The sequence below is a fragment of the Lycium barbarum genome, chromosome 9 (genome assembly GCF_019175385.1).
Source record: "Lycium barbarum isolate Lr01 chromosome 9, ASM1917538v2, whole genome shotgun sequence".
Taxonomy (NCBI): domain Eukaryota; kingdom Viridiplantae; phylum Streptophyta; class Magnoliopsida; order Solanales; family Solanaceae; genus Lycium; species Lycium barbarum.
The window spans coordinates 121853848-121923501 of NC_083345.1; the positions used below are offsets into that span (position 1 = coordinate 121853848).

The 69654-nt window shown below is 34.5% G+C and overlaps 6 protein-coding genes and 1 non-coding gene across 9 annotated transcripts; 1 reads left to right on the top strand and 6 right to left on the bottom strand.

The window, feature by feature from the left end:
• Positions 1-2852: 2852 nt before the first annotated feature.
• On the bottom strand, positions 2853-6220 carry LOC132609756 (expansin-like B1). Its single transcript, XM_060323893.1, has 5 exons — positions 5929-6220; positions 5704-5810; positions 4676-4857; positions 3989-4121; positions 2853-3276 (listed from the first exon to the last, which is right to left on the bottom strand). The coding sequence occupies exons 1-5, from the start codon at positions 6059-6061 to the stop codon at positions 3076-3078; spliced, it is 756 nt and encodes a 251-aa protein (XP_060179876.1). The 5' UTR covers positions 6062-6220; the 3' UTR covers positions 2853-3075.
• A 6517-nt stretch (positions 6221-12737) lies between these two features.
• LOC132609757 (regulator of nonsense transcripts 1 homolog) lies at positions 12738-26811 on the bottom strand. Of its 2 annotated transcripts, XM_060323895.1 has the most exons (29): positions 26254-26809; positions 22390-22641; positions 22136-22306; positions 21944-21994; positions 21388-21480; positions 21143-21238; positions 20845-20895; positions 20613-20731; positions 20103-20211; positions 19491-19613; positions 19324-19395; positions 18771-18842; positions 18623-18689; positions 18313-18455; positions 18103-18174; positions 17875-18003; positions 17109-17264; positions 16769-16882; positions 16595-16693; positions 16443-16520; positions 15932-16066; positions 15591-15665; positions 15381-15492; positions 14749-15119; positions 14599-14661; positions 14449-14520; positions 14161-14292; positions 13804-13923; positions 12738-13567 (listed from the first exon to the last, which is right to left on the bottom strand). In XM_060323895.1, exons 1-29 carry the CDS (start codon positions 26656-26658, stop codon positions 13427-13429), a joined length of 3693 nt encoding a protein of 1230 aa, XP_060179878.1. In that variant the 5' UTR covers positions 26659-26809; the 3' UTR covers positions 12738-13426. The 2 variants fall into 2 exon arrangements, 1 of the variants encoding a protein (XP_060179878.1); XR_009570933.1 differs by lacking the exon at positions 12738-13567 and having other exon boundaries at positions 13844-13923; positions 14161-14315; positions 26254-26811.
• Positions 26812-28260: 1449 nt separating this feature from the next.
• LOC132608705 (haloacid dehalogenase-like hydrolase domain-containing protein Sgpp) lies at positions 28261-32033 on the bottom strand. 2 transcript variants are annotated; one of them, XM_060322449.1, is made up of 5 exons: positions 31823-32033; positions 30929-31043; positions 30603-30754; positions 29627-29888; positions 28261-28695 (listed from the first exon to the last, which is right to left on the bottom strand). In XM_060322449.1, the coding sequence occupies exons 1-5, from the start codon at positions 31855-31857 to the stop codon at positions 28504-28506; spliced, it is 756 nt and encodes a 251-aa protein (XP_060178432.1). In that variant the 5' UTR covers positions 31858-32033; the 3' UTR covers positions 28261-28503. The 2 variants fall into 2 exon arrangements, with proteins under 2 accessions (XP_060178432.1, XP_060178431.1); XM_060322448.1 differs by having other exon boundaries at positions 30929-31046.
• Positions 32034-33662: 1629 nt separating this feature from the next.
• Positions 33663-34298, bottom strand: LOC132608706 (uncharacterized). Its single transcript, XM_060322450.1, has 2 exons — positions 34145-34298; positions 33663-34067 (listed from the first exon to the last, which is right to left on the bottom strand). The coding sequence occupies exons 1-2, from the start codon at positions 34205-34207 to the stop codon at positions 33759-33761; spliced, it is 372 nt and encodes a 123-aa protein (XP_060178433.1). The 5' UTR covers positions 34208-34298; the 3' UTR covers positions 33663-33758.
• Positions 34299-35945: 1647 nt separating this feature from the next.
• LOC132608707 (deoxyuridine 5'-triphosphate nucleotidohydrolase-like) lies at positions 35946-36449 on the bottom strand. Its single transcript, XM_060322451.1, has one exon. It carries the CDS (start codon positions 36432-36434, stop codon positions 36063-36065), a length of 372 nt encoding a protein of 123 aa, XP_060178434.1. The 5' UTR covers positions 36435-36449; the 3' UTR covers positions 35946-36062.
• Positions 36450-40016: 3567 nt separating this feature from the next.
• Positions 40017-40358, bottom strand: LOC132612280 (uncharacterized). The gene has a single exon (XM_060326580.1). It carries the CDS (start codon positions 40356-40358, stop codon positions 40017-40019), a length of 342 nt encoding a protein of 113 aa, XP_060182563.1.
• Positions 40359-46784: 6426 nt separating this feature from the next.
• On the top strand, positions 46785-46856 carry TRNAM-CAU (transfer RNA methionine (anticodon CAU)). The gene has a single exon. It is a non-coding gene; the product is annotated as a tRNA-Met (tRNA).
• Positions 46857-69654: the final 22798 nt, after the last annotated feature.

Sequence of the window (69654 nt, forward strand, 5' to 3'; positions counted from 1 at the left end):
AATTCTAATTATGTCACCATATATGATTAGTATGGCAAATGATCGATCCTACCCCGATCACCTGAATTCAATTATTAACTCCTAAATCATTTGTGGCCCCATCACTTGGGTCCTAAATCAACGTTAGTATACATTAATAATAACTTGGTTCACAATTGAATATATATATTTTTCAATTTTTTCTCATTTGATTGGTTAAAATATTTTCACTAGAAAAATAAGTTTCTTAAAATCAAGAAAATAACTTCCTTGGTTAAAGTAGGAACACAAGTCCTAATTATAAATAACATTTTATGCTAAGAGTCTCCCCCACCTCCATTACTCCAGCCACTACCAATCTCTCCCCCCACCCCTACCCCTCGCACTACTAAAAAATCACTATTTTTCCACTGAAATTTACCATTGAAAAATGTTCAGTGACTACTCCCACACATATTTTGATTGAATCAAGGAGAAAAGAAAAATAGTAGTGTTTTCACACAAAAAAAAAAAGAAATTTCGTAGCGTTTCAATGGGAACATGTTTCCCACCATGTGTTTTCCCAATGAGCTAGTTCGGTGAGAACGCGGTTGAAAAATCATGTTTTATAACACAAATTTCCCGCTGAATGACAATGGAAAGAATCTTTATTTCTAGTAGTGTCGGACCCCTCCGAATTAAACCCCCACCCATCCCAGCATCCCCAACTCACCTTTACCCCCAAACCCTCATTCCTCTCCCCTCCACTTTCATTGTGTTTTGTCTAAATTATATATAAATGCTTTTGAGATGATATTTTCTATTTACTTATCAACCACAGAAAAATAAGTAAGAAAAGTACTTACTTTTCAAGTAAATATTTTCTGCGGAAAACATTTTCCTTCATACAGAACACAATCTTAGTAAACTTCTTAATACATATACAAGGTTTGGATAAAAACTAACGACTTCACGTGAATCCATACGTTACATACTGGATTCGTTTCTTCTACCCTACGACTACATGTAATATTTACCACATTGTACAATAGCCCTAAATGAGAATAAGTGAAGGGAACTTTTCTAAAATATGTACAAAAAAAAAGCAGCAATAAAGTTCTAGTATAATAAACCAAAGCCTCTCATGTTTATTATACCATTTGTTTGCCTTTTTGCTCAATAGAAGAAAATGAAGAGATGTTGTATAAAGGTGAACGTATTGTATGACCTATTTTGGTTTAGCTCATTTCCCTATCCTCCTGTGACCAATTCAGCTCATGATGAACAACGCAGAACTCAGTAATATGGATATTGGGATCTTTCTTTTACATACAAAATATTGAAAGAGCTGCCAAATAGATATAATTATAAACCATACTCTTATCACTATCTGTTATTTCTTTGGCCTCGGATATCTTATTATCTTGTATTGTTTTTGCTTATTGCTACTGCCTATTTTTCATCTTTCTATGAGTCGAGGGTCTCCTGGAGACAACCTCTCTACCTTCCCAGGGAGGTAAGTTCGACGAATACACTACCCTGCCCAGACCACTTGTGATATTGCACTGGGTATGTTGTTGTTGTTGTAGGCGGAGCTAGGATTTTGATTCTATGAGTTCTAAATTCTGAAAAAGAAAGTTATTGTGTTTTTGATAAATTATTTATACATATTTTTAAATATAATTACCGGATCTACGCCAAAACTACTGATTCTGTCAAACCCGTAAGTGAGATGCTAGCTCCGCCCCCGAGGCTCTATACCGAAAAAATAATTTTCTATGATCAGTCATAATTCGAAAATGAGAAAATATCATGATTTTCTATGTTTTATTTACTGATCGCATAGATTCTATTATTTTTGTTTCTGTTATATGTTAAAAGAAGTGGAGTTCAGTTATAATTTCAGTATGAGAAATAACATTATAACTTATGATTTCACGTGTTTTATTTACTGATTTAATTTTATAGTATTATTTTTACTATTATTTCATGAAAACAAAATCATATAACTAAGAGAATATTTATTACTGTTCATATAGCTGATTATTTAAAGAGAGACTTCCGGTCCCAAAGCGAATCTCGAACACAGAGTCAAAATAAAAAATAAAAAAAATGAAACAAACCTCGGAACAAGCCAAGGGTGTAATGACAATTGTGCTAGCTGTGGATCTTTGTATTTATTATGTCAAAGCAAAGTGGGGTTCAAATTAACTCCCGTCACTCAGCTCTTCTCTCTATTTTCTTATCCTTTTTAATTTATATACATTATTAATTTAAAAAAAATTGTATGTAATCAGTATAATATAATCTATTATGACACATTAGTTGTCGTTTTTATCAGGTCGATCGATGACTAGTTTTGCAGTAATCACAAAAACACATCTATAATTATTTTTTTATTTCGTTAGTACAACCAAAAAAGGTACAAAGGAAATAAGATCCTCACTCTGTAGACGCAGAAATAGAAAGAAAAAAAAAACTTGGCAGACGTGTCACAGTCTTGTCATGTCTTTTTCCCAAATATAAAAGAACTTCCAATGTTGAAACTTAATCATACCTGAATGTTTGAGAGACAAAATATACTCCAACACGCTCTGTCCTTTGGAACGAAAATAAATTGAAAATTTGGCTATCAATACTGAAAAAAGGGGTACTTTTGATGGGCGTCCGATTGAAAATTCATCTCGCTGGTAATATAATATTTTCGACGAATTTCCGACCGACTCATACAATGTATATGTGTAGTAAAAAACACACTACATAAGTACAAGCAATACGCTTTAAATCCAGAAAATCAAATGAATTACAGGTACGAAAAATCCTGAATCCGACTCAAAGTAGACAAATGTTTCTTTATTTCATACAATGCACCGGTGACAACTGAGAAATTGATATATATAAGAAAATTAAACTTTATTAATAGTTGGCAATACAATAATTGAATTGGGTAAGTTTCTTGATAAAAAACTTACCCGTATTCGACTTTGGCATCAAATCATACTAAATGTAATCAACAATCAAATATTAAATAATTACCAAGTTCTCTATTAGACTTTTTATGTGACAAATGCAATCAGCAACCAATATTAAATAATTTTTTTAATTTGTTTAGATATATTAATTCACTTGTATTCCAGAGTCATATGTTTCACCACCTTTCCAATTCTCAGGTATGTTGTTGACAGGAACAACCCAAGTCTCATCTCCATCATCAGAACTCAATAGCATTCTTATTTGCAATGGTCCCCTTGGAGGTGAAGAACTTGTCCAAACTGCTCCACGTGTCCTATCCAGTAACTTGCACACAAAATTTTGTGTCTGCATATTGGAATTAAAAGAATTGTAAGAGTTTAAATATTGGGTGACTAGATTTAGTTGGAAAAAATGTGTTATGTAGGCGTCATGTAGAAAAATTCAGGGGCTATTGGATTTAACTAATGAGAGTAAATATGATTTTAAAGTTCGATGACAAGGGTAAATATGTCAAAAAAGTATAACAAAGGGCAATATAGCTTATTTGTGAGAGTACAAGGGCAAATCTTACCCTTTTCCGTTAGTATATACACAGAGGATTTTAAGCAGGGCGGAGGTAGGCTTGATTATACGAGTTTGGTATAATTCAATAGTTTTGGCTCGAATTTTATACTATATGTAGTAAGAAAATTTACTAAATATGGACAAAAACTAAATTTAAAACCCAATTTTTAGCACTTGAGGTCATTATCTTAGATTCAAAACCCATAAAATTCAAATACTAGATCATTCCTGATTCTAAGTTAATATATATATATATATATATATATATATATATATATATATATATATATATATATATATATATTTAAGGCATGTTGAGCTCGACGGAACTCAATAACTTTGGCCTAAATCTTGTATATGTGTCAAGAAATTCACTGCATATGTTATAAAATTAAATTAGAACTGTTACTGGCTCTTGATAACCTTTAGTTGTTTTTCTTCAGTAATCTAAAAAATAAAGCAAGGTGTCTGTATATATAAGTTAAATACGTACCTCACACAATTGCACAGCAGTAATATCTGTTTTGCCTTGTTGGTACCATATAACAAAAGCCAAATAATAAGGATTATCGCTGCTCTCATCAATCTTGAATGTAATATTCTTGTTTGGGTAGCTGCAGGAAACCCTGTTCAATTCACAGAGAAATTGTTACAAATTTATTCATAGTATATACTTTTTCCCCCAAGGATATCAAATTAAATACTGTAAATTAATTTCTTAGAAATAGCTGCTCCTTTTCTTAAATAAAGAAATATTTGACTAGATACAAATTAAAGTTTAAGAAAGAAAAAAAAAATTTGATGTATAAGTTGAATATATGTGTGTCTCTATAGCAAAAACACCACTATAACCTCTCTGTTTCAGTTTATGGGTCTATCTTGTATATTAAACTAAATGTGAATAATGTAAGCAAAATGTCTTTTGAATCTAGTGATCTAAAATATGTCATGTGGGATTTTGACATACTAAATACAGAAAATAACATCCTTTTTTTAATATACTAAAAAGAAAAGTAAGACACACAAAATAATACAGAAGGACATTAACTATGACCAGGCATTTTTGTGGCCAAAAAAATATGTCATAGAGATAAAATAAGGTTTTCCTTTCTAATAGACCCGAAAAAGTAGTCATATAAAATGAAATAGAAAAAGTAACAACTAAATCAATGAATATTACCTTCTATACTCAATACCCACATGACCAAGTGATAATAGAGAAGCAGCAGCATCATTTGTTTGAGCCATGCGAGAAAAAGCTCGTTGGCTTAGAATAAAGTCAGTGCTATCACTTGCTCCATGGTCAGTAATTACCACAGTAACTCCATTATCTGAGCAGTAATTACTGTTTGTACACCTCACCTAGCAATACACACGGTAAATATAAAGATTTAACTTATATTATACACTTTCAATATAAATGAAATTTTATAATGTCAGTGCATTTTAGTAATTTGCTATAGTTATAGTTGAAAAAGGGCTTTATTTTTCAGGTTATTGAATTTATTTATTTTTTAAAAGAGATGGTAAAACCAACCTATATATTTTTATATATGTCCTAAATTTACATATTAGATTATGATATATTTGTTGACTTGACCCAGTAAGTTGATCCTGCAATGACCCATTAAGCTATTGGGCCCAAAGGGACCCAATAATATAAATAAATGGGCCGAAACATAACCCGAATATCTAGACATACATAACCATATTCAATTTGGAGGTAGAGAATTATGTAAATTTAGAAGAAAGTCATCTAATAATTTAAGAATATATCAGTTTTGACTTTTCCTTTCACTCAAAAAGTCAATAGAAAAGGAGGGAGCTTGGTCACGTTGGATACGCTAGGTTATGACCCGTTATTTTGACAACCCATCTTTACTCTAGCAAACATATCAGGTCATGATACAAGCAAACACATTAGGTCATGACCGGTTTATTAATTTGACTCATTTGATTAGCTCAAATTCCGTCTAACCTATCCATTTAAGACCATTGTAATTATTTTCTATATGACCTAATAGTGTGTGTATATATATATTCTTTTTATTTATATCACTATCCAAAAATCGTGAATTTCCAATATATATATTTTTTCATCACAACGCTATGTGGAAATATAAGATTTCTAATGAAAAGTCTGTTGAAAATATTTTCGATGAATTAATTTTGAACGGAAATTTGCATTTTGCAGTAGTGTAATATTACCTGGTAGCATGCACCACATCCTAGACCATCTCGATAAAGATCAGATGCAGCCGATACATCTCCACCGTTGATTGTTGCTCCAAAAGTACCAAATCCACATGCCCCAGCTACATATATACAACATTCAAACAGTTAATTATTGCATCAAATTAAAACACCAAAAATTTTGTTCAGTATTAACATAAACATGATATAAATTATGTTCTTGTGATGAGAATATCTCACTTTCTGTTCCTTTTTCTTCTGAATTTGGATAATAAGCAGCTCGAGATTGGATGAAACTTTGAGCATTTCCCAAATAAACTTGCATGAAGATTAAAAACGTGAAAAATATTTCAAGAACTTGAAGAGGAGCCATTTGAAAAAAGACCAAATTAAAAGAGAGTTGCTTAATTGATTATTGTAAGCAATAAGAATAAGTTGGTGGTGAGTGGAATTGTTGAGGACCTGGATGAGTATTTATAGTAAAGGTTTAGTTGAAAATTGGCTATGTATAGGTCAAAAAGTAATCGAGACAGAGACAATTTCGAGTTCAATTTGGATGCATGGAGTTCTCAACTTTGAATGAATGTATTATAATATATAATTCCTCTCTCAGTTGAAAGCCTATTTATTTTTTCCAGCCAAACTTTATTGGTCAAAATAGATACTCTCACTGTCTTAATGTATATGACAGTGTTTGACTGAACCCAGAGCTTAAAAAGAGTAATACTTAGTAAGATTTTTTAAATTTATAATCTAAAATAAGTCATAGACATTTCAGTGGCTCACTAAGGATAAAATGAAAAATGAGAAAGAAAGGCATATTTTGGGACAGATCAAGAGGAAAATATATGTCACATAAGAACTTATCCGCACCTGGTATATATATACAAAATCAATGAAGGCATGACATGTGTTTGCACATAGATTCTTAGCAGTAAACCATGGTCAACTAACATGTATTTTTACCTAATCAAATCACTTAGCTATAATAAATTCAAATAGTTAGGTATAAACATTCGGTACGGATAAATATTTATCTAGCATTTGTCGTCATGTGGATTCTAATGCAAAGTAGTACAGTATATCTTGAATTAACAATTTCAATGTCATGATTTCTCTATGACAAATCTAAATAGGAATAACCCCAAAGACGACGTTACATGTCAATTGCCCCACGAAGTTGAATAAAGACTTACAAATTTGAATTCGACTTAACTTTTATATATACAAAACGAGTGAAAAAAAAAAAAATATATATATATATATATATATAGCGCCTTACTGTTTGGTATGAAACCATACAGATTCCTCCAGTATTTTGCAAGACAAATTTAAGTATGAATTTTCTTGTTTTGTAGAAGTAAATTGGGGGATGAGTTAGGTGCTTTTGCATTATAAAAGTGTAGAAAGATACATGCACATCCGCTTATTTTACCAACTTTGTAGCCTTAAGAATGTAAGCAGGTGTCCAAAGCAAACATACGTCTTCTTATTTCACCAACTCTACGAACCAATGGCAGCCACCAGAGGTGCAGTGGATAGTGGATGGGGTTGCTCCTCCCTTAATCATAGGTCTCGAGTTCAAGGCCTGGATATGGAAAAATCTTTGATAGGAAGCGCTTCCCTCGAATGGGCCCTACGCGGCACGAATCCAAATTTAGTCGGGCTCCAATACGGATACCAGACAACGGTGGAAAATAATAAACGCTCTACAACTAGTGGCAGATCGAGTTGCGGTACGGCTCAGATGAATTCAATTCAATAATTGTTGCGTAGACCTTAAATATTTATATTTAATTAGAAAACTCTTTAAATTATAAATAATATTGAATTACAAATTCAGCAACTAAAATAAGCTTGAATTTGATGACACATTCAGAACTCATAAATCTCAAATCCTCGTTACGTCGCTATTTGCAACCTAAACAAAAAGATTAACTTCCAAACTTCTACCTGCCTAAGGATTGAAGCCAGCGTGGAGCAGGTAGTAAGCTGTCGTATCCCTATGTTTTGAACTTTTTGAAATATACCTTCAAACTAGGGGTGGGCGTTCGGTTTTTCGGTTCGGTTTTATCAAACTTCGGTTTGGCTATTTCGGGTTCGGTTTTTTGAAGGTGGGCACCGAACACCGAACCAAACTAGTTCGGTTCGGTTCTTTCGGTTTTGGTTTTTTAAAGTTCAGTTCGGTTCGGTTTCAATTTTTTCAATTCGGTTTTTTTGATATGATATTAGAAGAGATTCCCTTGACACTAATTCATATTCTCAAAAGCAATAAAACATAAAACTGATAAATTGAAATCAAAATCAAACAAACAGGATATACAAGAATAGAAAACTATAACCATGATATAGGATTACTAGGTGTTATATACATATCGTAAGAATAATTAAGAAAACACATAAAGGACATACATTAATCCTAAAGACACATCCTAGTTGTCTTCCTTAACATATTTGATATTCTCAACTGAAGTAGAAAATTAGGGATACAAATGCAAAAGAGGGCTTGTTACAATTGGGTTTTTTTGGCTTTAAACTTAATGGGTCTGGACTATTTTAATTTTTTTGGGTAATGTGTTAAATTTCGGTGTGTATTCGATTTTTCGGTTCGGTTTTATCAAATTTCGGTTCGGCTATTTCGGTTTCGATTTTTTGAAGGTGGACATCAAACACCGAACCAAACTAGTTCGGTTCGGTTCGGTTTGTTGAAGTTTCAATTCGGTTCGGTTCAGTTTTTCGATTTTCGATATTTATGTCCAGCCCTACTTCAAACTTGAAAGTATGTACTTTAAAAAAAAAAAAACACGTTTTTATTTAATTAAAAAGAAAAAGTTGCACCACTTTTTAATTGCGCCAAGTCAAATTTCAAATCATATCCCAGAGATTGCACTCCCATTAAATTTTGTTTTGTCAAATAATTGTCTCGACCTTGTTTCATATCCTGCAACACTACAAGAAAATATAGAAATCGTAACAAAAAAATTTATATTTGGCAATAACTTCGTTTTATTGTTGGCAAATGATTTTCTTGTTGCCAAAGAATTTAATTTTGTTGCCATATTATTGATTATTGTTGCAAAAAGTACTTTTGGCAACAAAAAAAAAGGTGTTGCACGTTGTTGCAATAACAGCCGTTGAGAAAAGTTCATGTAACAAAATATTTTTTTTATTGCCAAAAGTACTTTTTGCAACAATAATTAATCCATGGCAACAAAAAAAAATTGTTGCCAAATATATTTTTTCTTGTAGTGCAACTATGAGATATATATTTTTTTATATAATAAATAGTACTAGTGCTCCTCTGATTTATAGACTTCAATAGTGTAATCTTGCCGCGTATTAACATCAGCCATGACATGGAAACCACTCAAGGTTTTGGATCCTACCATGTCGGCTTTGATTTCATTTTGGGTGCTCGTATGGAACATTTACAAGTATTTAGAGTTTTATATAGGTGGCAATATCCCATTTTGATGAGTTCAATCTTGGAATTATTATAATTGAATCAAAAACGTTTCATTTTTTGTCATTTTCTCATGCTCAGGATATCTTTTTGGTTTTGATCTCCTCACTCGAAGGAAAGATATATTGGATTCAAATTTTTGAATAAGTGTATTTAGTATTACCACTCACAACCCAAAATTGTAGGATTCGCGATCGACACGATACTACTTCGTCGACTACATCCAAAATTATTACTCTTTTCGTCCCAATTTATGAGATATAATTTGTCTAAGCATGGAATTTAAGAAAGAAAGAAAGACTTTTGAAACTTATGATCTAAAACAAGTCATAGATATTTATGTGGTTGTAAATCATTTCATTAAGGTACAAGGGGAAGTTTTAAAGTTAAATTATTTCTAAATGTAGAAATGTATCATTCTTTTTGGGACAGACTAAAAAGAAAAATGTATCACATAAATTGGAACAGAGGAAGTAACATTTTAAACTTATTAACCTAGTTGCAAGGCAAATTTGGAGCTTTTTGCCTTAACATTTTAAGAAGATAAACAGCAGTTTAAATACCAAGATAATCCATAATATCTATGCTATGGACTTTCTAACTATTACCCTTTATCGTGCATGCAGGTCTTAGGAACATTATCACAATGTTTACATAACATAGGTGGAATTAATTAGAATGAGAGGATTTGATGACTAGTTTTGCAAAGTAAAGTGTTGTCAATTAAAATTTGGCAGAATTCATCGACATCCTTGAATTTGTCAGTAAATTTTATTGGACATTCGAATTATAGTATGTTTCAATTAAGCTCCTGAACTTATGATAAAGTGTTCTTATTAGATACTTGTGTGTCTTAAAATTTAAAAATCTTGTGTGTTTTTAAGCGGCCACGTAGTCACATAAAAAATGTCACTTATGCACATAAACATTAATTGAAAAAAGCGTGAAGTTTTACAAAATACGTAATGAACACTTGAAAACACACGCAAAAACTTTTACAAAATTTCAGTTGAAAGTGTTTGATCAAAAAATTTTGAGTTAACACTTTCTCATGTATCCAGTTGCTCAATAAAAAAAAATCATAATTTGATGTCTACCAAAATAACAGCTAACAAACACACCATCATATATAAGTGAGACTTTTCTAACTAAACTATCACTAGATAATTAGCAAAGCACTCCTAAACGCTATTTAGACTAAATGTTTGACTTCAAACACCAACTATATATAACAACTATATATAACATTTTGCATATGTAACAACTATATATAAGCTGACTCTTTATTTTTTTTTTATTTTTAAAACCCTAAGCTCTCCCCCTTCTTCTTAATCATTTCTCAACCATTTTTCTTTGTTTCTTCTTCTCTTGTGCAGATTTTCTCATTATTTCTTCTTCATTATCAACCTTGTTCTTCATTTTCTTCTCCTGTAAGAGCTAATCAGATTTTCTCCTTCATTTTGTTTCCCTTCATCTTCTTCATTGATCATATTTTCTTAGCAAAATGAGGAAGAATGTCTTTTGCAAATGTGAGTAGATTATCCAAATGGAATTAACTTTTACCCTAACAATTAGTTCTGCCACGGTGGAATTATTAATCCACATGGAGTGGCATGTGGCACGATTAAACAAAAAAAAAAAGAGTGTAGTACACACACCATCATATATAAGTCGAGGTGTGTTTTGCTAACTATTTGGTGATAGTTTAGGTAGGAAAGTCCACTACGGATAAATCAGTTATGAAACACAAAAAAAAAAAAAAAAAAAAAGTGATAATTGAGGTGTGTTTTTGACCCTTGTCTCTTTTTTTTTTTTTTTTTTTTAATTCAAAGTAGTGTGTGTGTATATATAGGTCTTGCTAACATACTACATGAAGTAGTATGTTAGCAAGATACCCATTTTTGCTTTACCCAAAATGTCCCCAATATCACACTAGCAACAAATAAGCTAAAGGGTTTTTTTTTGTCTTTTCCGTAATTCAATGTTCTTCCTCCCTTTTAAACCCAGATTTCTCTTAGGAAAAGGAGTCAAAATTAATTTCCTTTGCTGCATGCTTTACAAATTTCAACCCATTTCCTTAGTTTCTTGATGGATTGTAAATTATATTTGTAGACTGAGATTCTTCCAGCAACTAAACTAATACTCTTTCAACTTAAGAGCATAAATTTCCTGGCAAATGTAACTTTGAAATTCTCTGTAACTCCTCCAAGCTCCATTGAAATCATCTATATATATATATATATATATATATATATATATATATATATATATATATATTTGGCTAGCAAACATAATTGTTTTGGCCCCAAACGTGCAACTTTTTACTGACAAATTTAAGGTTGTCGGCGTATACTTAGCGTACAGACTGCTTATTACACAAATTATAAATTCATTTACACTACATAATGGCCAAAATTTGTAAAAGAATAAAAAATAGGATAATATTTTGTCGTGTGCTTTGTTATGTTGCAGTGTAGTGTAAAAGTCCTATTTTTTATACGGAAAAGGGCCAAAATTACCTCTGAACTTTGAAAAATAGTTCATCCACACCCTTCGTTATACTTTAGGGCCAATTATACCCTTACAGTTATACTATGGGATCAATTATACCCTTATGTCTAACTGCTGCCACGTGGCATCATCCTAACCCTTCAAAATTATTGTACCCTCAAATAATTTTTTACCCACTAAAATAACTCAATCCGACCCGAATTTTTTTTTCCAGCAAAAATAATACGGAATTATTTTTATTTTATTTTGCTGGAAAAATTATCCGTATTATTTTTGCTGGAAAAAAAAAAATTCGGATCGAGTTGAGTTATTTTAATGGGTAAAAAATTATTTGAGGGTAAAATAATTTTGAAGGGCTAGGATGATGGCACGTGGCAGCAGTTAGACATAAGGGTATAATTGACCCCATAGTATAACTGTAAGGGTATAATTGGCCCTAAAGTATAACGAAGGGTATGGATGAACTATTTTTCAAAGTTCAGGGGTAATTTTGGCCCTTTTCCGTTTTTTATATCCGGACCTCAGATTCAGATTAGTCGGATTGTTAGCTGCAACACTCTCTACCTTTCAGGCCACGACTCCACCTTTTACACATTTTCAAATACTTCTCTTTACCTTCAGCCAAAAAATTACTTCCACAGTGATCAGCAACATTTTAGCTTAAAGTTTATTTTAGCAAAACAGAAATGCAAGTATGCAAAAGACCAAACCATCAATATAACCAAGCTTTCCTCATTAGGTTCCAGTACATCTCAGTTACTTTTAGCATTTACAAACATTCAACCAGGGCAAGATTACAAATGGAGTTGGCATTGTAAATATAATATAAAATCTCAGGTACTATCTTATATGGCTTCAACCAAGCGACAAACCTTTCCCTATCTTAATAGTCCCGCACTCTATATGCAACCAGAAAACAGAACAGCGCTAACGCAGCAAGAAAACGGATGCCCGAAAAAAAGGAATGAGATATTTTCACTTACACAAAAGTTTTTTATCGCTACTCGAAAGGTTATTCCCCTGCTATCACTGGAAGGTAGAAACAGATGGGAGATGAGCAAAACGAACAATGCGGTGCTTAAATACTCGTAAATTTTTCATTGACTACTCCAAGCAAAACGCTTCCAAAGGCATCCACAAAAAATGATGTTGGGTTACAACCAAACCAATTTAATCAAAACACCAATACCTGCATGTTTCTATACCCAATAACTTAAAACTGCTGCAATGACAAACACATCTATCGTCATCATCCACGTAATACTAATACTAAAGAGTATAATTACAAGTCGGTAAGAGCTGAAAGGGTTAGCTGACTTTCGCCTGGACACTGTACAAAAGATATGGTCGCAGATTCAAACAATACTGTACTCCATGCAATGCGCAAGTAACAAGATCCGTGTCCTGAATAACCCACCCTTCCGGCCAACACCACGCCATGTAACCTTTCTCTCATGGAGAAATAGTATACCTTCTCTTCAAACAGTACGTAAAACTTCACGAAGATAACATGGGTTATTTCTTCTTTTTCTCAGCACCGGTTGTCCTGCGCTTGGTTTCCTTGAGCAGAGAGGCCTTCCACCACGTCAACCCTCTGACTCGACATTCAAGATTATTGGCAAGAAATATGTCACCAACTGACCTGAATTATTAGCAAACTCTTTTACCTCATCTTAGGTCAGATAATATGGTCACATGTTGACAGCACAAACCAAATTGCTGGATGCAAAACTATAACCCATCATATAAATAACCCTGTGGTCATCAACTATTGTAATGGAGTTTCTGATTTTGGAAGCCCTGGCCTTGTGGCCCTTGCTGCTGTTGAGGTTGGGAACTTTGCATGTTCAATGGTTGCGTGTTGTAGTGCGCAAATGGCTGGGAGTAAAGTGGATTAAGCAAACTCTGAAAAGAAAGGAAACAAATTCAAGTGCCATTCGAAGTAAAAACTCAAATCATCCAAGTCACAATTAGACTAGTTGAAATGAACAAATAGCAAGAAGAAAATATTTTGCAACAAGCGTACGTCCCCCGTATTTTGTACCGGTGAGAATCACCTCTGCAATCAGATGCATATTTCCTATTTTGAGCATGTTCAATAATTTAGCCAAATCTCAAGCAGAATTGTTTAACAAATTAACCTGAGACTGAAGCGAATTCACACTGGACATGCCAAAATGATTCTGTGAACCATCATCTTGTGATGGATCATTATATCCAGCTTGAGTAAATAGACCTTGGGATCCATGAGCCATGTAGTCCTGCACATAAATCAAAAGCCCGATAAGCAAAAAGACGCGGTAGATCAGAGAAAAGAAATCATAAGAGACCGTGTCACATAGTTCGTCTATAAAGCGACCCAGTCAGAACATCCAACAGATCAGCCCATCATGTATGATTTTAACTGTGCGACAACTTCCAGACTCATTTTTATATACAAGATTTCCGGGCCTTAAAGAGTGAGCAATTGAGGCCAACAGAGTGAAATTTAGACTAACCTGTGACATGAATTCATTCCCTGAACCAAAACGGGAGTATCCAGATTGTGAATTCTGGTTTAAAAAGTTCCCTGGAAAGCCAGCCTGTGCTCCTTGAGTTCCATAATCAACAGCATACCCACCTTGAGAAGCCTAATTGCCAGCACAACAAAGGCCTGTTAATATAAGAAAGAAAACCTATCCTACATAAAATAATTGGTGCAGGGAAAAACAAATAACTACGCATAATTAAGGCAGTGATGTGCAGGCGCAATGAACAAATTACTAGAAAATGTGTAGTACAGGCACCTGTGTAGAGAACTCAGCAACATTATATGGAACATGAGACCCTTGGCTCTTGAAATCATCTCCCACAAAATCCTGATTAGAAAATTTAAGGTAAATATGATAGAATAAACAAATTAAAACAACAATTTTTTGATGTTTAGAATCAATCACCTGTGACATGCTACCCATAGAAAGTCCATCCCGAAATGACTGGCCTGGTCCTTGGATAGCCATCTATAATTCAGGAAAGAAAAAATGCTGACACTAAATCATTTACTATGTGATCGAATTACGAATAAAAAAAACTGAAAGGTTACTAACATTAGAAGCATATCCAGGTTGAGATAAAGGTCCCCCGACAGAAGGCTGACTGTTTGGATTCTCCAATGCAGGAAAGTTGAAGTTAGATCCAAGACTTCCAACTGGTTGCTGGGAGCCTTGATGGTGAGGGAGATGACTACCAATTGGGGCATTGGCATTGCCACGTCCAGCTCCAAAACCCCGGCTACCTGGCTGTGGAACATGAGGAACAGCTCCAACAGGCCCATGGACAGCACCACGAGTAGGAATTGCATATGGTTGTGGAGGGCCTCCATGATAAGGGGGAAAAGGAACCCGAGGCATCGGATAACCAGCAGGATGAACACCGGGTTTCTGAGTACCATTGGGTACACCAGGTGCCATATAGGAACCTACCAAAATTATAAATAAGCAAAAGCAGACAAATACATATATAAATACACTTGAGATTCTAATAATAATAGACATGCTTCTTTCTAGTTTCTCCAAAACCATTTTGAGAAAAGCTCTACAGTAAGAAGAAAAGCAAAAGCAGGGTTTCTGACACATTATGAAATGAAACAGAAACATGCTTCAACATAGCAATCCTCAATGGCATACAACATCAAAACAAACAATTCACGGCCAGTGAAGGAAGTTCAAGTTCACCATACCCCTAGGACGACTATTTCGCCTGTCAGCACTGGCGCCTGAAGCAGATCCAAAGCTGTCACCTGGAACTACTCCAGGTCCACCACCAAAGAAAAGTCTGCGCTCATTGTAGATCTGCAAATGGATGATACAAAAAGACAACTCAACACTGATGCATAATCATGCACAAGCACAGATATGTAACATTGGAAAAGTATTTAACCAATCAGTACCTTTTTGGGCTTCTGAAATTGAACCATGCTCTGCTTTAAGTTATTCAGAGGACCTTCTACCAAGCACTCATGCTCCTGTAAGAAAAAATCATTAAAGCATGAGGCCATGAGCATCATAAAAGCATCAGACACCTACTGATACATATACTATATACATTCCTAAATCTGGAAATAATAATAACAATATTGCCTAACAAACTCAACAAGATATATTAGCCCAAAAGACTAACCAGCTAATGTTATGTTAAGTTTACCAGTTTATAACTACTTCGAAGTGCAGAGAAATCAGATAATAATGCCTAAAGAAGCATTACCAGAGGAGAACAATTTGAAGAAATTACCTTGTAGTGAGTTAACAAACCATTCCACAAAGGCTGTTTGCTCAAGACTTTAGGATTTCCCAATATAACAATACCATAACGAGCACGGGTAAGAGCAACATTAAGCCTGCGTGGATCATTAAGGAATCCAATGCCCTAAAAGAAATGAGAAAGTAAAAGAAGTCAACAATTTAAGTTTAACCGTGAAAAAAGGGGACATGGTGTAATAGAGTAAAGCATATGCAAAAGACAGTCAGATTCACACTGACTAAATATATGAAATATGCAAGTAATTGCTACATATATCAACACTAACGAAACGTCCACCCTACCTCCTGCACCCCAAAATAAATAAAGAAATGAAACTTTTGCAAGCGAAGACCCCGGAGGGGGGGGGGGGGGGGGGGGGAGAGAGGGGCGGAAAAAAAGAAGCAGATGTTATGGTTCAGAGGATACATAAATTGACAACAGATCGAAAGAAATCAAAAAATGCTAAAACATTGAGCATCAAAAAGAAGATATATAAACCAACCTGATGTTCATTACTCCTGACACAAGACAAAATAATATAATCCTTTTCCCGCCCTTGAAATGAATCTACACTTGCAACCTGATAATAGAAATACTCACAGTATGTATTAATAAATCCAAGAAAACCACAATGCCAACGTATTAACTGCTTACCTCAATTTCCTTGTAGAGCTGTTGTCTTAAAGAACCATTTCTTGCCATGTAATTCACAATATATGCACGTTGACCCTCATATGGTGTTATGACACCAATCTGTGAATATACAAAAATCACATCCTTGCCACAAAATGAAGGTGTCCAACCTTAAAGATGCAAATAAGAATGTACCTGACTAGGAACTACCCCACTCTTCAGAAATGTAGTCACAATCTTCTCCACATTTGCAGCTTCAGTTCTATTCAGATAGGAGGTTCCACTAGCACTGATCTCCTCTTGTCCCATCTACGGATGAATTACCAAGTATCCAAGTCAGTCATACCAGGAAACAAATCCTCAAACAATATCGAAGAAACACCAAAATATCTTTTGAGAAATAATCATTAATATCACCATAATCATCATAGTACAATATCACCCAGGGTGACTGTGACCCAAAAGAGAAATGACAGAATTTTCCATGACTCAAACAAGAACTGAAGATGAATCAGCTAAAACAATCTGAAAATACCTGAACATAGAAGAACATGGGACGGTTGGGTACAGGCCAAGGAAAATCAATCCCTGTTGATTGCCTTTCATTGATGGTTACACCATTTTGAAGTGTACCTTCATAAAAGCTATTTGATGGGTACTCAGACAATGCAGGATGCATACGGTATTGTACCTGGAATTACAAACGAATAGACAACAGAATCAACATTAGTAATGGAAAAATAAGAATTCTGACACTTGCATAGATTTAAAAAATAGCTAAAAAGGGGTACAGTGATCTGAAAGAGGATGTGAGCAGGCAACAACATGAAGTTCAAGGAAACCAACCAAAAAAAAAAAACAAACAGAAAGACGAACAAGAGGGGATCAACAAACATAGCTTGGAAGCAATCAAAAGCAGCTAGAATTAGAGATATGGAAACTCAAAAGTCAAAACAGCTCAGACACATAAGCGTTACTAGATAATGACAAGCTTGATATCCAAGTAACATGAAGCATAGATAAATCATAGAACTTTAAAACTACCATGACTTTTTTGCTGGTCCGACAGAATAGAAGGGTGGGTGGAAGTGGCAGATTGGCGAATATGAGTTAAAATGCCATGAACATCTTCATCAAACCCACCCACCCAGCCCCAAAAAAAAGGAAAGCAGTCTCCACAAATCTCCATAGATGACGAGGAACACTTCCAGGCAACTACATGAGAAACAAGAGAATAACGGGGAAAAAGAGAATCTTGAATTTCACTTCAGCCACATCCAACAGACACTCAGATAAATCACCTGTAACCTAATCGGCTTCACCCCTAGAAACACAAGGCGTTCAAATAGAGATTGAGCAAGTCCAGCGCGAGCTGCTTTCTTGCACATAATAACAGGTCCAAGCTGGCAGTGATCACCAACAAAAACAGCCTAGCACAAAACTCATTGTAAGAACCCAACATCGTACTACATTTCAGTATGACATTTTTTATAAGTGAATTTCAACATGATATTAATTGCAATAATGACCTGCTTTGCGCCAAGAACCAAAGGAATGAGACATTCAGGCTCAGTAGCCTGAGTGGATTCATCAATGAGCACCTACCAAGAGGTTTAACAATATAAATGTTAAAACCAGCAAGAAAGCATCCAGAATGGGTACATACGAACAAATATAAGAAATTGAAAAGCTAAAATAGTTAACAAAGCCTCAATTTTTCAGTAATAAGGTAAACCAACCTGGCGGAATCTGAAATTAGCCAATCTAGGATCTCCGGCACCAACGCATGTGCAACAAATGACATCAGCACTCTGAGCTATTTCCCTCTCTGTTGCTCGCTTCAAAGCTTTATATTTCTTCTCATCACCGCTGGAGAGCTCTCCTGGAAGTCCATTAAATCAAATGACTCTGAATAATGTGCACCCATTCAAAATGGTCTAATAGAGGATATAAAATAAGAAAGAGAAAAACACAGAGGACTACTCTAAAAATATCCCTAGGTAAATGCTAAATCCCAGTACAAGTGTGGCCAAAGAAAGCAACACCAACCTTGTTCATCCTTCAGTTGCTGTAACTTGTGAAGTTCACTCTTCTCAGATGTGTCAAGATGGCGAACCTGTAAAACAAAAGTTCAAAAAGTCAACACTAAAAAGAGAACGATATATAAATATTTGAGAATACAAAATTTAAAAGTTACCTGGTAGTGAAGGGTTAAATGCTCGACAGGAGAACTGACAGCTTCCCTTGACTTGGCACAGAGCCTGACCACCTGGGGAAAAAAATTCAAATAATGACGGACCTAAAACCTCACAAATTAAAGAAAAAGATGATGTTGAATTTTTTTGTTAATTTTTATTATATTTCCAATACTTTTAGACTCCAATGTTCCTTCACCTTCTGTTTGTGTTCATGGGTGGGACAGGGTCAATTGGCATGGATATAGAAGATTCATTTTATCCTTCAGTTTCCTGACAAACTCGATCCTTCTGAGGATATAAAGAGAACTCTTTTTTTAACTCGTTACCAAAAAGGGGCTGGATTGGGGATGGAGAAGTATATATACTGTCACGAAATGGGAGGACAACAATCCAACATTCTGCCAGATGCTTCCACATAGAAATTAGTGTTTGCATAAATGTGGATTAACTACCAAAATAGTGACTTAGTCAGTTTAAGATGTCTTCATCGAGCTTTTTTTCTCTCCTTGGATTGGGGGTGGGAAGGAGATAAAGAAATAGCTGGTGCCTTACCTTCAGACCAGTAGCACTTATCTTCTCTGCTAATTGGTCCACGGCCACGTTACTGGGGGCACAGACCAAAACCTGATGAAAGATAGTTAACAAACGACTAAAAATAACCATTAAATCAAGCGACTAACATCGAGAACAAATATAACAAAAAAGGACTTCAAAGTTACCTGTCCTTGGCCTTGTTTCGCCATGTGATAAACAATGGCGGCAGAGGTGACAGTTTTTCCAGTTCCAGGTGGACCTTGAATTAAACTGATGGGCTTCTGAAGAACACTTTTTACAGCAAAAACCTAGGAAGTGAACATGGAATAATAAGACAACCAGAAGCAATATGACTCCTCTTTTTGAGATCCTCCTTTCACCGGAGGTGGTGGGGGCTTTTTTTTTTTTAGGTTCGCTTTTTGGTTTAGGGGGTGGGGAAAGGAGCAACTGACTATGGGCACTCTGCTGCATTACGCTTAATTGAGTATACTGCCAAATGAGAGGGGGGTTACATGAAAAGAGAGGGCAAAGCAGAACACCTAAATTTTGAAATATGTGGTCCTTGCTATGCGGGATCCACAATGTGACATGCACAAGCACACAACAAGGGTTGATCATTCACTATAATTCTCAAACCTGACCATCATAACATGTTTGATACTAATAACAATTCTCACTATCAAAAAAAAAAAAATCCTGTTCAATAAGGTATCCCTAAAAAGATGTTTGGGAGCATGATCGATATCGAAATTCGAAGCTAATGGAAATATGTTGAACTAACAGATAGAGCACTCAACCTGAGATGCATTAAGCTCTGGAAGACCAGGGGCACCAAAACGCCGCGGAAGTGTATTCCGGACCATCTGCATCTCAACTTCATGACCTAACAGGTGATGGTAAATATACCTGCACGAGAGGCAAAAAGAAAACAAAACTAAATACTCCATCATTAGAAGTTACAAACTTGTTGACCCAAATAAAGTTAGTCGTTAAATCCATGAATATGACATTCCATGTACTGCATAAGTTAATTCAAAGTTCCTTTATGATACCAAGACTGGGCAACAAAAGAAAAGATGCATTATCTTAAACATTCAACGGTGACAAAGCTAAAAAAGAAGCAGACATTTATCTTAAAATAAAATCATCAGCAGCATCACAAATACCTAAAAATGAAGAAAAAAAGACACAAGCTGATCTGATTTTAGTTAGAATTATAAATCTTAGGCAAGTAATACAATTAAGGACATGAAATCTTCACAATTGTTTTTATCTTTCTACAGAAGAACCCAAACATTCTCACTCACCCACTGACACTAGTCTCATCCACTGCAAAAGTTTTCATTGCACTCTGCATCCGATCAAAGCTCGTACTCTTCCAAACAAAGTCGACACTAAACCCATGGTTCACATCGACTGGAACCCCCTGATAAGACGGGAATAATTCAGCAAAGACCCAAAACGCAAACTAACAAATGGTGAAAAAAAGAAAACAGAAAATTTCAATGAGACTAGCAATCTAAAACCTAAGTTAGATACCTGGCTGGCACGAAGTTCAAGCGCAACTTCTTCTTGAGCAGTTAATTTTACCTGAAAATTGAATGGTCAATCAATATCTTCAGTAGAAACTGCAAAAGAAGTCCTAAAAATGCCGGAAGCTTTTGGAGAAGATCTTTTAAGAATATTTTCCACACTAAGTAAATTTTACATGATGTAGAAAGCCTCTTTCTTTCAAACGAATTTGTCTCTACTTGTTAAGGGTGTTTGTGGTTAGCCAGACTCCATCCAATATTTACCCTCTTGAAAAGATACGGAGATCAAGACAAAAGGTCCATACCACGTGCCCCACGGATTGCCAAGCTGGATGAGCTGCATCCCCAGAATATCGTAGCCTTAGCTCATCACCAGGTACAAGACGCAACTCATTATCTTCCTAAAAAACAGCGGACTATCTTCAGTTCAGGTAGGTAAAGACCAAAAAAAGCTCCCATGCCATAATTTAATGGTAAACGACAACAATAAGCTCTATAACAGTCTAAGAGTCTAGAAGAATCACAGTAGAAGAAAATAACAAGGAAATACCTTTGGGAACACAAAATACGCAACGCGCTTCTTGTTGAGACCAATATCCCATCGAATAGTAAGATTGTCTTTACTTTGAGACTCTTTCATCATCTACCAAACAGAAACCAAAATTCCAAAGCTTGTAAGTTACCCTAAACACTAGTATGAACTCAACTCAAAGGCCAAAAAAACAAGATGAGCAAATTAACTTGACAAGGGAAAGTATCACATCTTTGCTCAAGAGCTACACAGAGAGCAGCAACTTGGCATGCCTTAGTTCAACTGTCACGGAGATTAAGAATCAAGAAGAAAAAGACAATCAAGTGAAAATGCAATTGTCCTCATTAATTCAGCACTTCTACGGACAACTCACTATCAGGTAAACTTAGGATAGAGCCAGTATCCTAAACCCACTATCGAAAAGCAAAGGTGAGAAGAAGCATGCAGCGTTAGAGGAAAATACATGATATCACAGGATGCAACAAAAAGCTAAGAAAATAAAATAGGATAGAGCTAGTATTCTTTGACACACACAGGCTTCACCATCTAAAATCATCTTAAGAATCTGACATACCTTATCATAGTCAGCTTCGAGCTTGATCAACGGTGCAAATATGTTTTGATACTACATTAGAAAAGTCAAGGCAAACTTAGTTAAAATATCAATACAGAGGCAACCACAACTACGCAATATAGTAATTCCTGCAAGCATCTATTACAAATGAAAGGTAAAGGGGATAACACAATAGTATCATCCAGCGAGAACCTGATAGGCATCTTCATACTTCAAGGCAACAGGCTGAGGCTCATCATCCACACCAGGCTTCTCAAGATCTTCCAGGGTAGCATCAGGATTTGACTTCCACAATTCTTCTACTTTGTTGATTTGTTGAGCACTGATCTGGCGCGCCCTCAACTGTTCTTGCTCAGTGGGGACCTGCAGCACTCCGCACATCACAAAAACAGGACAGAAAACAAAAACGAAAAGGATCAGAAGAGAATAAGAAAGCGAATCCGGACCTTAACAAGCCACTGCAAAAAGCACCTGTCATCAATGAGCGGGCACCACTGACTCAGGTCCCAGTTCATATCCTTCAATGCATTAACACTTAGACAAGGTTCCCTACAGAGGAGAACAACGACGCTCTCTGTCTTGGCAGAAATGAAGCCAAGAAGAAAGACATTTCGGCATCCACAATTGTAGCACTCTAGAATTGTTTCTCCAAGTGGACTATCTTTATGAAGACACACCTCCTTGTGTTTTGCTCGCACCTATTAGGAAAAGTTGAGAAGATACAACGCCAACAAAAAAAACTCAATAAATGCCTTGTTTCTGGAGAGAAAAATAATAGGCATGCCAATTGTAGGAAAAGCCAAGATGACTATATAACTTTCCAATATAAATTCATTAATAGTAAGTGGCTTCATCGCACTGCCTAGACAGGTGATACAAACAAAATATAACATGCATCTAAGATTCCATATTTCGTTAGCAAATACCAACAGTGGAAATTGGACATCCCAAAATGCAGTATCAACTAGAGACAATTCGCACCCTTATCAACTAAGAAAGGATGATGCTTTTGATTTTCTCCTTGATAAACATATAGACAAGTGTATCCAGTATCTGTACTATTGGTGTAAGGAGGGCCTGTTAGAGGATATGGATCAATATCTTGATTTCCTAGAGTTTTTAGGGAGAAGCATGTAATGGTTGATTGGTCTGAGTTCTTCTTTCTGTTGTAATTTCTGTGCCAGCTTGGTACGTCATTAATAAAATTTACCCTACCTTTATCAAAAAAAATAAAAAAAAATATATATATATAGACAATTTCACTTTCAGCTTCTCCCACATGCATAAATGAGGAATTACAGTGGAAATGAGAGTTGCACGAGAGAGACAAAACCTTTTTTTATTAGGATAAGTGTTCATTTTATCTAAGAGATCCCCAGCACTAAAGGGGGCTGGAAATATACATTAGTTACAAAAGCAGAAAAATCTCAGTTCATTCACTAAACTTATAATGTGCTGAGGAAATCTAGCATTTCACCTAGATAATGTACATCCACACCATACTACAGAACCAAAGAAGAATAAGTGGACAAGAAAGTTTACGTTCCCTGGTATAACTTCTTCTTTTTTTAATAATTAACCATAAATTAACAGAAAGTTTCAGATTTAACTATTTATGACAGATAGAGAGAGGTCTGCATAACTAATAGGTAGAAAAGAAGAGGGGGGGGGGGGGGGGGGGGGTGAAGAAGTAAACAGATAGAGAGATCTAAAAAACCAACGAAATCATATTCCACAGCTTGACCATCCATCACCAGATGAAACGAAAGACTATACTCGGCAAAAAACCTTGTCGTAAAACACACACAAGCAAATGGAAGGAAATCCTAGCAATTAATAATAAGCTTGATTTCAAAAATTTAGAACTCCCAGGAAACTCCTCCTGTTAAAATAGCCATGAGGCTAGTAGTAAATCTACTATAATCATTTTTTCATAACTCCCACCACACACTTGTGATTATCCTTATCCTAATAACCAAATTCTGGTAACCTACCTTTATTTTATTTTCTGCATACATAGCATCCGATGCATCGTATTACTAAAGATAGACTAACAGAAGATCTGAAAAAAATAGACAAAATAAAGTTTCCAACAGTAACCGCCTACTACTAAAATCCACATCAAGTATAATGAAACAGAATAAAGACAAATTGGCTAGTCGTGTAATGATCACTAGGTCAAAGACAGTTAAGCTTCACCTACTTCACTTTTCTGGTGCTATCCTGTACCCCGTAGCCTACTTTGTAGGTTCACCCTTCAAATTGCTGATGTGTGACATTATGTAACGACTGAAAACGATACAACTTATCCAAACGTTTGTATCCATCACAACAATACAATACGCTACAATACAACACAACACATTACAATATAATACATACATTATGACATAGTAAGTACTAATATGTAACAACTGTCCAAACAGAGTGTTACATAGCAGGTGATTAACAAGAGTAATACTACCACTACTAGTATAGAAGAACAAACGAGACAAGAGGGACATTCATTAATCCAGAAGAATCGGAATAAGCGAAAACACACATATCTCCTCTTACATACGACGAAAAGAGAACAACTAATAGTTGGAATGTGATAACCCGCAAAAAAAAGATAGTTCAGGTGGGTTTTTAACATTAATTCAAATCAATGTAAGTTTAAAACGCACATATCTCCTCTAAAAATATGTTATCTTTGATGGTAATTTGACTACTTATAAAACTATATTCACATCAGTTATGAAGTAACAGTACAAAATTAACATATCACATGAGTAGTTTTAACTGAAGAATCAGTTACTAATTAACAGTTAAAAATCAGAATTCCTCTTACATACTAGGTGATTAACAATACAATCTATCCAAAAGTAGTATCACCAAAACAATACAGTACGATACAATCTATCCAAAAGTTATACTCCCTCCGTCCCAATTTACGGGGCACTGTTTGACTTGACACAAAGTTTAAGAAAGAAAGACTTTAAAATTTGTGGTCTAAAACGATCCTTAGATATTTGTGTGGCTATAAATCATTTCATTAAGGGTAAAATGGAAATTTTAAAGTTATATTGTTTACAATTATAGAAAGGTGACATTCTTTTTGGGACAGACTAAAAAGGAAAGGGTGCCAGATAAATTGGGATACAGTAAGATACAATATAATACAATACATTATCTTTATTTATTATCTAATAATCTTATTTTATCTTTTACCCAACATTTTTATAGTAGCTCTACCTCGTACCCTACTTATCTTGTAGGTTTATGCTTCAAATTTTTGATGTATGACATTATGTAACGACGTCAAAAGATACAATCGGTCCAAACATTGTATTCATCACAATAATACAGTACGATACAATACGACACAATACAATATAATACATCCATTATGAAATAATAAGTACTAATATGTAACAAGCATCCAAACAGTGTTTAACATACCAGGTGATTAACGATATAGGAGCCGAAAGTATTCCCCCCTTGAATTACAAAACCACTTTTCGACAAGACGGCACATTACTTATTATCTAATAATCCTATTTTATCCTTTATCCTACTTCTATATAAGCTCTACCTAGTACCCTACTTTACCTATAGGTTTATCCTTCAAAATTGTTGATGTGTGACATTATGTAAAAACGAAAAACGATACAATCTATCCAAATACTGTACTTTTCACAACAATACAGTACGATACAATACAGCACAATACGATACATTATGAAATGGTAAGTAGTAATATGTAACAACCATCCAAACAGAGTGTGGCTATAAATCATTTCATTAAGAGTGACCAGGGAAATTTAAAGTTCAATTGTTTCTAATTATAGAAAGGTGACTTCTTTTCGGGCCAGACTAAAAAGGAAAGGATGTCAGATAAATTGGGACAGAGGGAGTATCATCAAAGCAATACAATATGATACAATACAGCACAACAACAACATAGCCAGTGTAATCCCACAACGTAGCGTCTGGGAAACCTTGAAAGGTAGAGAGGTTGTACGATACAATACAATATAGCACAATACAGTACGATACAATACAATATAGCACAATACAGTACGATACAATACAATACAATACAATACAATACGATACAATACAGTACGATACAATACAGCACAACAACAACAACAACATAGTCAGTGTAATTCCACAAAGTGGGGGTCTGGGAAGGGTAGTGTGTATGCAGACCTTACCCCTACCTTGAAACGATACAATACAGCACAATACAGTACGATACAATACAGCACAACACAATACAATATAATACGATACACTATGAAATAACAAGAGGGGTTACAACATACCAGGTGATTAACGATATGCGAACCGGAAGTATTCCCTCTAGAATTACAAAACCATTTACGACAAGACGGGACGTTACACCTAACAACGCAAGCAGGATTCGTCACTCCACAATACTTACAAGCATGCTCAAAACCCTCATCAACACCACCACCACCACCAACATTCTCTTCAAAATTCAACCCGCTCATCCCCGCCACCAACGCATCCGCCGCCGGCGCGTGAGCGCGTGGTTTCGACGGCGGCGGCGCGTCGGCCGAGGACTGTGGCGGCGCCTCGGAAGGTGTAGGCCACGCGCCGGTAATTGGCTGTGAAAGCTCTTGAAAATCAGGGTAATTGAAGTGTTGTTGTTCTTCTTCTTCAACTTCAAGGAATGTATATGCGTCGTTGTTGGCTTGAGAATCCATTAGTTAGTATAAAATAAATAAATTGGAAATGAATAATATAACTTAGGGTTTATGTGAATTGAATGTATAATTTTTGATTTGGAATTTTAGGGTTTGGAAAAAATGGGGAAAGGTAGGGTTGGGTGAAAGATGACGAGAAGAAGATATTCTGTTTTAAGGAAAAAATTAAATTAGATGTACCAAAGACGTCATTATATTTTATTTTACTTTTTACAGATATATATTCTGTTTCAAGGTTAAAAAAAAAAAAAAAAAAAGACTCCGTCGTGTTTAGTTTTACTATCACGTTTCATTTTTCGAGAGTCAATTTCATTAATTTATTATTTTAAAATTTAAATATTTGAAAGCTATACAAAAAATAATATAAGTTGTAATTCTTTTCATATTAATATGATAAAATTATACATCTTTGAAATGTTAGTCAAAGTCGATGTAATTTGATTCTCGAAACTTCGAAATGTCATAAGTAAGAAATGAACGGAGGGAGTAAATGTGCCGAAACGTCATTCTTATTTATTTGACTTTTTACGGTGTTAATTTAATTATGATTTATATATTCTGTTTTAAGAAAAAATATCAAATTACCAGAACATCATTCTATTTTATGTAACTTTTTACGGTATTATTTGATCATCGTTAATTAAGCATTATTTGTATGCTTAAAAAAATGGTAAAGATAGAAGTTTTAATACTTATTCACCTGCTTTACATAAATATGATATCATCGTCATTGTTCTTAAATGTCACAAATTGCAAAATATTAAAATAAAACAGTTTAAAATTATATAGGATTAGATAAAAGATAAATTGCTCGTCTTCGTGCGTGATTAATATTTAAACTATATTAATTGAATGTGGTGTAACGTATTATTTTACCATATTTATTTGGAGCTATCTTCTATTGTTCGTTCTATAAGAATTGGCATAATTTACCGTTAGAAACTAATTATTCCATATTTGCATTTTGTATCTTATATTCTTACTTGGGCCTATTGGATACAAAAATCCCTCTACTTCTGAGGTTAATACTAAAGTAATTTTCGATAGTTACACATTATTAGTTTATACGTAAAATTAATTAAAAGTTGAGTGTCACGTGAGATATGAACTAATTGATATTATTATTATTGTTCCTTTAGCACGAGAAGAAGCATTTGTGTACAGACTTCCTTTCTTCATGAGTCGTTACATGTAAGAGAGCATGATAATTGATGAGGGTGACAATTTGTCTTATGCTTAAATACCAACTGAAATTGTTGTTATTATTATGGAGTTAAACAATATGTATACTTTTATTCTCACTCATCATTGCATTTTCATTTTGTTTCTCAATACTTCCCGTGGTTGAAAATTTGTGCACTGCAATAAGAAAACTGTGCTCTCTTGATCACTTCTTGTTAATTCGATTATTGAACTCAACGAGAATAATCAGTGTGTTGAAATAAGAATTCAAAGAGAATTGCAACAACTTTATTCTCTTTTTTGACAATCCTGATTTACTGACTAAACTGTTTGATGTCTGATAAAATTGAATAAGGAAAAAAGAAAAGGAAGAAAAATAGTAGAGAAAGCTGAAGAAAATAGGATATACAACTAGTTGAATAATTGATTTGTTTTATTTCTTCTTTGAATAATAAGAGATCTGCTTCAACAAGATCTTATACATGGTGTTTGCATTAACCCGATGAGTACATGAAAACGTGTCTTTCACGTACACTTTTATCGCTAAACATGGTTAATCAGTACTGTTCACTTTCATCTCAATATCTCAATTAGCCCTAGTAAAATCAATATGGTTTAATGTAAACATCGAATATGAGTAAGTTATTTTCTTCGATCTTTGCCTCATGTTGTGGTCTTCTTGGTACCAGATATCTTGTCAATCTCCTCAAGTGCTGCCCATAACTTTGGATCTTCATAATCTTTAATAAGAAAAACAGGTTTTGCTTCCATAAGTAACTCACATGGATTTCGATTCGCCAAGCCAACAACAGACATCCCTGCTGCCACTCCAGCTTTTATTCCTGAGATAGAATCCTACCCATGGAACAAACAAATAATAAGTTTTATAAGATGACGCCGAGGTTAATTTCTTGGATGACCATGAAACTTTCAGAATGCAAATAAGAAAGTTATAGAGCTATAACAGAAAAAGTAATTCAATTATGCTAAATCCAATCCCCAAAAAAACACAAGTAGACTGCACCCCTTGGGCGGCTTAGTGATTAATGAATTGGGTTGGGAACCATGAGGTCTCAGGTTCAAATCCAGTGTGGGTAAAAGCACTAGATTATTATGTACAAGTCTTGGTGAACAGAGCTACCCTGTACTTGTGCTGGTAGGAGGTAGCAGGTACTCCATGGAATTATTAGAGGCACGCGCGAGTTGGCCCGGACACCACGATTATAACAAAAAAACACAAATACACTGTCAAATATAAAAGATTGTCATGTACGAATAGTCATGCAACCAACTAACTTTACATGCTATTCACGTCAAAACTTAAAACAAACTCATTTTCCGTCCTAAGAGCCTAATATCCGATGTCTTTCACTAAACGACACATGATCATTAGTTTACATTGGGTGTGTTGTTGTTGTTGTTGTTGTCGGAAATTAGGTTTTTATTTTTTTAGTGGTGCCATGTGGGTATTTTGTGATGTGGTAGCCTACTTGTGTTTCCCGGCACTTTTGAGTGAAGCGTCCGTTTGAAGTGGTGAAGGCCTACGCTACAGTAAGAAAAAAATTACGTTGAGGTTAAGAAATTTCCAGCTTGCTTCTCTTGCAGTTTGAAGTCTCAATCAACCTTGTTCTGGGATACGATGTGTAATATATAGACATAGTTGAGTAATTTTTAAATTACAAAAATTACTTTTATGAGTTTGGTACCACAAACTGAAAGTTGGATGATTGTCCATGAAATTACTCTGATGACATTGTAAACCTGGAGGTCAAAACAGAAACCGTACCTCAAATACAAATGTGTGATCCTTTGATATATTTAGCACTTCAAGGGCCTTCAAATAGGGATCAGGATATGGTTTTGCATGTCTGCACTCACTTCCAAGAATAATTGCATCAAAAAAATCAGCAAGGCCGAGTTGATTTATACATAGTTCAGCATTAGCTCTAGGCGCATTGGTAACTGCAGCTCGTTTCAGACCACGATCTTCAATCCACTTTCTCATCTTATAGAGACCATTTAGAGGTTTCAATTGTTCTTTTGCCAACCTATATTGTCCATCCAATTGGGATGTGAGATTGGCAGAATGATATTGAAATTATAGTAAAGTTGCATAACACTAACTGAAACGGTACTTAAGTTATACAATCTGTTAGACCTATCTATAACAATTATCATCTAAAGTAAAATTTCACTATAATGGTCAAATTTTTCTGGAACCTTTATGTTATGTTATATTATATTATATGTTTATATAATAGTATTTCGCTATAGTAGTCAAAGATATTCAGAAAAACGACGTTGTTATAGATAGGTTTGAATGTATACACTAAAGAACCAAACTTCTCATATTTCTATTGGAAAATAGAACATGTTGTAGAAATCTTTTGCTAAAGATTTTCAAGTTACACTACGGTTATTCAAGGATCCTTTCATGCATTCTATCAAATATCAAGGAAAACTAATTCTAACTTCAAAAGGGCCACTTTTTTTGATTAAAAATGGAAATTTTACCTTGCCGGTTTTTGCAATAGCATTTTCCCCTGTGCTTTCACATGGGAAGGATCCAATGTTTTGCACAATTAGTGTAGTTAAATCTATTATAGCAAGTTAGTTACCATTTTTAGCAAGTTACCTGCTAGAGATTTAATTGTAATTACCTTATAAGTGATCTGATTATGTAAATATTTTTAACACTATCAGCACATAGAGTTGAACTTAAACTCATTGAAAAGACAAGGTATGGGAGGGAAGTTAGAAACCTTCTAAACAAAGCTTCCTTGTCATCCAAGAATTTTACACCCTTTTCATGATCATTAGGGAAAAGTACAGAGACAAGATCATCATTATGTTTCCCAGAAATTGTCTTAACAAACCATTCCTCATCAACTGGCACTCCCCCATTGTAGCCTATCTGTTGATAACAACAACTACGCCTCAGTTCCAAACAAGTTAGAATCAGCCTATCTATTGAAATTTAACACAAATTGCAACGGGAATGAAAATCATGTTTCTTTTCTTTTTTTCCCATTGATAACTGATGTTGCTTTTTATCTATAGGAAATAAATCATAACAGTTGGTACATACCTCCAGAAGCATTTCACGGAATGCAAGGTAGTGAAATGGATCTGAATCACATAAAGTTCCATCAATGTCAAATAGTACCGCTTGAAGGGGAGCAAGCCTTGCTAGAGAGGAAGAACTGCTAATTCAGACAAAATATAGCAAAAATTACCCATGCTCTATTGGTACCCTATCAGAGAAGAAGCTCAAAAAAAAATGTCACGATAATTTGACGCAGGACAAAGTTCGTTTGTTTGAGCTTCCTCAAAGTATAACTGGTCTCAAATCCGAAAAAAAAAGGAAAGTTCCAATAAGTTGATGGTCAAAGTAAACATAGTCAAATTATGATGAATCCTCTAAAGACTGAACTAGTTGGAATACAAACTCCATTATTTGAGTTTCTCAAATTATAATCGGTTTCAAACACTGAAAAATGAGAAGGGTTTCAATAGATTGATGGTCAAAGTAAACATAATCTAATTATAATGAATCCTTTGAAGACTCAATTCATTGGAATGTGCCCACCTATTTTTTTTATTTATTCTTCTGGCTATAGGAAAGAGTCATCAAAATTACTATATGGTAGAAAACAAGACGACCAAAACTTGTGGTATAAACGATAGTAAGCATTTTACAAAATCCATGTGCCGGAATGATGAGAAATAATTGAGATACATCAATTAGGTTCAATATATCAATATTCCAAGGCGTGTGACATGGCAGATAAGTCAAAATTTTATTAAAATTTTCCAAATAGTCATTAGGAGGTGACGATTGCAACCATGCGACAAGGAAATGGATCTCAATTTACATTGTAATCAAATGATATGTTGCAAGAAGATAACAACCACATCAAAATGTGGTTAACACATAAGTTATCCTTTAAATATAAGCAAAAATGAGGACCAAAAAATTCACCTTTCCTTAGAGTTTTCCCCAGCATAAGTGGTCATCCTGTTTTAAATATACACAATTGTTAAGAGTTGTGTAACCTTAGATGAACCAACCTCTGCTTGGAAAACTGCCTCGAGGATTGGCTTAAACTTGAAACTGCCTTAGAAGCATAAAGACCCCCAGAAAAAAAAATGATGGAGAATAATATGATGAAAAATGGGGGGTAGAGAGAAGCTTCAAAATCATCAAAACTACTCAGCAGAAAAAAATAGCATACATGTACCCATTATTGGACCCTGAAAAATGGCAAAAAATAAGGGACTTGCCTCTGATTTTGTAACCAACATCCTTTTTACAAATTAGTATCTTTTTTTTCAAAAACTACAAATTAGTATCATGTTGGACAGTTTTATTTTGGATAATTGAATTTTTTTTGTCATTGTAATAGGTACCTCAGGATATTTAACTAATTAAAATCTGTGTTTTTGGTCTGTTCATGTAAACAATTGTTATATTTGATTGAAATTTGACTATTTATTACATCACCGACAATTATCAAGTGACAATACAACATTATCATATGACATGAGTAATTAAGGGGAGAAACATTTAATAATTATGATAAATTTGTGAATATTCACAAGCAAATAGATCAAAGCGAACAATGCAATCAATTAGAGGTTTAACGTGTTTAATCCGATATCATAAGGACTAAAATAAGAATTTAACATAGCTGAATGACCAAAGTCAGATATCCTTTGTTTTTGTTTTCTGAGTTTTCAAAGATAATTTAAAGCCTCAGATTACTGGTTAATGTGAATGCAGCCATAATTTAAACCAAATGAAGCATTTTCTCTATTTGTTTAAACATAATTAAGTGGGTAATTCAAGATATCTCAATAAGCAACAATTGTTTGAAGAATATAGGATTCAAATCCACGAAACCATAAATCAATTTATGATTTCTAACCATATTTTTTTTGTTTTTTCAGACTTAGAAGGAGAATAAAAGAAGGATGGAAAAATTACACCATGTAACAAACACTTAAGACTCTATTTACGAAATGTAGCTATAGTTTCAAAAATATTACGACAAATAGGTACTCTATTTACGAAACATAACTATCAGTTGATGCCCGCCCTATACAGCAACTATAGCTACGTTTCGTAAATACGCAAATTACAACCACGCTTCGTAATTACGCTCTAAACTATAACTATTAATGAAATATTCTCTAAAAGAATCCCGAAATCGATAATAATGACCTTTTGTCCAAAGGCATACATGCACATTGTATCTATTATATTTTCTCTTCAAACTTAAAATTCTAAATCCACTCTACTACAACTGCATAATAAACGACTTATTTTTGTTTTTTCTACAGGTATATATATATAATAAAAGGATGCCGAAAATCGACAGCAATGACTAGCTAGAAACTCAATTTATCAACTCCAATGACTGTAATGCCCTTGCACTTAAATTATGATTTCTAACCATAATAATAACATTAAAGAAAAAAAACTACGCAGTTTTTTTAACAGAATAAAAAGATACTGAAATTTTACAGTAATGACTAGGAGCCTGTTTGGATGGGCTTATCCCTATTGCAGCTTATAAGCTAAAAAAAAATAAGTTGGGGTAATCTAACTTATTTTTTTAACTTATAAGCTGCTTTAGATAAGCTAAGTCAAATGGGCTCAATTATTTTTTTGAGCTGATTTTAAACACAAAATGACTTTAAGCTGGTCAACCAAACACTCAAAAAAGTCAAAAACAGCTTATAAGCAACTTATAAGCCAATCCAAACGGGCTCAAACTCAATTTATCAACTCTAATGACTGTAATGCCGTTGCACTTAAGTTATGATTTCTAACCATAATAACATTAAAGAAAAAAAACACTACGTAGTTTTTTTAACAGAATAAAAAGATACTGAAATTTTATTTACAGTAATGACTAGAAACTCAATTTGTCAACTCCAGTGACAATAATGCCCTTTTCCTTAACAGATTCAAAAAGCAGCTTCACCATTTTCCTATAATAAACATTCCTATTTCGTTCCTCTTCAACATCAATTTCCACGTCATCAACTCCAACTTCCTTAAGCCTATCGCCAAGTTTCTCTCCAACTCTAAAAGCAATCTTCGCGTCCCATAGATTACGACATCTAGGAACTCTATTGAGCTTAGCTTTGCATTGTGCAGCAAACTCTTGCTCAGATGATGAAGCCATAGCTATTATTGTGTTGGAACTGGTACTAGTTACCTGTATAAATATTTGATTGTGAATCTAGTTATTATTATCGTATATATATATAAACTTGAAATTAATTTAGTTGTTACCTGTGCCGTTATTTTCCGACAAGAGACTAGTAGACGGAGTAGGTTGTGGGTTCTGGTGGTCATTTACGGCGTCGTATTGATGGACCGCGCTTCAGTGTAGAGAAAACGGGGTTTTATGTAGTTTATGTTATGTTTTGATGACTGTTTTTAGAGAAAAAATTATCAAAATAGTCCTTAACGAATGGGTATTTTGACTTTTTAGACCTTCATAGATATCACGTAGCCAAAATGGTACTTAGTGGTCGTTTGGTGCATGACCAAAATTATTTCGGGATTATAATCTCGGGATTAATTATCCCATATCTTGGGACTATTTTATACCATCTAGGAGATGGTATAAAATAGTCACAGGATAAGTGATACAAGAAGGTATATCCCAGCTTATACCATGGGATGTATTTTATACTTTGTTTGGTACAAGGTATAAATTTATCCCAGGATAAATTTATACTTTCTATCAAACATGGTACAAAAATTAGTGCTGGGATATCCCAGCTTATACCTTCTACCAAACGACTCCTTAATGTTTAAAAAAAGTGGTCATTTTAATGGTTCATATATACCGCGTAATTAAAATATTCTTAGGGCTTGTTTGGTATGAGGGATAAGAATAAATAATCCCGAGATTATATTTGAGATGAGTTTATTTCATGTTTAGTTGGAATAAAATCGCAGTATAATTAATTTCGGAATTAATTATTTCGGGATTATAGTGTTATTTTATCCTATGGGAGGGTGGAATAACTAATCATGGGATAACTAATCGCAGAATAAGTTATCTTGGGATAACTTGTTTCCAACCAAACGACCCCTGATGTATAAAAAAAAGTGATTATTTTTGTCATTCATATATACGACGTAATTGAAATAATCTTTAATATATGAAAAAAAAGTAAATATTTTAGTCCTTTAAAAATGTAAAAAATGTATTGATTGGGTTTAGATGAACTGCGCTTCATCAATGTAGAGAAAATGGGGTTTGATGTAGTCTATATGTTATGTTTTGATGACTGTTTTTAGAGAAAATTATCAAAATAGTCCTTAGTGAATGGGTATTTGACAATTTTAGTCCTTCATAAATATTACGTAGCCAAAATGATCCTTAATGTATAAAAGAAGTGGTCATTGGTTCATATATATCACGTAATCGAAATGGTCCTTAGGGCTCGTTTGGTACGAGGGATAAAGATAAATAATCCTGGAATTATATTTGACATGAGTTTATCTCACGTATGGTTGGGATAAAATCGCAATATAACTAATTCGGGGATTCATTATTTCAGGATTGTAGTGCTATTTTATCTTGTGGGAAGGTGAAATAATTAATCCCGAAATAATTAATTTCAGGATAAGTTATCTTGGGATAACTTATTGCCAACCAAACGACCCCTTAATGTATAAAAAAAACTAATTATTTTTGTCATTCATATATACCACGTAATTGAAATAATTTTTAATATGAAAAAATATAATTATTTTAGTCCTTTATGGATACCAGGTAACAACGATAGTCACTAATATATGAAAAAATGATCATTTTAGTCCTTCGTAAGTACCACCGTCACTTGTTAAAAAAATAAAAAATAGCACTGTTTTTATTTTTATTTTTATTTTATTTATATATATATATATATATATAGTGAAATGCCTAAAGACTGAATCATTCAGCTTCAGGACCTTTGCCATCAGGTTGAATTTACAAGGTTATCTAACATTTTCATACAATTACCTGACCAAATTTAATTCCCATTGAACAGAAACCTAAACTCATATCATGACTTAAACAAATGTCACCTAGAAAAAACAGAGATCAACAGTGACAAAGCATAAAGCACAAGTCATGCTGCAGCAAAATTTGCACATCAGAAGATCCTGGTAAATACAGTGATCAATATGATTCTAATTCAAGCCAAAGGTTTCAAACACCGATGGATCCAAAGCCTCCAGAGCCCCTAACTGTAGAGTCTAGATCATCAACCTCCTCGACATCTGGCACAATGATTTTCTCAATGATCAATTGAGCTATTCTGTCACCAATTTTCACTTCAAAATCAACATCAGAATGGTTTAAAAGTATAACACCAACTGGTCCCCTATAGTCTGCATCAATAACACCTGCCCCAACATCTATAGAGTGCTTCCAGGTCAATCCTGATCTTGAAGCTATGCGGGCATATGTTCCTTCAGGAACGGCAATACTAAGATCTGTAGGTACTAGAGCCTTTCCCCTGGCAGGCACTTTCGTCTCCGTCGCATAGGGGCGGAGCCAAGTGTAACCGAGGGGTTTCATCCGAATCCCTCGACAGAAAATTACAGTGTATATTGAAAGTTAAAATTATTTTTTTATGTATATATGGTAGGTGTTGAACCCCCTTGACTTCTTCGTATGTTTACTTCTTCATATTTTTGAACCCCTTACAGTAATAGATTATTGAAATCTGTCTCTCCCTTTCATAAAGGGAACAACCCCCTTAACATACCGAATGACACGTTTAAGAGCAGACATATGATCAACTCTCGGATCATGCATATGTAGGCAAACCTGTTGTACGGCATAAGAGATATCTGGTCGTGTAAAAGTGAGATATTGTAGGGCCCCTGCAAGACTCCGATAAAGGGAAGGATCATCAAAAGTAGTACTAGATGTAGCACTGACCTTTGATTTAGTGTCAACCGGAGTAAGGGATGGTTTACAAGAAGACATCCCTGCACGCTCAATTATTGCTTCGGCATACTGGCGCTGTGAGAGAAACATACCACCCTTATGTTGAGACACAGCAATACCCAAAAAATAATTTAGAGGACCAAGATCCTTCATAGCAAACTCAGAACTAAGAAGATACATGATTGAACATCGGAGAGCATTAGAAGAAGCAGTGAGGATAATATCATCAACATATAATAATATGTAAGCCATTTCAGACCCTTTGCTGAAAATGAACAAAGAGTTGTCACACCTGCTATTTGTGAACCCAATAGATAGAACAAAATCAGCAAACCGCTTATACCAAGCCCGGGGCGCCTGCTTTAGTCCATACAATGACTTACGCATGAGACATACATAATCAGGATGAACACGATCCCTGTAACCCAGAGGTTGGTGCATGTAAACTGTTTCTTGAAGCTCACCATGTAGGAAGGCATTTTTAACATCCAGCTGATGGATCGGCCATGCCTTCGAAAGAGAAAGACTAAGAACCGTGCGGATTGTAGCAGGCTTCACCACCGGACTAAAAGTCTCGCCACAATCAATGCCAACATGCTGGGTTTTACCATCACCTACAAGACGGGCTTTATGCCTCTCAAAAACACCATTAGATTTGACCTTATGAGTAAAAATCCACATAGACCGAATCACATTAACATCCGGGGGACGGGGCACCAACTCCCACGTCTTATTTTTAATAAGAGCATTATATTCATCATCCATGGCCATTTTCCAATTCGGGTCACGAAGAGCCGCTATCGGATTTCGAGGCAAAGGTGACCTCTCAACCGTAGTGTGCATAGAATATTTTGTGTTAGGTTTGAAAATTCCATTTTGGCTACGGGTCACTACCTTTGGCTGATGGAGTTGAGCATTTTGTGGAGTTGGAGTTGAGATATCGGCTTGTGTTTGGGCTGGGAAATTTTGAGAGCAAGGAGGAGGACTTGGGCCCAAAGGAGAGGGAATGGGCCTTGCTGGCAAGTTGGGTGAAGAAGGAGACAAGAACTGGGCCGGTTGTGAGGGAGAAGAAGTTGGGCCAGTTTGTTGCATATGATGAATCACGTAAGGTGATAAATCATTATCAAGGAAGTCATAAGTGTGGGATTGCGGGGAATGCAATTTTGCAAAAGGGAAATTATTTTCATCAAAAATGACATGGCGACAAATAATAATTTTATGTGAGGACATATCATAACACTTGTAGCCACGATGGTTGGTTGGATACCCCAAAAAAACACAAGGGGTAGATCGAGGTTGCAACTTATTAATAGTTGTTGATGGAAATAAAGGATAACACAAACAACCAAAAACCCGAAGATGAGAATAAGACGGAACCCTTTTGTAAAGAATTTCAAGAGGAGACTTGTTTCCCAATAGTTTACTTGGAAGGACATTAAGAAGATAAGTTGTCATTTGGAGAGAATGATGCCAAAAGGAGGGTGGAAGAGAGGCATGAGCGAGAAGAGTACGAGAAATATTATTTATAGTCCGAATTTTACGTTCGGCTTTCCCATTTTGAGAGGAAGTATGTGGACAAGAAAGGCGAAAAGACATGCCATAAGTCTTACAAAAATCCCAAAAAGGACCATTATCAAACTCCCTTCCATTATCACATTGTACATTTTTGATATGACGTTCAAATTGAGTGGAAATATGGGCTTTAAAGATTAAGAAAATATCATAAACATCAGATTTTCGTGCCAAAGGAAAAGTCCATAAATACTTAGAATAATCATCCAAAAATAAAACGTAATATCTATGTCCGGAAGAACTCAAAACAGGAGAGGACCAAAGATCACTATGTAAAATATCAAACGGCATAGTCGTACTCGAAGAAGAAGAAACAAATGGTAACTTAATATGTTTTCCAAGTACACAAGACCCACAAATACTAGAACTAGAAATTTTAGAACAATCAATGTTTTTATTTTTTCTAAGCACATCTAAGACAGGAGTTCCTGGATGACCCAAACGATCATGCCAGAGCTTAGGAGAGATGGCTGCAAAAGTAGATGAGGAAGGTTGATTGTTGATAGAAGAAATGGGATAAAGGTCGCCTCGACTATCACATCTCATTATTGGCATCCCCGTCCGATAATCCTTCACAGAAAACCCAAAAGGATCAAACTCAACTGACACAGAATTATCAGTGGTAAACTTTCTAACAGAAATAAGATTTTTAATCAATTTAGGTGCATGAAGAACATTCTGAAGGGAAAGGGATTGACTCGGGGAAGATAATTTAGTGTGACCATAGCCAAGAATCGGAATAGTATGACCATTACCAACCACAATTTTATTATTAGGATGATTGCCCAAATTAAAATAAGACGAGAGAGTACCTGTAGAGGAGGTCATGTGAGATGTAGCCCCGGTGTCCATGTACCATGACGGATCGGGTTGGTGAAGAGACATAGTGTGCATTGCTGTCTCGATATCCGTAGGAGCATACGAAGTGGGCTGCCCAAAATTAGGTGATGCGTGTTGTTGAACATAGGCTTGCTGAGGTCTTGGGCCCAAGATACTGGGCTGGCGCTGCTGAGGAACCGGAGGTCTGGCCCAACCTTGAGTTGGGAATGGGCAAGGTGGAATGGGCCAACCTTGACCATACCAACCCCAAGGATAAGGTTGATGCTGTTGCTGTTGCGGGAATGACGAGCTCCCACCTTGGCCACCGGAGTTCTGTCCCCTGCCACCACCTTTGCCGCTACCGGAGTAGCGACCGCCACCACCGGAATTGTTGTTCTTCCGGCCACTGTTGTTGCGGCGACCACCAGAGTGCTGCATACCTTGCTTCCCCTTAAAACGACTCGATTTTTCAGAAGTAATCGGACCGTCATCATTTGAAGTGACCACCATAGCTGATTCGGTGGCTGCTTCCTTAGACATCCCGGCCTCTTCAAGAACAAGCATAGACCGAGCTTTATAGAAAGGAGGAAGAGGATTGCTTTGCCGGATTACCGTACCCATACCACGGTATGGTTTTGTAAGACCACCTACCAATTGTAAAACCAGACGATTGTCCGACACCGGTGCGCCAACGTTCTTCAATTGATCCGCAAGGGACTTGAGACGTTGACAATAAGCAGAGACATTAGGAAAATGCTCCATAAAGACAGTGGTGAAATCTTGTTCAAGGGCAACGGCACGGGAATGTTGATTATCTTAGAATATATCACGCAATCTATCCCAAGCTTCCATAGCCGTTGAATCGGGCTCGATAATGGTGTGCAATAAGTCGTTAGAAATGGTAGAATAAATCCACGAAAGAACTGTGGCATCCAAGGTTGACCATAGTTCCTTTTCTGCATCAGTAGAAGGAATCGTCCTCTGACTGGCTTTCAGAGGAATGATATGATTAAGAACCTTGTGAGATCGTGCGTGAATCTTGAAAAGTTCTGCCCACGTAGAGTATTGAACGTTTTCCATTTCAAGCATAATGGGAACGTGGTTTTTGATATTTGAGACGGCAAGAGCCGGGTGAAAAGAGGACTTGTTGTCCGACATTTAGAATGGCTGAAAAAGGAGAAGACAGAAGAGATAGACGATGGTGGGCAAGGAAAGTCGAGCTAGGGCGAGCGGAAGACAGAGAAAAACAATCTCTAAGCAACTGATACCATAATAGATTATTGAAATCTGTCTCTCCCTTTCATAAAGGGAACAGCCCCCTCTATATACAATGTACAAGGCTAATAATTAAAGATAGAAGACAAGAAGATAGTGGCGCATGAAGGCTACTAACTAGCCAATATTCTAGGCGGATAAACAGAAAGCATTGTCTAGGAATTAGAAAGCATTGTCTAGGAATATGCTAATCATTAATAGATATACTATATTTAACATACAGAAAATCTTAGCTCCGCCAGCGTCGCACCGGAGAGATCATAGCCAGCAGAGAGAGGGGAGCCTCTAGAGGGCAAAACAGCCTTATCTGAGAGCTTTTTGACGCGGAAGAAGGAAGCAATAATGCCATTTGCAGCCATTTTTGGGAGTAAAATTGTAATATGGGGAGGGAGAAGAGTTTCAGGATAAGAATAGCACTGTTACTTTTAAGGAGATACAAATATTTTATGGGAAGGCAACCATAAATTAAGCCATATAAAGCATTTTCTCTCTGATTCAAATCTACGAAACCACGGCAGAAATTATGACTTCTAACCATAATATAAAACAACCATTGTATTATTTCTGGTTTTACAGTAATGACTGGTGGTTGTTACTTGTGTCGTGATTTTCCGGTAGTCATTACAACATCGTATTATTGGGTTTTAGATAGGTTGCGCCTGGGTCGCAGAGGAAATGGGCTCTAGGTGTCCAATAAACCCCCTTTTTTGACAAACAATGTTTTGATTAGGGATGTGCAAAGAAAACAGACAAATCGATAATTCGAGTCAAATCGAGAAAAAAAGTAGATTAGTGGTTTAATTTGACTTGGTTTAGTATTAGAAAAAAAAAATTGATCATAATTGGTTTGATTTGGTTTTAACTAAAAAAAAATCTTATTGAACCAAATCAACCTGACGTTACATAATTTTAAATCTCAAATTCTCCTAATTAGAATGTATGATTTTGGATTCCATATCATGATTTCAATTTTTTTTTAATGTAAAACTTGACCCACAATTAGTTTATATTTTGTAAAAAAAATATCCATAAGTTGGTAGATATATTTAACAAACATTTATATCGGTAAATGCATGCTCGACATGAAGAGATTGTCCGTTCCATGTGGGAAGATTATATTAGAGAGTAGTTACACTATTATTCATATTCGATTTTCTGTTTTATTGACTAAAGTTTGATCAATTGATGTTGTATTTTTTAGAAAGACCTTTTATAGCGTATTAATTTGTTATGAACTATGATTTGTTCATTTGGTAATTAAGATTATTTAAGAATTAGAATGTTTAAGATAGTTTTCAAAACTTGTAGGGTTTTTATGTCTGTGAACAAAAATATAACTTAAGAAATCCAAATTGCATGTCCAATTAAAACTTCAAATCTTCAATCATGTCCAAACTGCTCCTTGTAAACCATAAATGTTAGTAACTCAAATAAAGCTCAAATCTAAATCAAATCAATACTAATGCTGACAAAAGAAATTCAATTCTAACACAAGGAATAACAATAATGTTGGATATCTATTCTTAGCTTTGCATTGGTTTAAACAGTGAAAATACATAATTTAATTTAGGTTTCCTTTAAAATTTAGTCATGTAATTAATACTTATTAGTCGTATTTATTATAGCATGGCTTAGTACATTTTAGATTTTGATAATTTTCATTATGGCTTAATGATTTCATTATCTTTTTTGTTGAATATTTTAGTACAGTGTCATTATTCATCTCACATTTTGTGTTATATTCTGAAGAAACGCCGTAATCAGATAGTTGTATCTTAGTACTCAAGTTATATGTTTTGTATGAAGATTTTACTTGAAAAAAACTCAAAAAACTCGAGAAAACCCGAAGTTGAATACCCCGACTTTATTGGTTTGGTTTGTAGATTTAAGAACTCAACACAATTAGTTTGTTTTGATATTTAAAACCCTGAACCAACTTGGTCAATGTCCACCCCTAGTTTTGATGACCGCTTTAGAGAAAATGACAAAAGATGTCCCTTATATTTGAGGATATGTTAAAACAATTCTTTTTAGTGTTTTTTTTTTAATTTTTAACTAATCATTTTTATTCATCTTCCAGCATAAAGTTACACGATGGCTTAAGGGGGTTGTACTCATTACAACTAGCCCTATTACATATAATTTGAATTAGTCTAACCTACTAAGATGAAGAAAATCCTAAGGTACACATGTTACCTATGCATATATCTACTTGGAGAGCACTAAAATGATCCTATATAAGGATATTTATCGAGAAATTATGGAGGATAAAAATGGATCAAAGACTTCTTCAGCTTGCATATTCTTGTGGGTGGCATTCTCCATCTATCAACATTCATCATCTAACATCCTTTGGCAGTTCATTGAAGTTGTAGAAGATTTGTGTTTGAAAGCATTGGTGTCCTAAGCATGCCAGTTTATCAGCAACTTTATTCCCTTCTCCGTATACATGTTTAAGGATAAAAACATTTGACTCCATGCCTTTTTCTGAGTTCCATAACTTCATTATGGAATTCCATGGAATGAGATTAGCTCTATTGGCACTGTCAACCAAAAGTTTGGAGTTACTTTCAGCTTTAATTTATTGGTAGTTGTTTTTCAAGCACCATTTGATACCATAAGTAGCAGTTTTGGTCCTTTAAATTTGTAAAAAAATAAACACTTTTGAAACTGCTACATAATAGATTTTATGAAAACAATGAAAAACAGAAAGTTAGCGAGAACTCACATTTAGACGCATATTTTGTAATTTTTGCTATTTTAAATTTATTTCTAGAGTCGGTGCAGTTCTTTTTAGGTGTAATTTCTGTGAATTTTTTCTTATATATTTTTAGTGTCTCGTGGAGTTTTTTGGTTTCGAGCCCTGTGTATGTAATTTTTTTCGTAGGGAGCGATTCTCCCAAACGAGCCCTACGCAGCAAATAAGATTTTAGTCGGGTTCCAATGCAGGCACCGAACACCGAGTGACATACCAAGAAAAGTATAGCTTTTTGGGTTGCGTATTTTGGTGTTTATAGTTTAAAAAAAAATCACAAATTTCATTAAATTTAACTGACAGAGCTTGATAGGTATCTTACATAACAAATTTGAAGGACCAAAAAATGTTAAATGCATACTTAAGAGACTATTCTAACCGATCATCGAACATGAGGGACCATTGTTATTTTCTCACTGTTTTTACTTTAAGTATTGGATGTTTTCAGAAAATATAAATTTTAGGGCAAATAGTGATTTTAGTTCCTGTGTTATAGGTTTATTTCAGTTTTGGTTCTTGAGTACTTCGACTGAGCATAATTAACCTTCAATTAATATAAACATGCAATCCTTCAAACTAACGGAAGTTAAAAACTTAAGAGAATCATTAGTTTTAAGAATATATAAAAAAAAAAAAAAAATCTAAAGTGAAGATTAGTTTGATCAGATGACAAGCACAATAATGAGGTTGTTTGCCGACCCAAGTTTCTAGTTTCTTCACTCTCTTCTCCTTCACCATAACCCTCCTCATCTTCATCATTTTCTTCTCCGCTTCAACACCTCTTCCTCAATCGTCACCACTAAGATCTCTTCTTGTCTTTACTCAGCCTTATTTTCTTCTATTGATTCTTCCCATACCATTTCATACTAGAGTCTGATACTCCCAAAACTTGCAGTACATGCAGTTTCAGCACCCGCAAACTTCCCATAAAGATCTTGATTTTTGTTGCCATTATCTTGAAGAGGAAACTTCTTGTGATATTTTTTTTTTTATGGTGAATGGGTGGAGGACAATGATCTTCAGCTGCTTTATAATACGAGTTTTTGTCCATTTATTGCTGATTCTTTCAATTGTTTCAAGAATGTTGTCGTCATTATACAGATTGTCTCAGGCTTAGAGGGAAGCCACATGGTTGTCAGATCCCAAGGTTCAATCCTTAATTCAAATTTCCTGTTTCTAAAGCTTTTCTCACATCATCTTAAACAAGAACTTGACAAGATAATTTTGAACAAGTTTGATTATGATCAGCATTGGAGGAGATGAGTTGGTGATGATGAGACCGTTTTATCGTGCTTGACATTCATATTTTTTTTTATAAGTTTTTAATATTCTTAAAATTAATGATTATGTTAAGTTTTTAACTTCCGTTAGTTTGAAGGATCAAAACTGCACGTTTATATTAATTGAAGGTTAATCATGCTCATTCGAATTACACAAGGACCAAAACTGGAATAAACCTATAGTACAGGGACTAAAATCGCTATTTGCCCTAAATTTTAATTGACAACACTTTGCTTAGCGTCCCATAAATGTGAACTAGTATGACTAGTATGCACATCGGAGATCATTGTGTAGTGGCTGGTACTACTCCATCATTAACCAAGAGGTCTTGAGTTCGACCCCCCCCCCCCCCCCCCCCCCCCGCCGATACGGAGTCACCTTTGTTAGGGAGTGCTTTGTCCTCCAATGTGGGACTACCCGACACGAACTTGGATTTAGTCGGGCCCCAATGCGGATATCAAACACTAGATAGGAAACCCGAAAAAAAAAAAAGAGATCGCTATAAACTATTACGCTAAGGCAGTGAACTCTTTTTAACAGACTAGCTAAAAACTCACTCTCTCTCTCTCTCTCTCTCTCTATATATATATATATATATATAATCAGTGACAGAGCTAGTAAGAGCCAAAGAAGTTCATCTGAATCCCCTTCGGCGAAAAATTACACTGTATATATTAAAATGAAATTTATTTTTTTATGTATATATTAATATAATAGACGTTGAACCCCTTGGCCTTTTTACTCATTCTTGTAATTTAATTATTTGTAACAAAATCCAAAATTCATTATTAATGCAGAAAGAATCAGTTTTTTTTAAGCCCATCCAAATCCCAAATAGGCTCTAAATTTCACGTCTTTAAGTTTCTTCTTTCTGTTATAATGCTCTTTCCTTAACCTCTGTTTCAATATCATCTCTTGAAATCTCAAGAACACAATTTCTCACAGTTTTTTCTTGCTTCTATTCCATTCTCCATTGTGATCTTCTTTACATATGAGTGTTTAAAAAGTATCTCATTATCATCTCTTTCTATGTATATTTCTTTTGGGGTTTTTCCAAATTTTCTCCTTTCTTGCATGTTTCTTGGTATATCAAATGTACTATGTAAGGTGAATTATAGTATCTATGTCAATCGTAGAATCTATGCGATGAATGCATAATTGTGGCCAAGTTAATTGTCTTCTCAATCTGTATAGTTTATATGAATATCATTTATTAACAAACAGTTAAATAGGAATCTTTCTTCCAGTTGCTAATTTTGTTGCACATATGACATATTACTAATGCGACTTGGTAAATCAAACCGTATATCAAATCCTTTATCCAATCTATATAGTTATATCATATATGAGTATACTTTCTTCTGATTACTAATTGGAGATGTAATCTAAGCCTTTAAATTTCGGATGAACACATGGCTTCAATCTAAGGGTCCATTGAAATGTACCGGAGGATGTAATACTTCAAGGGAAATTGACCCCTTATTTGGGTATCAATCTATAAGCTTTAGAAGAAGCATATGCTTTCATCTTGGCATTGTAATTCATTTGGGATTTTAATTTTCTTTATTTTATCATGTAATTTTCTCGGAGAGGGGTTTGAGGCTAACAAATAGTATGTGTTATATTCTTATTCTTCTTTTTTTTTTTTTTTTTTTTTTTTATCTCTATATTTCTCTCTTATTTTTCTGTATATCTACAATTTAATGCACTTTAGCATGTTAATTCTACATTTGTACATTTATATCGTAAAATTATATTTTCTTGGAAGATATAATTATTCTCTTTCCCCAGACCTCACGTTGTGGGATTTCACTGGGTTGTTGTTGTTGTTGTTGTTGTTGTATATAATTATTCTCTTTGTCTCAATTTATGTGAAGCGAGTCCGCGTGAAAACACTTAATATCGACTCTAAATTTAAGTATAGATTCTTCAAATTTCCTAAAATGAAATTATATATTTAAAAACTGCAGGAAAAGTACTGCAAGGTCGATATATCTAATGATTCAAAATATTTTTTAAGAAAAATTGAGAAAATTTTAGTCTAAATGTGAGGATTAATGTCTATACTTCTATTTTACTTACCTACGTCAATTTTTTCTTGCATTTTTCGTTTTTCTTCCATTAGACCTATAATTTTGTCTTACATTTGTAAGAGAATTATTTTGTTAAGTACATTTCGGATCTGGATCCGGGTCATTCAGGTCAACATACTGCCTTATGAAAGGAGATGGGCTATGAAACTAAAATAAAGGCTAGCAATGCAATATCATCAAATCAGAGTGGCGCAGCGGAAGCGTGGTGGGCCCATAACCCACAGGTCCCAGGATCGAAACCTGGCTCTGATAGTAATCTAGAGGCAAAGGCTTCCATCCGCTCACTTTTTCTTTTTGTTGCCCAAAGGCATATATGTACCACTGTATTTATCATTTTCTTTTCGATTATATATAGGTAATATTTTGTTCAAAAAAATTTAGTGAAAAATAATAATAATGGTGGACGGAGTAAACAAAAATATAAAACATAACTGCAAGTCAAATTTTACTATTTCATTATCTATAACTATGTTCATCAAAATTGCGAGTAACGTTTTACTAGTATTTCTTAATGAAATGTCCCTGACACGTCTTAAGCTTAGCTAAATTCTATTCTTCGTAATATTTCCGACATAGTTAAATACCTAGCTAGTAATATATATGATGAACTTTTTTTTTTTTATTGTTGTTAAACTTTGTATCCATTAATTATTGATGTGTAAAAAAGTAACATATTTGAATTTGGTATTCCAAGCTTTGTACATGATAGAGATTGATGAGTCGGGTCAGGTACTTTGGGGACAGAAATAGTTTGGAAGTGGGAGAAGTTACATTACGAAAGAACAAGATATATAGGTTCTAAATTGCAACAGAAGGGAGTTGCACCAAAAAAATTAAATTAAAAATTCTTACATAATTTATTTTTTGTTCTTAACTAGGGCTATCCGTTTCATTTAACAATATTAAGTCATTTAATCATTGCATTAATTGGTTTTATATAAAATGATTGAAAGGACAATGGAGCTTCATATCTATATGGCATGTGTTTGAATATATACAACTATCATTTAATCATGATTAACTAATGCATAGATTCACTTCATTAAATCACTTGATCTTGGTACATTATATTGGTTTGGTTTAACACCCGATGTGGGTAAATTTTTACCGTAGAGCTAGTTACTGGATTTACAATTAAAAAGATGATTAAGAAGCCAGTCAGTAGTCAAATAAGCCTAAATTATCGTATATATCCAGACTTTCTTTTTGAATAAATTTTGTAACAGCTTTGATTGATTTCCATAGGCCAAAGTAAGTAGGCCAAAGTAAGTGGGCCAAGCTGCTTATATTCTTTTTCAATTTGATTTCACTTATGTAAGCTAATAATGTACGAAATTTTTACACTATCAAATTTAATATATGATAGCTAGTTGTCTATCATAACTAGTTTAACTTACTATGGACAATTGGCCATAGTATATTTTTAAATGACCTTATAATTCTTGAGTCATACTTGAGGTGTTTTGAGTTTGGTTGTTTTCATAAAGGTAGGTGAGGAAAAGGGACAAGAGAAGTATGAAATGATGTATCTACACTGGTTGCCCTTTTACTACGTATGAATTCTTAAAAATAAAACTTGTATCATTCTTTGTGGATTAGCATATCAAGGTTCTTTAATTGGCATAAAAAATAGAGTTAACAGTCAAAAACACATCTGAACAATCATTTTTTCGCGAATTTCGTACACCTCAACTACCAGTTATTCTTTTTTTCTACTGAACTATCACCATCTATATATTAAAACACACATCGAAATTTATTGAGCCAACTATCAGCTGTTCCTTTTCCAACCTGAACTATCACTATCCACTCAACTAGGTGTGTCTTAATACATAGATAGTGATAGTTCAGGTTAAAAAAGGAAATAACTTATAGTTGGGTATGAAACTCGTTAAAAAGTAATAATTCTGGTATGTTTTTACCATTATCTCTAAAAAAAAATTTGTCTTGGTAACAACTGCAAACCAAGAAAACAAAAGTTAATTTCGCAGCAGATCTACATGCAAGAGGTAAGTTGGTCCACTACTATAAATTAATTGGAAATGAAATTTACCAATAGTTGACAATTTTGGGGGCAAAGGAAAGGAAATACTCACACCTATTTTTGAGATGTATTGATCAGAGAGGCAGAGTTTATGTGGTGGACAAGTTGTGGGTAGGAGTATGAAATCACTTTGCATTGTATTGTATGTTTGTTTGAATTCTTGAACATGGACTTTGAATTGAGACCCCTACCAATTCATATCCATATGTCTCATTTCATCTACTTGGGGTGATTTGCCATGGCAAAAGATAAAGCAAATGTAATACTTTATCTGTTTCAGTTTAGGTGAAACTATATTTTCTTATTAGTCTATAAAAAAGAATAACATATTTTTATAAAAATATATTTTGTAATATTTTATTTTTAAACCTATTATTTTATCCTTATGAGAAGCTTTTACAACTACATAAATCTTATGGCATGCCAAAAACCACAAGATTCAAAAGTCTTATGGTATATATATAAATGTTATGATCCAAGAGAGTGACCTAGAGGTCAATAAAGTGAGGGAGGGGAACGATGATACCTCTAGTTCAAATCCACAGTAGAGACAAGAAAATACTAGACAATTTCTTCCAATCTGCCCAAACTTTAGTGTACAAGTTACCTGGTACCTATGCTGGTAAGAGATAGTAATAGGACCGGTATAACTAGTTGAGGTGTGCTCAAGCAGATTCGAACGCCACAACTTTTAAAATATAGAAATATGTTACGCCATGTTTTTTTTTTTTTTTTCTTAAACTCGATGCTGATTAAACTGTATCACACACGTAAATTGGAATGGCGGGAGTAATTATTTCATGCATATAGATATTTTTTTGACTTTTCCTAGTTAAATATAGCTTCATGCCCAATATATGTAGTTATGGTAGAAGAAAGAGGAAAAATGTGAGTCCAATTCTTTTTCACAGGCATTATATGACTTGGAGTCGCCTTCATATTTTCATTACACTTTGGGTCGTTCAATGTGCACGACAAAATTAATGCACAATTGTGAGCCGTTGGTACGTACGTTGGGTTAATGAGACAAAAAGTATTCGAATTATTCAATGTGTTTCAATTTCATCCACATTGTCCATATATGTATAACTTGAAATGTTATCTCGATTCGTGATTTAAAGTTTATAGGTTTGAATTCTAACTCTTTTGAATTAAGTAATTAACAGAATTAGGTTTTGAGACTAAAAGTGCACCAATATGTCATATTTGGAGGACTATTAGTGTTTCATGTGAAATAAGAAACATAACTTTGAGTCTAAAGACAAAGATAAGGATGAATTTGAGCTTTTTCTCGAAAATACTTACCCTAATCCAAAATTACATCAATGATCAAACATATTTTTAACTTCTTTCCTTATGAGCTACAAACTAAAATGAGAATACACGTTCACTTAATTATATATAGGCAAGATAAGTGTCATACATTTGTTAGTTTATAATCTAAATACTTCAATCCGTCTCTCCCTTTCCCCAGCCTAACTCGTCGGTCCCCCTTTCCTCCTGCCCGTCCCCAATGATGGTGCATCTTGACCTAATAGTTACATTAAGCAAATTAATTTATTGCAAGAGCTATAAATAACTAAGATGAGAATAAGTACCATTTAATCATATACTTTTCATATGCAAAATACATGTCTTGCATTCATTAGTTTGAAGTAAATAGCTAGCGAGTACAAAATAAATTTGTCTTACATTCACTAATTCAGAAAAAATTATTGACTACGAGTAAATTTTTTCCAACCGATACCTAACTACTGTCGAGTATTTTTTGTTTACCCGCTCCCTGTCTTGATCATGAAAAATGTGACAAGATGCGAAAGGGACCAAACTCTCATTGCATATCGTAAGTATTAATATCATTTGTCAGAAAATAAGAGGATCCCTCTAAAACAAGGTGGTACAAATAAGACAAAGCAAGACAAGGAGAAAATTAAGGAAATTGAAAGAGAGAGAGGAAGGGACAACAGAAAATTGAAATTATTATATTCTCTTGACAAATTTTCAAACGAAAAAAAAACCCTCAAATCTCAACTCGATATTTAAATGAAACAAAGTTCTTTTAAATTAAGAGTTACTTATCATTTTAAAAATATATATCATTTATCTATATACATGTAAGCTATATATCCTGTATTCATTGGTTTGACGTAAATTCCAATTACAAATAAAAAATTTCATCTCAATACCTGTTGTTGACTTAATTTTTGTTGTATTACCCGCTCCTCAGGGGCGGATGTACTGGTTATGGTACGAGTTCGATAGAACTTATCAGAAATTTTGAGCCAAACGTTATACTTATAATCAGAAAATCTATTATATATATATAAATATTAATTTAAAATCCAATTAATTCAAAGAATCCATGTTCCTGTGGAACAGGGATTGCCTAACATATCAGATCATGCTCCTATGACTTTGAAACTGGACATGGTGCACTTGACTATCAAAACTCCTTTTCGATTCTTCAACATTTGGGCTGAACATAGCAGATTCCTGGCCATTGTAGAGAGTGTATGGCAGCAGAACCTGGATCCTCTTGCTATTAGGAACATTTGGCTGAAACTCAAGGCGATCAGGCCTGCCTTAAAGCGACTTAATGCTGAAGAATTTCGAGGTATACAACTGAAAATTGTGAAAGCTAGACAGGAACTGGCTGAGGTGCAGGCTCAAATTGATATTCACGCAAGTGATATGCTGCTACATAAAGAGAAAGAAGTTATGCAGAATTTAGAAAAATGGTCGCTGCTTGAAGAGAGTGCACTAAAAAAAAAAATCAAGAGCTAAATGGATACAACTAGGAGATGGGAATGCTAATATTTTCATGCAGTAATCAAAGAGAGAACACGGAGAAAGCAGATTTGTGAGCTTACTTCCCTTACATGTATAAAACTTACTGAACCTGAAGCAATCAAATCTGAAATCCTCAACTTCTATAAATCCCTAATGGGTACATCCTCTCATACACTGCCTGCTGTTAACAAAGAGATCATGAGAAAAGGGTCATTACTCAATCATGGACAACAAATGCAACTATGCAGAGAGGTTACGGAAGCTGAAATTGTTGAGGGGCTGCGGTCTATTGGTGATGATAAATCACCTGGTATTGATGGGTATAACTCGCTATTCATTAAAAAAGCATGGCCCGTCGTTAAAAATGACATTGTCGCTGCCATCACAAATTTCTTCTCCAATGGGAAACTTTATCGAGCTATCAATTGCACATCTGTCACTTTGGTCCCCAAAACACTAAAGCGTGCTACAATTAAGATTATTGGGAAAATTCTTGCTACTAGATTACAGCCGCTTATGGCAGGGCTTATTTGTGAAGCCCAGGCTGGGTTTATCCCTGGAAAGAAAATATCTGATAACATCATCCTATCCCATAAACTCGTGAGAGCCTACACTACAAAACATACTTTCTCTAGATGTGTCATTAAGATTGATCTACAAAAAGCATACGATTCTATTGAATGGGTATACCTAGAACAAGTTCTTAGGGAGCTAAAATTTCCTACCAAATTTCTGAGTTGGGTGATGGAGTGTGTGAAGACAGTCAATTATACCCGATCATGTTCAATGGAGAGCCTTTTGAGCCATTCGATGCTGTTAGAGGACTTAGGCAAGGGGACCCAAGGTCCCCTTACCTATTTGCCATTGCTATGGAGTATTTAAGTAGGCATCTGAATGCACTTAAGCACTGTAAAACTTTCAAATACCATCCCAGATGCTCTAAGCTGATGTGGCTTCAGTTATTTGTTACTATTTTCTAAGGCTGATGTGGCTTCAGTTACTGCGCTCCAGCACTGTTTCAAAACTTTTTCTCAGGCGTCAGGACTCCAAGCTAACCTAGGGAAAAGCTCTGTGTACTTTAGGGTTACTTACTACTCAGGTTGTGCAAGATGAGATACTAGCTCTGCTTGGTTATTCATGTGGGGAGCTTCCTTTTAAATACCTAGGGGTCCCTTTATCTACCAAGAAGTTGACTATGGTGCAGTGGCTGCCACTGATTGAAAAGATAACAGCCAGGATTTCAACCTGGACAGCAAAAAAAGTATCTTATGCTGGTAGAGTCCAATTGGTGCAAGCTGTAATATTTGGAATTCAAGCCTATTGGGCCCAGCTTTTTATCATTCCTAGCAAGGTCCTAAAACCTATCGAATCGTACTGCCGAAGCTATGTTTGGTCGGGAACAAATGTCATCACAAAAAAGGCCCTTGTGGCTTGGGAAAGGGTGTGTACTCCAAAATCGGCAGGGGGACTGAATTTGATTAATCTTCAGCTTTGGAACAAGGCTGCCATAGCCAAGACTTGCTGGGACTTAGAACACAAAGAAGATAAGCTATGAATCAAATGGGATCCATGCTTTCTACATTAAAGGAAAGCAATTTCATGAGGTTGTTATACCACAGCAGGCATGCTGGATGGTAAGGAAAATCTTGGAGGCTAGAACTTTGATCGCCCAGATCCAACATACTGCCACTGCTGGAAAATCCCTTATCCGAGCCATTTACCTGCAGCTGATTGGGTCACAACAAAGGCCCCCTTGGAAATGTTTAATGTTCAATAACCCTGCAAGACCGAAAGCTATCTTTATTATGTGGTTGCAATTGCAAGATAGACTATTAACTTCTGACAGACTACATGGATGGGGTATAAAAGTGCAGCAGGACTGTGTCATGTGTCAGCAACACATAGAATCAAGGGATCACCTATACACTAAATGTGACTATGCACTAGCTATATGGGAGAAACTACGACAATGGTCACAAAACCAGTTTGGTACTAGTAATAGTTGGGGACAGTACATAGAACAAGTTATACAAAAAGGGAAAGGAAAGTCAACAAATGCCCGCATTTTCAGAATGATTTATGCTAAGTTTGTATATGCTGTTTGCTAGAAAGGAACCAATGAGTATTGAAAAGAGAAGACGGGATTGGGAACTGGATGCAAGGGAAGTAGCGTACATATATAATGGTCGAGCTGGACCTGGGATTGCTTCTACTATTCATCAATTTATATTTTAAGTCTAGTAGGCACATCCTAGTATAGGTTCCTGTTTCTTTTAAAGAAATATCAAGTGAGTTTAAACTTGCTATAGTTTTGTAAAGCTTTACTGGTGATTAATAAAAAAGTTAATTACCAAAAAAAAAAATCAAATTTAAAACCCATAATTTCAAATTTTGAATCCGTCTCTTCTGCTTCTTAGTCTTGATCATGAAAAATATGAAAAGATACGAAAGGTACCAAACTCTATTTGCATTATAAGTATTTTCATTTGTCACAAATAATAAGAGATACAATAAAACAAAGCAAGACAAAGAGGGAGATAAAGAAATTGAAGGAGAGATCAGAGTGAGAAATAGAGAGGAGGGAAAAGGGAAAAGAAACCGATAAGGATTGTAGTGGTATGAATATGATTTTTTCATCCTTAACATATAGGTCTCGGGTTCGAGTCTTGGGTATAAAAAAATCATGTTAGGAAGCTTTCTCCCCTTAAATTAATGGGTCTTACGCAACGCGAATCCGGATTAATAAGGGTTAAACCCGTCAACCGGTTCGGGTTAACCGGTTCAAACCGGTAATCGGACCGATAAAACCAGAACCGGTTAATCAGTTAATCGTATATTAACTACCGGTACGGTTTCTATTTTTTTGGAACCGAAACCGGTTAAACCGGTCGAATACATTTTTTTTTTAATTATAGTTGTTGGGCTGCTAATTTGGATCGTTGGCCAACGATCCATTTGCAAAAATGGTCGTTGCCAAACGATCCCAAACCCATATTTTGGCCCCCCCAACCCCCCAAACTTTTTTTTAACACTTTAACCCATCCCCTACCCCTATATAAACCCCTCTCCATTTCCATTTTAATCCACATCAATTCACTCTTCTCTTTCTCTCAAATCTCAATCTCTCAATTATAGTTACTTTGCAACAATTAGCCACTTTAAATTTCTCTCAAATAAATATTATAAAGTCTTATTATAGTTTCAATTATTAATTTTGCAATTATAATATTGTTGGTGGAGTTGGTGATTTTGCAACAATCCGAAGTAGCTTTGGTGGATTTGCAATTCTAGCCGCCTTCACTTTGTTGAAAATTAGTCTGGCAATTTGGTACCTTCGTTCCAACTCTATCTTTATTTTTGGCAATTTAATTTACGCAATTTAATTCTAGCAATTTAATTTGTTGCAATTTATTTTCTTGTGATTTATTTTAGTGTGATTTAAATTATTTCTATTTAATAATGGCGAAGAGATTTAGACGTGGTGCGGGTAGTAGTGGTATTGTTAGGGGTGGGCTTAATGAGGAAACATTTGTGAAAGAAACACCTAATTTAGGTATTGATGTTGGTGGAAATAATCCACTTTTAGGTCATGAGGCAATGCAACAACATTATACCGACACTTTTAATGAAATTGATAACGATGATGATGATGATGAAACACAAGCCCTTGAAAATCCCATAGGAGGTACAGGTTCTGCACAATCACATACACAAGATAAACCGCCTGGAACTCGTAAGCCAACCGCTAAAATTTGGAATTTTATGACTAAGGATAAGGAAAGCCAAACAGTTAAATGTAACATATGTAAACAATTATTTGCCTTTAGGCAAGGAACTAGTAAGGATGGTGGAACGGGTACACTAAATGGTCATATGAGAAAGAAACATATGGATGTTTGGGGAGAGCAAATGGGTTCAAATGTGGGGGGTATTCAAATGACGATTGACCCACGAACCGGCAAATTTTTTATGTATGACAAGAAAAAAAGAGTGTAGAAATAGCTAAAATGGTAGCTTATGATTGTTTACCATTTTCCTTTCCTTCGGGTTTGGGGTTTGTTACTTACATTCAACGTTGTTATAATCCGTTATTTGAGGGTATTCCTAGAAGTACTTGTAGAGCGGATGTTATAGATTTGTATAAAAAATATAGATTTTATTTGCGCCATGTATTTAATTCTTTAAATTGTAATGTTTCTCTTACCGCTGATTTGGGTCTTAGTCTTAACAAGTTAGATTTTTTTGCTATTACATGTCATTGGGTTGATGATAATTGGGTTATGCAAAAAATAATTATAGCTTTTTTATATGATGAAGGGAAAGGTATTTTTAGCGGATTCAATATCTACTATTATGAGATTTTTTAACATTTATAGAAAAACACTTTGTATTGCTTTAGATAATGCTTCTATTAATACAAAAGCGATTGGTCTTTTAAAAAGAGAATTAAACCCTCCGCTAAAAAATATTTTTCATGTGAGATGTAGTTGTCACATTTTAAACTTAATTGTTAAAGATGGTCTTGTATGTTTTGATGATTCTATTCAAAAAGTTAGAGATGCGGTTGCGTTTCTTTTTTGTAATGCTAATAGGGGAAGACTTAGAGATTTTGAAAATTGTTGTGTGGAAAATAACTTTAGACCTAGAAACATTCAAGTAGGAATTGAGATTAGGTGGAACTACACTTACATTATTCTACAACAAGCATATGAGTATAGGATTCCCATACAACAAGTTCACAAGAAATATAATATGAATAATGATGATTGGTTAAATTTTACGCATTGGGAAGATGTTAAGGAATGTGTTGAACTCTTAGAATTTTTTTATAATGCAACTCTTGCTTTTTCTAAATAATTTTATCCCACGGTAATCGGAATTTTAGCCTACTTAGCGGAAATAGCTAGAGTTTTACAAAAGTATAAATATAAACCCGGTTATCAAGCGGCTATTTTTGATATGACAACAAAACTTAAGAAGTATTTGTTTCCCATCCCAACTTTATTTATATTGGGTTCTCTTTTAAATCCTTGTTTAAAAGTGTCTTATACTAGAGCATTGGTTGGTCAAATTTATACATTTTTAGAAATTGAAGAGGAAGTTCAACCATCTTTAGCTGAAGCTGAACTCACTATTGATGCCGAGTTTAGAATTTTTTTTACTCATTATTCTAATTTGAAAGAACATGCTACACCCGTTGCTCCACGCTGTACTACTTCTCAAAGTAGCAAAAAGGGCTTGTCTCATTTAAAAGTTTTACATTCACATCCAACTCCTTCTTGTAATGCAAACTTTGATGAATATAACTTTTATTTGATGCAGCCAAATGTGGATATCAAGGAACTAGATGAATTGGACGTCTTAGCATTGTGGAAGAAGTACAAGACAAGTCATCTGATACTCTCATGAATGGCTCGAGATATCCTTACGGTTCAAGTATCAACTGTGGCTTCGGAGAGTGCATTTAGCCAAGGAAGACAACAAATTGGAGACCATAGACACTCATTATCCGGCTTTAGCTTGCAAGTACTAGTGTGCATTCGCGATTGGATTAGATCGGAGCGACGCAACCAAAACTTAGAAGCGGAGGAAGGCGAAGAGGAAGAGATTGAAGATTTGATAGCAAGTGGACCAGACCAAATGGAAGACTTTGAAGATATCTCCATGGCCGAATATGATATGGGGGAAATTAACCAAATGATTGAGAATTGATGATTTTATTATTCTACTATTTCTTTGCAACTCATGTATTATTTGCAAGTTAAAAAAAACTACAACTTGCAAATAAATATTATCCAAGAATGAATAAAATATATGGCTCATTGAGCTTTCTTCTATTTACTTGTGTTCATATTTTTACTTATATTAAGTTAGGAATATACCTAAATATACTAAGAATATACTTATAATATACATCTACTTAAATTAAAAACTAGAAAGTTATATACTTGAAAAATAACTAAAATATACTTATAATATAAATATACTTAATTTATAAAATACGAATTTATAAACTTAGAAAAAAATTAAGCTATAAATAACTTAAGTTATAATATATAAGTATATAGTATATATAGTATACATATAACTTAAACAGATATATATAAGTTATAAGTCAATATAGTATACATATAACTTAAACACACACACACACACACACACACACACACACACACACACACACACACACACACACATATATATATATATATATATATATATATATATATATATATATATATATATATATATATATATATATATATATATATATACGAATTTATAAACTTAGAAAAAAATTAAGCTATAAATAACTTAAGTTATAATATATAAGTTATAAGTATATATAGTATACATATAACTTAAATATATATATATATATATATATTATAACTTAAGTTATTTATAGCTTAATTTTTTTCTAAGTTTATAAATTCGTATATATATATATATATATATATATATATATATATATATATATATATATATATACGCGTATATGTTATATTGCTGACTTGCTGTTAGCCTGTTAGTCAGTAAATATATAAACTTTACTTATAAACTTATATAACATATGTAAATATACCTACAATATACTAATAAATACTATAATATATATATACTATACAAAAAAAAAAAAGAGGTTTTAGACATGTTTGAACCGGACCGGTCCGGTTTCGGGTTTTTAACCGATAAACCGGAACCGGTTAAACCGAAACCGGTGGCCGGTTCCGGTTTTTTAACCGGAAACCGGTCGGTTTGTTAACCGGTTACTGGTCCGGTCGTAACCGGTTAACAGGTTTAGTAAGGGTTTTAATATGGATACCGTAATATCGCATGGAAAAAAATAATTGAAATTATTATATTCTGTTGGCACCATTGAAAAAGTTGTGGAAGTTTGCCTGTCTAAAGTAGTAGTAGCTTTGTCTGCTAGGTCAACATATACAGTGCCAATACACACATTAATTCCATGAAAATGGCCAGCCAACTGCTGATTGATTCTTCCCCCTCCTCTTAGCTTTATCAATCCCCTTTTGTCATTCTTGATGGTCCCATAATGACGAGGAAAATTAGAAGGAAGAAAAATAATTTGGTCTCTTAACTATTGGTAAAATTATTCTGGTCGATTTTGTGAATTTTTCGACACCCAACTTCTAATTCAGCATTTACAGCAGGTTCATGCGTGCTAAAAAAGAGAACCCAACTTGCTCCAAACCCATTGACACTAATGTTGTACACTTTAAGGGTTTATTCGAGCTGAAATTGCATAATATGATAAAATTGTTCTAGTAGGATTGGATTTTACTTTAAGTGCTGACGTTAATTAAGTTCACGTGCATTGATATAAATGTTAAATTAGGAGTTTGGTGTCAAAAAATTTACAAAATTGACCATAATGATTTTTGGTATGAAATGACTATAAAGAACTGTCTTTTCTAGACAAAATAATAATACATAATTTTCAAGAGTTAAATAATTATTTGAGCAATGATACTCTAGTAAGGAATAATATCCATAGCACTTGTCAACTTGTTACTTTTTACTGTATCATAAACTGATTAAAACATTTGTTATTTATTGAAGTTCACAACATTATTAGTCTCTTGCCGACCTAAAAAGGCTGAGTGAGGTGGACAATACATAATACTGGACCAACAATTAAAGCCTGGATTTGTGGGGAAGAATTCTGACTTTTTAAGCTATTTTTCTTTCCCTATCACCAGATGAACACTAATTAACTAAAAACTATTTGTACAATTAATTACTCCTGTAAGCTATTTTTTTTTCCTGCCATTTGCTCTTTTATAATTAGCCCGGTTGGATAGGACCACAGCTCTCATTTTATTTTAGTGTCAAAACAAAATAGTGGACATGTGTCGGCACGAGGAAAGTTATTATGTTTCACAAAAATATTATTTTTTGGTGTTTGGTCGACAGATAAAAATGTTTGCCAAGAAAAACCTTTTTCATCAAAAGGATGAAAATAAATTCCCGTTCGTCACTTGTGGATAGAGGTTGATCCAAAATTTTAAACTGAATGTAATGGCACTAAATTTTTTATCAGTGAACTCATAGTACATTCATGGTTCGGTTTGGGTCGGTTATTGGTTAAAACCATAACCAAACCAATTTAGTCGGTTTTTAAATGTCTAAAACCAGAACCAAACCAAGTAAAATAATAACCACCGGTTTGGTTATTGTCGGTTTGGTTCGGTTTGGTTCGGTTTTTCGATTTATGACTAGCCGTGACAATTCAAATATTCTCTCTCTACATTCTTCAAATTTCTTATGAAACTCTTTTTTCCTCATAGCCCACAACGGTGAACTTTGCTGCATATTGAGGGAAAGACACGCTGTTGGCAAATCAGGTGGACCAAACTTGCAACGCAGTTTAGATTCAAAAGAACAAGTCAAACAGAGGTTTCAAAATACAAACAACCCTTATGCTTACGACTTATTAGAGTTGGGCTTGGATTGTTGGACATATTCTTTTAAGACATGGGCCTTAAAAATAAGTAGACCAAAATTAAATTAATAATTAAAAGGTATAAAATATCTTTAATTATTTATGAAAAGCTAATATTATACATATAAATAATTATAAATTTTATGTATATAATTATCGGTTTGGTTCGGTTATTTATTCGGTTATTTTTTACTATAACCATAACCAAACCAAATATTATCGGTTTTTCAAATTTAAAACCAAACCAAACCAAACTAAACCAAATGTCGGTTATTTTATTCGGTTTGGTTAAATTTTCGGTTTGGTTTTGATTTTAACCAAAACTGTGAACAGCCCTACTTATGAGTTCATAATCTAGTATTTGTTTACATTTTGTGATTATCTGTGTTCGATTGGACCCGTTGCTAAAAAACTATATCCTCTGTTGCTTAAGGGTTGAAGTCATTTTTCTACAACTATTTTTACTTTAAATTTTGTATTACTTATTTCAACTAACGCTTACACTTAATTATTAAGTATTATTTAAAAGCTTCATCAAACACTATCCAACCAAACATGTGCAGAATTTTTGGAGCCATTTATGTTCGATGATCAGTCTCCCGTTTTAGTCAGTCCCCATTTCTCTTTACAATAATGGAATGAAAAGGAAAAATCACTTCTACAATAATGTCCCTCTATAATTAGATATTAGTCATGTGCTAATGTATTAAGATTGATTGTACTCGGACGTACCAAAAGTTTCATAAAATTTGAAAAGTACTTCTTTCTAGGACATGATTCAATATCTAGTTTGCCAAAAGTTGTTTGTAACTCTTCTTTTTTTCTTGGTTTGTGTGGGGAATGATGATATGTGATCATCAACAACAACAACATACCTAGTGAAATCTCACAAAGTGGGGTTTGAAGAGGGTAGAGTGTACGCAGACCTTACCTCCATCTTGAGAGGTAGAGAGGCTATTTCCGGTAAACCCTCGGCATAAGAAGAAGCAAATCAAAGAAGGGTGCAAAAGAAATAACGAATAAACATGCAAACAAAGTAATGCAATAACCAAAGAACAAGCCGCAACAACAACAGATAATAACATATCACAATATTAAAATTCAATGTTTCATAGAGGATCATTTCTCAGTGTCGGTGTATACACAAGTAAGAGAAATGAATAGGTATGTGGATTGATCAATTTATATATTATTAACTATATGAGTGTGTTTGCTGTGTAAAAAAATATTTTCTATGAAAAATAAGTGACTTTCTTATTAATTTATGATGTTCGGTAAGTAAGTAGAATGAAAATCGGGTACGGGTGGGGGTCGGTGATAAGGGGCGGGTGTGGGTGAGTGGAAGTCATTTCATTAATTTTAAAAATAATTATTTTTCTAGATAAAATATTTTTCAAACCATAATTACCAACCATACATGAAAAAAGGCAGAAAACAATTTCTTCCATACCAAAAGCACTCTATAACCATTATTTTGTTCTTAATGGAATATTTTATTATCACATTTTTTAGACTGCAAATTTCAAACTTCAAATGTCTTTTTTATTTTTCAAATTCCCGCGCCGAATCAAATGCTATCGAATAAAATGAGATAGAAGGAATAATGGTGTAAAATTTTGTATACCTTATTTGTGATAGTACTGATCATACTTTATTTGTGCAGTTATATATAGCAATTATTTTTTATTTTATTTTGAGCATTATTGTATTGAAGTTTAACACTTATTTAGCTGCAAGTCAAATCAAATCTTCATATGGTTAAGAGCAAAGCCTTATAGTGTTTCAAGTCTCTTCTACTGATGCTTCCTTTTAGTTAATGTGACTTAATTTAAAAGATGTGGCATGTTTCTGTCTTTTTTTCTTTTAAATTGCATTACTGTCATTTATAAAAGAAAATCATTATACACTTAACCAAATTAAGGACATAAAGAGGATCAAACGGATATAAAGGTCAAGTCGGCAGGATCTAATTGTGATTTGGTCCTCAACTTAATTAAGACTTCAAAAAAATCCTTAAATCTTAAAAGTGTCTTTTTTTTTTTTGGGCACTAGGAACATGTATTTTGAAGACAAGATTGAGAAGCACAAAAGCAAAACCGTAGTAGGGTCCTCGAATTGACTCAGAGGTGTGACCACAATGAATGATAAATGTTACTCTACTATTTAGAAGCAGTGACAAAATCAAAAAGACCGTTAAGGCTATTCAAGATTTAATGTCTAACTGTAAAAAATAATTTTTAACTTATATACAACAATTATTGTTTATATATATGATATAATTTTCGACAAAGAATAATCTATATACATAAAATAACTTTTCAACGAATAGTTCAACTGATCATCATTTCCATCTATGTAGTTACGCCATTGCTTAGAAGCAGAGTCAGAGCTAGAGTTATGTAGTTTTGACTCAAAATCTTATATTTTTCAGAATACTTACACTCAAAATATTAACTCTACCTATGCGTAAAAGATTTTTGATGTTGAGAGTTTTAACTTTATTTGTTCATTGTGGGGTGGGGCTGACTGCTAAGTTCTTGATTTGCAGGATATCTCTGATTCTGTGCAGCATAGTATAGAAAAGACCTACCCACCCACGCACTCACAAATCTTTCACCCCACTCCATATGCAATAACAGTAAATTCAAAATTAGATGTTGTGGGCTTTAAATTTAAAATAAAATTTTTAAATCTATATATTCCGCTATCTATATTTATTTCTCTTGAAATATAGGAGTCGGTGTGTTATACACAAGAATGAATTATTATATGATCAGTAAACTCATTTTTTACGTCAACCTATAAAATTGGATCACATATTCTTGGCGTTACGTCATGTATTTGTATTCAATTTTTTCATATTTTTAATGTTCGTGCTCATGCTCGGGAAGAATGAGCATGACTTCACCCGATGTCCCTGTCATCGTTCAAATAGGTCAGTCGTTCTAAGTTCTATATTAGATCCAATAGGACCATATTTAATCAGATCTGATAATAGCTCCGAGTTCATGTACTGTATTGTAGAACATATACAAATATATAGTTCGAGTCGAAAGTCGTGGTTATACACTGTGTTGTCTCTTCCACCTTAACTTGTTTAACAAGAATCTTATTTATGCATGCTAGCTCGTTCTTGTGACCACCATCATAGTTAATATTCCTCTATTATGACCAGAGAAAATATGACAAAGTACATATATATAGCATTGATTTAATTCATAAGTTCTTCTTCTTCCCGACATTCATTAAATATTTTCTATCACCTCTCTTTCTCCCTTCTGCATACTGCCCAGCAGGAATGGAGGTAGTTTCTATGTTAAGAATATATTCGAATTCAATAATTTTGATTCAAATTTTGTATATTTATAATTCAGAAATTATTAAATAAAATAAATAATAAATTTTGAATCCAATAAATTAAATGAAATATGATAGGATTTCTAACTTGAACTTGTACATTTTTTAATTATTTAGCATCACCCATCTTCTTCCCGTGACACTTCATTAAATAATTTTTTACATTTCTCTTTCTCCTTTCTACATAATAACCAACACAACGGATGTAGTGTATATGTCATTAGTTCATTCAAATTTAGTACATTGGCTCAAATTTTATATATATGTTGAAAATTTATCAAATATGTATAAATAATTGTGTTTGAATATGATAAATCAAATGGACTGTGATACAACCACAAACTCAAATTCATAAAGTTTAAATTTTGAATTCGTCTGATAAATTTAGTTTTTATTTTATTTTTAGTTTTTATCTCCTTGTATGTTTAACTAAACTTGTGACTTATGCCATGTTACGTTTGGTACACAAACGTCGTCTCTACCCTAATTTGTTTTTACTAAAGCTTAAGTTATATACATCATTAATGGAAAAAAAATTACACCATCTAATTACATTCGCTTGTTGCAAATGGTATATAAGTAGTCTCTTCCACTCTTCTGTTTTAGTCTTTTGAGAAGAAAGAGAACTTGGTTATCTTTTTTTCTATTTGAAATGCCACTAAGAGAATATATATATATATATATATCCTTATATCTTTCTTTTTGAAATGCCATTAGTAAAATAATATAACGTGTATCTGTTCAATTTCATAATCACTCAACCCTAAAACTCCATTAACACAGTAGATAGAGAAAGGAGAAGAAGATATTTCATTCAGTTGAGTGTAAAATGAATTGTGTTCAATACACTGTGTTGAAACTGTTATTTAACTACCTACTTGTACAACTGTCAATGTACAGCTGTCCTAACTAACTCACTTAACTAATTTTCGGATTGATATTACTAAATGACTAATCTGCCCCTAAACTTATTCTTCATGTAACACCTGTAGCACCTATTTCATCACTCCCCCTCAAGCTTGTGGGTGCAAAGACATTCAACACACCAAGCCCCTTTGTCAATATAGATGCCAACTGGTCCCTTGAGTTTACATGTGCAGTTGCAATCAACGCATCCTGAATTTTCTGCCTAATAAAGTGGCCGTCTATCTCAATGTGCTTAGTTCTTTCGCGAAAAACTGGATTAACTGCTATTTGTAATGCAGCTTTGCTATCACTATACACCATGACTGGTTGAGTAACTGCATGTCCCAACTCTTTTAACAAAGCTGTTAACCATACTACTTCTGATACTGCATTGGCCATGCTTCTATACTCTGCCTCAGCTGAACTTCTTGACACCACATTTTGCTTTTTTGACTTCCAAGACACCAATGAGTCACCATACTTAATGAGAAAACCTGAAACTGATTTCCATGTATTGGGGCATGAAGCTCAGTTTGCATCACAAAACACAGTTAATGTGTTTGATACTGTGCTACTTAACAAAATCCCCAATGCTGGTGCTCTTTTGATATATCTCATGACTCTAATGGCTGCATTCCAATGTGACTGCTTAGGCTCCTGTAAGAATTGACTAAGAGTTTGCACTGAGTATGCAATGTCAGGTCTAGTCAAGGTTAAATACAACATCTTCCCAATCAGTTTTTGGTACTGTCCCTTGTCATCCAAAGCTTTGTCATTTTTCTCATGTGTCAATGAATCTAATTCCTGAGTAGTAAGTTTGACTTTAGGTTCTAAGGGTGTCCATACTGGTTTAGCTGAGCCAAGTCCCAGTTCTGATAAGATTTCCAAAGCATATTTGCTGTGGCTCACCAGAATTCCCTTTGATGATCTGCTGAACTCCATGCCAAGAAAAAACTTTAAAGTACCAAGGTCCTTGATCTTAAAAGCCTGATGCAAGGATGTTTTGGTTTCTTCAATGAGTTGTAGGCTGCTTCCTGTTACTAACATGTCATTTACATATATCAAGATCACTGTAGTATCATTTCCTTGCTGTCTTGTGAACAATGAATGATCCAGGCTGCTCTGGATAAAACCTGAATGCATTAGTGCCTCTGAAAGCTTGAGGTTCCACTGTCTGCTGGCCTGTTTTAGCCCATAAAGGGATTTAACAAGTTTGCAAACCATACCATCAGTATTGTGAGACTTCCCTGACTTGTTAAACCCTGAGGAAGCTGCATATAAACCTCATCAGGCAAATCACCCTGCAAAAAAGCATTATACACATCTAATTGATAAATGTGCTAGTTATATTGAGCAGCTAGAGACAAAACTGTTCTAACAGTTGCAATCTTCACCACAGGGGAAAAATGTCATGATAGTCAAGACCCTCCTGCTGATTATACCCCTTAGCCACCAACCTTGCTTTAAATCTCTTAACTTCGCCATTAGCCTTAAGCTTCACCTTATACACCCATTTATAGCCAATAGCAACTTTGCCGGGAGGTAGAGGGACCAATTCCCAGGTATTGTTATCTTGTAGAGCTTGCAGTTCAGTCTGCATAGCCTCAAGCCATTTAATATCTTGAGAAGCTTCCTGGTAAGACTTTGGTTCTTGATAAGTTGAAAAGGCAGCCAAGGAGGACTGATATGAGAGAGAGAGTTGATCATAGGAAATGGACTCAGCAAGAGGATATAAAACATTATTAGAAGATTGTCTAGTCACATAATCTGAGTTCCAAAATGGTTCCTTGGTTGATCTTTGATATCTCCTTAAGGGTAGAGATGGTGGAGCAGGAGGAACTAGAGGAGCAGGTGGATCCATTTAAGCAGGAATGGGAGATGGGACTTGAGGATCAGGTCCTAACAATGGAGCAGGAATATAAGGGGTATTAGGATGAGTAGGGGTAAGAACAGGTGTAGGAATGGCATAGTCAAAAGGGTTGTCTATATCAATCTCAGTATGAAAATTACTCTATGGTTGGGCAGCAGAAGCAGAAGAAAGAGAAGTAGAATGAAAAGGAAAAATATGCTCCCTGAAACTAACATCTCTATTGACAAAGAATTTCTGTTTGGATAACTCAAAGAGGATATAACCTTTTGTGACACTGGAATACCCCATGAAAGTTGCAGGTATTGCTCTAGGAGCAAGCTTATCTAGTCTAGGCAACACACTAGCATAGCATAAGCAACCTAAAGTTCTAAGATGGTCTAACTTTGGAGGCTTCCCAAAGATTAATTCATAAGGAGATTTACTTCCAAGAACCACTAAAGGCAACTTATTAATGATATAAGCAACAGCTATAATACAATGACCCCAGTATTTAATTTGGAGGGTATGTGCGCTTGAAACTTCGGAGCTCTAGCCACCTCAAGCAGATGTCTGTGCTTTCTCTCTGCCACACCATTCTGTTGAGGTGTGTGAGCACATGTTTTCTGATGAATAATTCCTAAATCCTGTAAAAAGGTCTGCATCATGGAGTTAACAAATTCTCCACCATTATCTGTTCTTATAACTTGTATAACTGCTTGAAATTGAGTTTGAAGCATTTGGAAGAAAGGTTTAAGAGCAACCAACACATCACTTTTATGTTGAAGCAAGAAAATCCATGTAATGTGGGAAAAATCATCTACTACAGTCAGGAAGAATCTATTTCCATCAAAGGTCATAGTATGACAAGGACCCCAAACATCTAAATGCAACAGTTGAAATGCTTTTGTAGATTTGCTATGACGGGTACGAAATGAAGATCTACAATGTTTAGCTAATAGACATACTTGACAATCTGTCAACACAGACTTACAATCCTCTATTCTATATCCAAACAAGCTCTTCATGGAACCACTGGAGGCATGTGCTAATCTTTGATGCCATAGCGTGATATCCTCCTTCATTTTCTGTACACTATGAGCTTTTGTAGGCTCTGAATTAGCAATTCCTGTTTTATTTTCACTGAGGAACCAGTAGATACAGGACATTTGACTCTTTACCAATCCTAATCAGCTTCCCAGTTCTAAGGTCCTAGAACAAATAGAAACCAGGATAAAAGGAAACAAAGCATTTAAGCTCTCTAGTTACCTTTGAAACTGATATGAGATTAAATTTAAAATCAGGAACAAATAGGACATTCTGTATTTCTCCAGTCTTTGTAATTCTGCATTTTCCTGTATGTGACACTGTTGTAACTTCTCCATTAGGTACCTGATCTAAACTTTTCAATATCAGTCAATATATCCATACTAGCTGTCATATGGTTTGTTGCTCCAGTGTCTATTATCCACGTCACTTGTTCTACTATGTTTAGAGGATTCAAGTTAATACCTGTCATATTAGCATTGGCTATGGTCTCTATAGGTGCTTCCCTATCCAGCATCATCATTATCTGCCCATGTTGTTCTTCACTAAGTTGAGGAGCTCTAGGCAATGCATTTTGGCCTTTGAATTGTGCAGGTCCAATATTATTTCCATAAGCATAGGCATTTGGATTAACATGTTTAGCCTGAACATTGTAAGCAGTAGGCAATACACCTTTGCCTTTGAATTGTCCTGGTCGGCTGGTCCAATGTTACCTCCATAAGCATTTGGATCCACATTTTCAGCCTGAGCAATGTAGGCAGACCTCACAACCTCCTTTTTCTTCCCTTTGAAGTTTGGTGGATATCCAATCAGTTGGTAACAACCTATACTAGTATGACCCCTGAGTTTGCCAAAATCACAGCAGTTCCCAATTCTTCTTTGGTCTTTGATAGTTGTTTTGATAGTTGTGTCCTCTTCCTGCCATCAGTGCTGTTAATTCAGTTCTTTCTCCCATGTTAGATGAATTGCCAATATTTCCTCTCCCTACCATCAGTGCTGCTAACTCAGTCCTTTCTCCCATTGCAGATGAACCAACAATGGATCTTTAACTCTCCCTCTCTACTAACATTGAATAGGCTTTGTTTAAATCAGGTGATGGACTGGTCATTAATATCTGACTTCTGGCTTGTTCAAAGCTTTCATTCAGCCCCATTAAAAATTACATTACCTTCATCTTTTGCATATACTGTACAAATTCCTTAGACCTAGCACATGAACAAGGAGCTGGAATCATACTATCAAATTTTACCCAATAGTTCCTTAGCTTAGAGAAGTACACTGGTATGCTATCAGTTCCCTGAACTAATGTCACAATGGCCTTGTGCAATTGATACACTCGAGATGTGTTGACCTTATCAAATCTGTCCTTTAGGTCATCCCAAACTGTTTTTGCGTCTTCTGCATAAACAATTTCTGTGTGCAAATCAGTCACTACTGATCCCATTATCCATCCTAAAACGATTGCGTTACACCTATCCCATTGATGTGCTAATTCGTCTAAGAAATCTTCCTTCTTCGAAGTGCCATTGATAATCCCCAACTTATTTTTAACTAAAAGTTGAAGTCGCATGGCTCTACTCCAAGTTGAGTAATTCTCAGATCCAATCAGCTGAGTAGGAATGATAGGATTGCCAGTCGTATCTGATGGATGAAGAAACAACACATGAGTATGGTCAATTTTTGTAGCCGCCATTTTTGTATTGAAGCTTTTTTACAGTTTCTTCACAATTTCTGGCTCGGATCGATCAATAGAACTCAAGTTAAGCTCTGATACCATGTTGAATTTCATAATCACTCAACCCTAAAACTTCATTAACACAGTAGATAGAGAAAGGAGAAGAAAATATTTCATTCAGTTGAGTGTAAAATGAATTGTATTCAATACAATGTGTTGAAACGGTTATTTAACTACCTACTTGTACAACTGTCAATGTACAGCTGTCCTAACTAACTCACTTAACTAATTTCCTGATTGATATTACTAAATGACTAATCTGCCCCTAAGCTTATTCTTTCATGTAACACCTGTAGCACCTATTTCATCAGTATCATCTGAACATTTTAATATCTTTTCTTTCTCCTCCTAGTAATATTTTGTTTTGTCTATGAATGAACCTAATAATGCCTTCTTTCCTCTTGTGGCAAAACATACTTTATCACCTCAGCCAAATCATAAATAAACGTAAGGGGCGAAAGGAAGGAAAAAAAAAAAAAAAAAGGAAGAAATAGGATGGATGTGATCATCCATTCAAATTTTTGTTTTTGTTTTCCACCTTTCCGATACGCTCTGAGCCCGACTAATTTGGATTCACACGAAAAGTTTTATATTAGGAGGTAAAACACTGCTAACCAAAGAAAATTCCATTTCCACGGCTCGTATTCAAAACCTAGTTAAGAATGAAGGGGGACTTACCGTCCAACTACATCACTACTAAAAAAATCAGGTTTTAGCGATATACAAATTCTATAGCTAATTAAACATCAAAATTTGTTGTTAATCTTATTTAGCGACGGATTTAGCATAAATTATCATAAAATCCTGTTAGCTAAAAGTAATTTAGCGGCGAAATTAGCGACAAAACTCGTAGCTCAT

Excerpts from the sequence above, each read along its gene's own strand:
- LOC132609757 (XM_060323895.1), bottom strand. The coding sequence starts at position 26,658 with ATGGATTCTCAAGCCAACAACGACGCATATACATTCCTTGAAGTTGAA. Across the intron at positions 19,396-19,490 it reads CGAAACAAGGCCAAGGACAG|GTTTTGGTCTGTGCCCCCAG; the intron begins GTAACTTTGAAG and ends ATCTTTCATCAG. Across the intron at positions 16,883-17,108 it reads CCATGTTCTTCTATGTTCAG|ATGGGACAAGAGGAGATCAG; the intron begins GTATTTTCAGAT and ends ATTCATCCGTAG.
- LOC132612280 (XM_060326580.1), bottom strand. The coding sequence starts at position 40,358 with ATGTCGGACAACAAGTCCTCTTTTCACCCGGCTCTTGCCGTCTCAAAT.
- LOC132608707 (XM_060322451.1), bottom strand. The coding sequence starts at position 36,434 with ATGAAACCCCTCGGTTACACTTGGCTCCGCCCCTATGCGACGGAGACG.
- LOC132608705 (XM_060322448.1), bottom strand. The coding sequence starts at position 31,857 with ATGACCACTTATGCTGGGGAAAACTCTAAGGAAAG. Across the intron at positions 29,889-30,602 it reads AAGGAAGCTTTGTTTAGAAG|GTTGGCAAAAGAACAATTGA; the intron begins GTTTCTAACTTC and ends TGGACAATATAG. Across the intron at positions 28,696-29,626 it reads ATCACACATTTGTATTTGAG|GATTCTATCTCAGGAATAAA; the intron begins GTACGGTTTCTG and ends TTCCATGGGTAG.
- LOC132608706 (XM_060322450.1), bottom strand. The coding sequence starts at position 34,207 with ATGACCACCAGAACCCACAACCTACTCCGTCTACTAGTCTCTTGTCGG. Across the intron at positions 34,068-34,144 it reads GTCGGAAAATAACGGCACAG|GTAACTAGTACCAGTTCCAA; the intron begins GTAACAACTAAA and ends ATATTTATACAG.
- LOC132609756 (XM_060323893.1), bottom strand. The coding sequence starts at position 6,061 with ATGGCTCCTCTTCAAGTTCTTGAAATATTTTTCACGTTTTTAATCTTC. Across the intron at positions 5,811-5,928 it reads AGAAGAAAAAGGAACAGAAA|CTGGGGCATGTGGATTTGGT; the intron begins GTGAGATATTCT and ends GTATATATGTAG. Across the intron at positions 4,122-4,675 it reads GTGGGTATTGAGTATAGAAG|GGTTTCCTGCAGCTACCCAA; the intron begins GTAATATTCATT and ends TGAATTGAACAG.